General features: G+C 40.3%; 5 protein-coding genes and 1 non-coding gene across 12 annotated transcripts; 5 read left to right on the top strand and 1 right to left on the bottom strand.

Annotated features, from left to right (window-relative positions):
- Window positions 1-4,645: 4,645 nt before the first annotated feature.
- LOC123977108 (IgGFc-binding protein-like) lies at window positions 4,646-22,558 on the bottom strand. Its single transcript, XM_046059606.1, has 15 exons — window positions 22,352-22,558; window positions 21,462-21,797; window positions 14,987-15,092; window positions 14,310-14,360; window positions 11,999-13,249; window positions 11,057-11,403; window positions 10,374-10,956; window positions 9,675-10,276; window positions 8,749-9,582; window positions 8,328-8,669; window positions 7,589-8,156; window positions 6,829-7,028; window positions 5,716-6,087; window positions 5,023-5,294; window positions 4,646-4,682 (listed from the first exon to the last, which is right to left on the bottom strand). Exons 4-15 carry the CDS (start codon window positions 14,350-14,352, stop codon window positions 4,673-4,675), a joined length of 5,424 nt encoding a protein of 1,807 aa, XP_045915562.1. The 5' UTR covers window positions 14,353-14,360; window positions 14,987-15,092; window positions 21,462-21,797; window positions 22,352-22,558; the 3' UTR covers window positions 4,646-4,672.
- LOC123977112 (extracellular matrix protein 1-like) lies at window positions 17,771-19,707 on the top strand. 2 transcript variants are annotated; one of them, XM_046059617.1, is made up of 4 exons: window positions 17,771-17,930; window positions 18,026-18,282; window positions 18,942-19,147; window positions 19,300-19,707. In XM_046059617.1, exons 1-3 carry the CDS (start codon window positions 17,858-17,860, stop codon window positions 19,143-19,145), a joined length of 534 nt encoding a protein of 177 aa, XP_045915573.1. In that variant the 5' UTR covers window positions 17,771-17,857; the 3' UTR covers window positions 19,146-19,147; window positions 19,300-19,707. The 2 variants fall into 2 exon arrangements, with proteins under 2 accessions (XP_045915573.1, XP_045915574.1); XM_046059618.1 differs by having other exon boundaries at window positions 18,942-19,157.
- On the top strand, window positions 21,115-33,263 carry LOC123977110 (phosphatidylinositol 4-phosphate 5-kinase type-1 alpha-like). 2 transcript variants are annotated; one of them, XM_046059613.1, is made up of 16 exons: window positions 21,115-21,257; window positions 21,586-21,748; window positions 25,510-25,544; window positions 25,757-25,843; window positions 26,325-26,455; window positions 26,596-26,713; window positions 27,005-27,157; window positions 27,249-27,548; window positions 27,645-27,853; window positions 27,991-28,074; window positions 28,980-29,028; window positions 29,124-29,208; window positions 29,534-29,692; window positions 29,829-30,018; window positions 30,580-30,667; window positions 30,762-33,263. In XM_046059613.1, the coding sequence occupies exons 2-16, from the start codon at window positions 21,700-21,702 to the stop codon at window positions 30,765-30,767; spliced, it is 1,743 nt and encodes a 580-aa protein (XP_045915569.1). In that variant the 5' UTR covers window positions 21,115-21,257; window positions 21,586-21,699; the 3' UTR covers window positions 30,768-33,263. The 2 variants fall into 2 exon arrangements, with proteins under 2 accessions (XP_045915569.1, XP_045915570.1); XM_046059614.1 differs by lacking the exon at window positions 21,115-21,257 and adding an exon at window positions 21,316-21,447.
- Window positions 33,264-34,749: 1,486 nt separating this feature from the next.
- Window positions 34,750-39,305, top strand: LOC123977111 (26S proteasome non-ATPase regulatory subunit 4). Its single transcript, XM_046059615.1, has 10 exons — window positions 34,750-34,864; window positions 35,701-35,841; window positions 35,956-36,070; window positions 36,213-36,299; window positions 36,456-36,524; window positions 36,664-36,879; window positions 37,288-37,396; window positions 37,508-37,639; window positions 37,749-37,801; window positions 38,806-39,305. Exons 1-10 carry the CDS (start codon window positions 34,839-34,841, stop codon window positions 38,974-38,976), a joined length of 1,119 nt encoding a protein of 372 aa, XP_045915571.1. The 5' UTR covers window positions 34,750-34,838; the 3' UTR covers window positions 38,977-39,305.
- A 252-nt stretch (window positions 39,306-39,557) lies between these two features.
- Window positions 39,558-49,507, top strand: znf687b (zinc finger protein 687b). 5 transcript variants are annotated; one of them, XM_046059612.1, is made up of 10 exons: window positions 39,558-39,656; window positions 40,398-42,746; window positions 43,525-43,787; window positions 43,881-44,065; window positions 44,412-44,588; window positions 44,728-44,890; window positions 45,276-45,632; window positions 45,865-45,965; window positions 46,457-46,544; window positions 47,544-49,507. In XM_046059612.1, the coding sequence occupies exons 2-10, from the start codon at window positions 40,412-40,414 to the stop codon at window positions 48,150-48,152; spliced, it is 4,278 nt and encodes a 1,425-aa protein (XP_045915568.1). In that variant the 5' UTR covers window positions 39,558-39,656; window positions 40,398-40,411; the 3' UTR covers window positions 48,153-49,507. The 5 variants fall into 5 exon arrangements, with proteins under 5 accessions (XP_045915568.1, XP_045915564.1, XP_045915567.1 ...); XM_046059608.1 differs by having other exon boundaries at window positions 43,492-43,787; XM_046059611.1 differs by lacking the exon at window positions 39,558-39,656 and adding an exon at window positions 39,752-40,090 and having other exon boundaries at window positions 43,492-43,787.
- Window positions 44,979-45,115, top strand: LOC123977240. Its single transcript, XR_006826609.1, has one exon. It is a non-coding gene; the product is annotated as a small nucleolar RNA SNORA13 (small nucleolar RNA).
- Window positions 49,508-50,824: the final 1,317 nt, after the last annotated feature.

Raw genomic sequence — 50,824 nt, 5'->3', positions numbered from 1 at the left:
GTTCTGGAGTGGCCTAGCCAGTCTCCAGACCTGAATCCAATTGAAAATCTTTGGAGGGAGCTTAAAATTCGAGTTGCCAGGCGACAACCTCGGAACCTGAATGATTTGGAGGAGTGGGCCAACATCCCTGCCGAAATGTGCACAAACCTTGTCACCAACTATAAAAACTGTTTGACATCTGTGCTGGCCAATAATGGCTTTTCTACAAAATATTAACATGCTGTTTGTCCAGGGGGTCAAATACTTGTTTTTCCTCATCAGATGGTTATCAATTTTAATAAATTCATATGATGTGATTTTCTGGAATTTTCTTTGGGATTCTGTCTTTCACTGTTAGAATGTACATATGATTAAAATTATAGATCGTTGCATTCTTTGTAAGTGGGCAAACCTGCAAAATCAGCAAGGGGTCAAATACTTATTTCCCCCACTGTATGTATTCTGTAGCAGAAAAAAACACAACATTTCATTTCAGTTGGACTTTAAACACTGAGGCAATACATTATACCAGCTTCTCCCGCACACTTTGATGTAGTTTGTTTTTGGTCATTAGATAATGCATCACATAAACAATATATAAGTTGGGGAAGCCAAATGTCGCTATTTTAGAGGTTTGTAACTGATGTTATTCACTTTGTTGTTTCTCTAAGAAGAAATGTTTTATCCGTTAATCTGTGCTTATTGGGATTTAAATATGATGGGTTGCAATCAAACAGAAAAGGAACACAAACATTGACTTCATCCTTCCTTTTACCTCAGTCCTGTTCCATCTTACAACTTAGTGTTTGGGTTGTTGAATATTACTGGCACATAATTTGTCATTTTCTTTATGTTTCCTGAGACTTACTGGATAAGTCCAGGTGACTATGTTGTGCTGAATGAAGCTTGTAGTCGTGGTTTTAATTTTCAGCAGACTCGGATTTCAGGTTGTGAGTTGGACTGACTGTGTTTCACAGGTAATTTTAAATGTTCATTGTACTCCCTTGAAAACTTCTCCTCATTTGAAACTTGATTTTATGATAAATGGCAAGGCCCTACTACTTTGTGTTTTAATCCCCCAAAATCTAAATCTGGTTTTATGCTGTGCTTCTGGTTCTGCTGTACCTGAGGATTTTATACAGGATATATATATGATATATGAAAGTCCCACCCACGTAATGGGCCTGAACATTGTTGTCTTCTAGTTTCAGTCTCGATAGTGTTGATCTCTCCCATCTCCTGTTTTCACAGTGGCTACCTACACTGTAAGAAACAACCTATAGAATTTACTCAGCAAACATGAGGTAACAATTTGCACTCTGTGTGTGAGGGTACCTAAATGTAATAACTATGACAGACTAAAAAAACTAGGGAAAGTTTACCTAAACATTTTTTATTCATTATACAACTGATTACTTATAAAAATTTAGTAATTTTAATATTTGATTGTAATGATTTTAATAAAAATATATGTAATAATCTAATAATGATAATAATAATAATACTTTATAAAGAATGTACAGAATAACTAACCAACTATTACTTATTCAGGGAATTGTAGCTTTACTTAAAAAATGTCACAAAAGGGACACTGATGATGCAAGTTGTTTCTTATTCAAACAGCCTATTAGGGTGGCTCCTAATAAAGTGGTGACATGAGTTTAATGCCTTGTGCAGCCTACACGACTTTCAGCGTTGGCTGATGGCCGTGCCTTTCGCACTACACAACTTGCCGTCTTGTGACGGGAGTCTTGAAGTTGTTGTGGCGTTCACTCTACATGACTGATCGGTGACAGGAGGTCACACACTACACGAACCGACAGCGTCTGTGTCACCCGACTGCTGGTCTCCAAACCACGTTTTGTCAAGAAAACACACGTGAAATGTGAAACGGGAAATGACGTGAACCTACACACGAAGCAGCTGTTGTTTGTTATTATAAAGATAGTAATTATAAAGACAAAAAATTTGGGTGAAAGACTGGATTAGCACAGGTAGCAGGGATCATCTTTGCTGCAGAGAGAGCTGGAGGTGAGTAAAAAGTGTTTTGCAGTGAAAAAGTAGCTGCCTGCTCTCATTGGCTAGATGTGGATGTGGATCCAGATATTTGGCATGCTAGATATGTGGCTGGTGTCGGTGATGTGTCAGAAATGTGTCGGGGAACCGTTGTGTTGTTGTGTAGTTCACACATAACGACTGGCGACCGCCGGTTGACTGTTAATTTACCCTTGATCACAGCCTGATGCTCGCCGAGCTCGCCAAGCAGCAAATCGGGCTAAAAATCGTGTAGTGTGAACTAGGCTTAAGTCATGGTGGTTCCCAATGCAAAACAACCAGGTGCCAGCAGAGCAATATCAATACATTTTAAGTGTAAAAGCCAGGATCAGAGTTAGAGTAAGATGTTCAGAGTTAATACTATGCAATTACACTTACAGGTTTGATTTAGTAACACTTTGTTTTTACACTCTGTTTTGACACTCATCAACTGAGAGTCAAATATAAGGATCTGACCGTATCGGAGTATTTTTTATTTTATTTTTTTATTTAACCTTTATTTAACCAGGTGAGTCTCCTTGAGATTAAAATCTCTTTTGCAAGAGAAACCTGAATTAACTCCACATCTACTCAAAAATTTACACCAAAAATTTAACTCTTCTCAATTTGCTCTGCATTTTGATCTTTTCAAACTCAAAGTCACATAATAGTCAAACAGTTTCAGACTTAACAACTGCTCACCTTCCTCATCAAAAACAGTCTTAGTTCTATCCCTATAGGGTCAGGTCTTGTTAATATCAATATGATTAGATTTTATTATGTTTTTTTATGTTGCAATTGTTACTGTTAAAAAATAGGTAATGTAGCAAGAATTTACCCATATTATATATTTACCTTGTTGACTAATTTACTTTCAGTAAAATTTAAGTCATTTGTATGGGTTGTATTTACCACCCTCCAAAATCCTTGTTTCTTGTCGTGTTCTCAATACAAACTTTAATCAAACATCTAACATGTCTACAGAAAAATTACTACACTTCAACATGTAAAGCTGTACTTGACTCCAGAGCACCTGTAAAATGCAAAAAGTCAAAGAGAAATGAAAAGAAAATGCTGACAAGCTGAGCGGAAATCGAGAAAGGACCATTTGATGGTTTCATATCAAAGTATAAAATACTATTCTTCAAAACCAATGAATTCTTTATGAGCTCTCCTCCTAGCCAACAAACTGAAGCCACCCCATTGATCAGTGAGCAATTTCTGATTGTTCACAAAACACAACCAAAATAAATTAAATAAAACTACACCGGTTTACCCTTATTCTTCACACTGCAAACACCACTGCCCTGCTCAACAACACTATGCACTTTAATGGACACAATGGTCAAATTAAAGAGGTTTTAAACAGTGTTAGTCCCATTATTTGATCAATTGTAAATAGCTCTCTGTCCGCTGGCTGCGTTCTGTCCTGCCTTAAGCCCGCAGTATGTAGCGTCATCAAAAGATTTAGAGAATACTGTTTAAATCTCAGTCTGGCTTCCATGCATAGCACCAGCTCTGCTCTCATCAAAGTGAAAAATAACCTTTTACTTGCAGCTGACACTGGTGATTAATTGATTTGAATTCTTCTGGATTTGAACTCTGCATTTGACATTGTGGATCACTCCATCCTACTGGATCGCCTTCAAAAGTGGGTTGGCATGAGGACACACAAATATATAAAATGCATGCTGGATTTCCCAAAATCTTCTCCACCTGAACAAAAGAATGAATCAGAAAGAGTTCTCTTTAGTCTAAAATCCATCCCTATTTTACAGGAACATCTTGGATCCTTGTCTTCTAACGTCAAACCTGTCAGAAACCTGGGTGTGATATTTCACCTTTCATTTGAAACACTAAATACAAATGTTGATTGATCATATTTTTATCCATTAAGGGCCCCTCAGCTCTGGAACTCCCCTCCTGAAGATCTGAGGCCTGCTGAATCTCTTCTGTCCAATCTGTTTCATTGATAGTATTTATGTTTATTTTATTATCATTCCCATATTTTGTGGGGTTGTCCAGTACAACAGGGATTTTAGCAAAACATAAAAGACCAGGTCAAAAACTCTCACCAAAAATAACTCAATGGACTCAAAGGCAAAAACAAGTAATGGAGTATCCTATATGACAGCATGACTGCAAATGAAAATGTTACAGACAGTAAGATTGTACCTGAGATTATATATTCATTTTGATTGCAAGTAGACTCTGTGCCCAATGTTTGAAACAGTTGTATCTTTACTTTGAAAAACAAATAAAGAATCCAAAAATAAAGGGTATAATTGAACCTGAAGAAGATTTTGCTTAAGTACCAACTTAGTTTTAATTTGTCCTGTAATATTAAAAACAATGGGATTCTAAGAAGAACCATAGTTCATTCTACTAGCTACAACTTTCTAGATCTGCTTGTCATTTCATCAGCCAGAAGACATTTTCGATGTTTGAGTATTATGATTTATTTGATGCATCCCGAAACCCATACAGAGTCACAAATGAAGAGCCATTTTTTTATTCACTGGAGTTATTTTACAAACCCATTTCATTAAAGCTTAAGGACAGTAATTAAAACTACCATTTTTTGAATAAATCTCTGAGAGCTGATTTAATTTTGAATTTTTTGCAGATGATGATTGATGTTGAGAAGATGATCGTTCTTTCACAAGTCACTGCAAAGAGACAAAAAAATTATTTAAATTGTGTTAAATGTGTTGCAGTTCTTTTTCACATGTATTATTTAATGTGAGGTCCACCAGACCTCATTTTGTAATTATATTCAGAAATGTTTTGTTATTGTTTATTTCTTACATGGAATGCCAAACATTACTTTTTACTGCACCGTGATAAACCAAATATTAATAGAAATACTATTTCAAAAGGTTGTTCTGACATTGAGTCCACTGTCACACATGTAGACCTCATTTCAACCTTACGTCTGGTGCTCAAAACAGATATAAGCAACTTAAACTCAAGGCTGAGGCTGCTTGGACCAGCCTGAATCCTACTCACCAGGTAGGGAAGTCTGGTGCAGAAAATGAGCCCATGTACTCCTGCATTGTTTCCTGTGAGAACCCCATGGTGTCTCTGAAGGGGAGGAATTTGTCACATGCTCCGCACACCTTGTCCACCATGCTGTCAGTAACAGTCACAATGACCTCCTGGGTGTTGGTGTAAAACAGCTGGAAGTGTGACGTCTGCTCGATGACTATGGTTTTCTCACTGGGTCTCACAGAGATATTATTTCTGTGCATGCTTGGGAGAACCACCTTTTTACCATTGACCTGTAAACAGCATCAAATTTATATTTTATTGTTTAATGTGAGGTCATGTTCAGATATCTGGATATCTGGTGTAGTTCATATAGTATCTACTGTAAATTCAACAGTTTGGGAAATAAGAAAATTTGATTCTTGCAGAGTTAGATGTGAAGACCCTAACAAAATCTGCCTACCAGCACCTCTAAAGCTCACTAATTAATTGACACGTTCTCTCATTTGTTTAAACCCGTACACAAGATGAAATGTGTGTTTATTTGCTGGGAGCTGTAACTTCCTGGAGTCTCTGAAACCTCACAGTGACAATAAGACTCCATAATGTCCTTGCTACCAACCAAGAAATAATCCACTTAATCCATCTTCTTATCTAATCCTTGACAAGAAAGAAAATTAGCTCACTTGCCAAAATGTTTTTAAAAATACTCACCCAGGTCTCCTGTTTGTCGTTAACAGTGACAGTCAGCTCATTGAAGTAGACATAAACAGCGACAACGCTCTTCACACCAGTTGCAGTGCATTCTTGAAGCATGGCCACAACCCTGAACCAGTCAGCAGATAATTCATCACAGTGTGCAATAATATCATAAGCCCCCATGACAGAGATAGTACCGGTCTGCCCACTGAAAATAGTAATGGAGCCTCCTGCCTCCATTCGACACTGTATGGGATAGCATCCAAAGATACCATGCTTGAACTGGCAGCTCTCTGTAGCTCTGCATGAAAAGTCCTCAACGTGGATACCAGATGTTGTACAGTTGATGCGTTGCTGACAGGTGTCAGATAGTGCAGACTGGCCAGTCTACAGAAGATAGTAAAGAAATTAACAGTATATGAGTCTGATATTATTGTAATTTTCCTACATTTCAATGCTGTTCAATTTTACAAAAAGCATATTCTTTTTATCAGATAGAGAAATTGTATTACTTTTATTTTTCATACTGGCATTCTGTATGTAGATTCGGTGCATATTTAGTGGGTGTACATGATGCAATGCTTGTATATTTACATATATCGAAGGTATGGGTGAGATGAGTTAGTCAGCTGAGTTGAAACAGTGGTTTGAGTCTCTGGTTTTCATTCATTTCCAAATGCTATAGAAATCAACATGAGAAGACTTGACACTAGCTTGAGCTTCAGTAATTTTACTTTTTGCATAAAGGAGCAAGATATTTGCAACAGGAGTTTGTCGAAACCAAAATAGAGCTAAAAGAAAAATGGAAATTGGACTTTGCTAGATGGACAGAAATACGTGTTTAAAATAATGCTAATGTTGCACTGTTACTGCTCAATGTGTGAATAGGAAACTGTTTCCTGACTCTTTCACCAAAGCAACTCTGATACTATGTCAATGTCGCGTTTACAGCTTGTTCCGACGCTCACAAGTGGCCAAACAAAATACAGGTTAGCCAGTGTGTTCACTACGATGGCTTGCCTATTAAGTTTCTGAAATGAGTACAATGACTAAAAACATACGTCAGCCAGTGTAATACGAGAGTATTGTCAAACTGGGGACTGAGGGATACGTTTACTAATACTATACCTTATAGGTACGTCCATTGTAGTAACAACTGCAATCCTCCAGGACAACACACCCAGTCCCATTGTAGAAGTAGCCTTCATTACAGACACAGCCCTCAGTACAAGTGGTGGGGCAGGTGATGGTGTCAGTTAGACCAGGACACGGAGAGGCACAGGTTTCAGAGCAGATCTGGTAGTGACTGTTGTCAGGACACTGAATAGCTTCAAATAAAAAGAATATCAAGATGAATTAATGCAACAAATGTATAATTCTAAATTCCTGGACAATAAAAAGATGGACAGACTACAGAACTACACTCTGTATCGGTATTAAAAATTGACATAGTTACTGACAGTTATGAGTTGGTAAAGGTGCCTTGTTTTTACAGGTAGTGCTTCTCACCAAAACAAATTCTATCCTTGCCTTCTAACAAACATGTTAAGTGCATTTGCTTTTTCTGTCAACATTTGTAAAGATGATTTGCACTGCAATGTTCATATCCATGTTCGCTATCTAGTCTTCTTCTGCACTGCCTTTATTTCATTGTAGAAACATTGTAACATAGAATGAAATCACATCCAAACAAAAAGACAGGGCTCCATAGTGCTACTAGTGGTCAAAAACACCACACGATACCATTAATGTTTTTGGGTCCCTACAATGATGCTGTGAGATAGAAAAGTGATAGATATGGAAATGAAGATCATAACATTTTGCATCTGAGAAGGGAGCCATCATTCATCACAGAGACAAGATTGCAAAGCAATCAACAATTACTTACAGCAGAAATCAGGCTTCCTCCAGTTTTTGATCTTTACTCCAATGGTCTGACAGTCAGTCATGTACGCTGAGATGATGTGGCAGAGAACGTTGCGGTCTCCCTTAGACATGCACACGTCATAGACACAGTCTTTGTAGTAAGAATCGGGACTTAGTTGGCTGTGGCAAGCAGCAAAGGCACCATTAGGATCTGTGATAATTCCACAGTCTTTCTCAAAGACTTCCTTTTGTGCGCTGTCACATTTGGGGCACTGGTTGCCGCTGCAGCCATCATCACAGACCACCCCTGGCACAGCCACCTTCCAGGCTGCTCCAAAGGCCTTGCTGTCGTTGGTCTTTTTTCCGTCAGGTAGCTCATAATCATCTTTGTTGGTGTCATTAAAATTTCCACACAGACCACAAGTTTTGCCCTTGTAGCTTCCAGGAACAGTGACTTGTACTTTGTAGATCATATCATAAGTCACTTTCAGGCCAAAGTCGGTTGTGATAGCATAATGAAAGCCCTCTTGGAAAACTTCCACTTTTCCCTCATTGAGGTTAAGTGGAATGGTTGTCAAAATGCCATTCAGCTGGAGAACACAAAGAAAAGGATCAGCTGTGTTAAGCTTTACTTTGAGATGTATCACTGCTCTAGTAGCTATATATAGTGGAATTTCTATTATCACTAGAAATTCAGGATAAAAAATGAATGAGTAAAGAAGTAATACATTAGTCAACAGCCCCTATAAATTATTACTAACCATGACCGTTCGAAGTTGATTCATTCGGAGGACCAGGGTGTAGCCGTACACCTCCACGGCAACAAGCTTGGCTACAGACAAATTTGGCTCGTCTGTCCCTGTCCACTTCTCATTCTCCACTACCACAGAGAAGCTTTTGAGCCGTGAGCCTTCCAGGTGGCATGATTTAGCTGCGGTGTAGGTGCAGGTGCCTTGGAAGTCATAGTGATGGTTGTCAAAGGTTGTGTAATGCGGATCACCCAAGATAGTGCAGGTTCCATTTCCCAATGGTTGACATGAGCGAACATGCTTGGTAAGCATACACTTCTCAAATGGCCCACAAGAGTGCTTCTCACAAGTCACCTAACGTAACAGTGGAATTTTAAGAACTAAAAAGGTAGAGTAAAAATTGATAAGTAGGTGTACTGTATAAAAAGCTTACCATGCCATTAGAGGTGCATGTGCAGTTGTGCTGGCAGTCCGATGACAGAAAACTCTGTCCCTTCCTATAATATTTGTCTTGGTACAGGCAACCACATTGATTAAGAGGCACACACTGGTGTTCACTGAGTAGGAAGCCTTCCTTGCACACCCAAGTTTCCTGGCAGGGCCTCTTGCAACCAATGGGAGGCAACCCGGTGTCACAGGTTGCATGGCAAACATCGCCGCAGTGTTCATAGACACTGTTGTTAGGATGCATCATGTTAGATATGGGACAGAAGTTGTTTGTCCTCCACTGTGACACATTGACTCCTTTCTTCTGGCATTCTATTGTGTAACTGCGGAGATGACTACACCAGGAGCCTTCCTTGCCATTGTAAAGGCAAGTATCATACACACAATTCTTAAAAATGCCTTCAGGACTTATGATGGCATGACATTCGCGGAAGGGGCCTGTGGGGTTTCGTATTAAACCGCAGTACTTATCGGTCTCATATATCTCTTTCTGGGTGATGTCACAGTTGGGACAGTTGTTGTTGCAGCCATCAACACAGCCTGGGATCTCGGCGACCCTCCAACTTTTTCCTAGTTCCTCTGCAGACGCCGCAAGGGTGCCATTCTTCAACTTTAGGTCATCTTTGGAATTGCTATTGTAATTGCCACACAGACCACACATGGCATCAGCATATGTACTGGGAACTTTGACATGTACTATTGAATTGCAGTCATAGGAGACTTGCAGCCCAAATTCAGTCTTTATCTCAACAGCGTCACTAATCATGTAGACTGTGATGTTTTTGAGTTTGACAGGTAAGTTGGTAAGTTCTCCATTTATCTGCAAAACAAAATTGTTTAATTCAGGACTGGACATATTTTCATGACTAAAAATCCATCATACTGTGATAAATTAGCTACAGTGAGTCTTACCTGGACTGAGCCTTTGTGCTGTCTTGTGACAACAATCGAATATCCATAAACTTTGACCTCTACCAACTTTGCACCAGAGACAACTCTTCTGCCACTGGCATCGTTTTGCACAAAAATGTCAAACTGTTGCAGGGAAGAATCTTTTGAGCAGACCTCAGCCAATTGATACACACAGGTGCCGTGGAAGTTGTAATCATGCCCATCAAAGGTCTTGAAGTGAGGGCCACCAGTCATGCTGCACTCACCATAAGAAATCGGGTGACACCCAATAAGGCCATCGTCCTTCTTGCACTCATACCCCTGGTGACAACCTGGTCTTTCACAATCAACTTCCTTGGTAGCTTGGTTGCATGTGCACCTCGCTGTACATAGGTCATCAGTAAGGAAAGAGGCTCCAGCCTCTATGTAGTGGCCTCTGTATACGCATCCACACTGGCCCTTAGGGACACACTTTGTGCCGCTAAGCAGGAAGCCCCCATCACAGACACAGGTCTCCACACAGCTTTTGTTGCACTTGGTGGCAGCATCTGGGTTTTCACAGGTGGCAGGGCAGGCATTCCCACAGAACTCATAATGGCTGTTCTCTGGGCATGAGGGTGGAGCTATTTCAGACAAAATTATATCATCAACAACATGTTAACATTAAAGAATGCAGGAAAAACTGAAAAAGTACTCTCTCTTTTCAATGGATTTACTCACAGCAACGGGCGAGGTGTCTCCAGTCATAAATTTTGATGCCGGCCCTCTGACAGGCATCGGCATACACCTGCAAGGTGTTACACAGGAAGTTCTGCATCCCCTCACCCATGCACACATCATACATACACATCTCATGTAAGACTTTGGGGTCAATGACAGCATTACAGTCACTGAGCGGTCCACCCATGATTTTGCTGAGAAGACCACAGAACATCCTGTCAGCCAGGCTGTCAAAAAAGCTGTTGTTGTCACAAGTTTCACACTGGCCTGCGCATTCATCTCGACACTGAAAATCATCTGGCACATCAGGAACCCTCCAGCTCTTGCCCAAGGCTGATACACTGCTGGTCTGTGAGCCAGTAGGAGTCAACAAGTCATCCTCTTTTTTGCTGTTGAAGTTTCCACACAGGCCGCACACCTTGCCAGAAAAAATTCCCGGGACTTTGATGACAAGATACTCCTTCCAGTCATACTGCACTGTCAGGCCAAAATCTGTCTCAACAACGACAGAGAGGCCGCTTGGGTATAGCTTCACCTTGCCATTGTCCAGGTTGATCGGGAGATTCCACAATGTGTAGTTCATCTAAAACATATCCACAGATTTTTTTCAATTAATTGCATAAATAGCAGAGCTTCTCCGTGAATAACATAAGTACTCCAGTTTCCTAAAATACCTTACTTACCCTGACAAGACCAAACTCTGATCGTACAATGGTCATAGTGTACCCGTAGACCTTGATCGTCACTTTGCCGACAAATGTGACCCTTGAATCAGCTAGTTTATTATTCTGAGAATCAACCTCAAAAGCTGGGTGATCTTCATCAACATGGCAGTTCTTGACCATCGTGTAGGTGCAATTGCCCATGAAGTTGTAGTAGTTGCCATCAAATGTGTGGTAGTGAGGATCGCCCATGGCCCAGCAGGTACCTGCTTTAATGGCTGGTGGTTTTTTGACACATGCTGGGGAGTTTCCTTTCATCTGGCACACTTCATCCTCTGAACATTTTATGGTGCTGCAGTCATGTTTCACTGACACAATGAGAGGACAAATTTAAATGTAAATTTTTACAATACTATACTATAATTACTTTATACTTTGCTTTTTTATAATGTACTATACTATGTTTTGATATGTTATACTATGCTTGAGTATGCTGTACTGTACTCTACTGTGCTATGAAATAATATTCTGATTCATACTACACTTTATTATGCTATACCATGTTAATGCTATGCTGTATTGTACTGTGGTTGTTCAGCACATTAGCCATGATATGTTCAACTATGCCATACCATGCTACTGCTATGCCATGCTATGCTATATTGTACTGTACTATGCTCTGCTGTGATATACTATACTATGGTAGGCCATGTTATGCTATGCTATACTGCGCTGTTCTGATTGCATTATACTCTACCACACTATGCTCTACTACGTCCTACTACACTTTTTTTACACAATATTAACTGTGTCACACAATGTTTTGCTATGCTATGCTACATTGTACCATGTTGTGTTATGCTCAATTATGCTTTGCTGTCCTTTAATATAGTGCTCTGTGCTAAACTATGCTGTGCTATTCTATAAGCTTTGTTACATTATATTGTAATTCTTTTAACCTACCTGCTTGGTCTGCAGCTGCAGGGGATCCATAGCCATTAGCATAAGTAACACCAAAACTGTAGACTCCAAATGAAGAGCTGGGGTGAGAGATCTGATAAGAGTTTTCCCCAGTGCTATAGTATATCTCAGCCCAGGAGAAATCAGTCCCATCTACTTTTTGCCATTTGAAGTTAGCAGACTGTGGCTTGGGGTCAATATTGATGCCATCCAGGTCTTTGGTCTGAGCCACAACTATGATGTTGTTGTAGAAATCACCCTGTCCCGCCAGGGAGTAGGAAGTGCTGAAATGTTTTGTGGGCATTATCGTCATCAGGAAGGGATCAAAATACTGTGGTGAATCTTCAGGGCCACCGTTGAATTCAAATAGGACCTGGATACCCTTGTCAGATGTTAAATACATAGCATGGGGCCACTGAGAGTAGAGCTCGACAGTTTTTCCTGCTAATATAGTGTAATTCTGGACCTGTCCATTAACATTAATGCTAATTTTGGTGGGCTGGGATGCTTGGACGAAAACACTGTCGTGTAAAAAGGTAAAGAAGTTATGATAAGGTAAAGGCGCAATGATGAATTCTTTTCCCCAGCTGTTTACAGGAAGAAGTTGTTCATACACATGGTTGCAGGAGGTGTACTTCTGAAAACAGCTATGTCCAGAGGTGACAGCAACAGGAAGGATTGAGACTACTTTAGTACCACTCAGATCATCCTGACTCTGGATCTGAACAGTCTCAAATGCCTCTAGCTTTATGGTCACCTTGCTTCCTCTCCTGTAATATTTCCCTTGGAATCTGACAGAGCCCTGCAGGAAAATCTCAACAGAGTTGGGAGCCTTGTGGTTGGTGATAGAAAATTCTTTAAAGGTGCCTGTCTGAGAGCTGTAGGGAGTGAATATGACATACTCAGTCCCCCAGTCCTTCACTGGGTAAACCACAGAGGTGTCTGCCGTGAATTTCTTATAGTTGAGAGACATTACAGTGACATCTTGGCTAGCCTCGATCAGCACAGCCTGACGGGACTTTTTGCTGCCTTTCATCTCTACACTGTCGGGTAGCTTGAAGGAAACACTCTTACCAGGATTTATTTCCCTCTCATAGACCCCACCCACAGCAGTCACCTTGACCTTGGTGCTGCCTTGTGAAGAGGGCAGAGCTGCAACCTCAACCAAGAAACGAGTATCCCTACCATCACTCCCAAGGTTTTGCATGAAAGATGTGGCAAACTCTCTTCCTGCTGGTAAGGCAGAGCAGAGCCCTGGAAAAATTACAAGGATGAAGAGTATGAACAGTGGTGGATGGATAATAAATCTCTGTTACAAGTTAAAGTACTGCAGATTATTTTCTCCATGAATTGATTAATAGTTTGTTTGTGACACCTTCACAATGCTAGTTTTATCCACCCAACAGTCCAGACCTCAACATTATTGACAATACGTTAATGTTATTCAAATAATTAAAAGGAAAAGCAGCAAGTGTTCACATTTGTTAAGCTGGAACCATGAAATGATTTTACTCTAAAAATGACTTATAACAATTATCCAAATAGTTGCTAATTAATTTTCTGTCAAATGACTGATTGATTAATCGACTAATCGATCGAGCAGGAAGTGGTGAGAAAAGAAAATAGTACAAGTGCCTCAAAGTTGTACATAAGTACAGTACTTGAGTAAATGTACTTAGATAAAAGTACTCAGGTATTTTAGTCAAGTAAAAGTAGCAATACTACAGTGTAGAAATACACTGTTATAAGTAAAAACCATGCATTCAGAATTGTACTTAAAAAGAACAAATGCATTAGCATAGAAATATTCTTCAGGTAAAAGAAAAAGTACTCATCATGCAGAATGGCCCATTTCAGAATAATGTAATTATGTCATTGCTTGATAATTACTGATATATTCATATGTACAAAACTTTAATGGTGCAGCTGGTAAAGGGGTTAATTTGACTTAATATACTTAATGACTTAATATTCTGCTGATTAGCTTGTGAATTTCACCCCGGGATCAATAAAGCCTTATCTTAGCTTAACCTATAATAAAACATAATAATTTAATTATATTTTGTATTAATAATCTGCATCTGCAAAGTAACTACTGACTAAAGTTATCAAATTAATGTACTGGAGTATAAGTATTAAGTAGCATAAATGGAAAAAAATGTTTAGTTTATTTAATGGTTAACAAAAATAAAATTGTTCTGACAGTTTCCAAAGTTTAAGGTGAAAATAGGAATATTGGAATATAACATAGTAAGAGATTTTCCAGGAAAGTGCATGGAAATTAGTAATAAGTTGACTTTGTCAGTTGACTTACCTCCCAGCAGTAATCCCACAAGGCAGCAGACCAGCCCTGTCATTGTTAAACCTGAAATAATGCAAGCACATTCGAAAAAATTAACCATTAAAAAGTTTGAAGACAACAGGACACAAACATAGACTCACAAACACTGGTCTTGGAGACAAATATACAATTTCTAGTCTTATCTCACTCTTGAAATTCTAAAAATCTAACCTCTATATTTCTATAAATATAAAAAATGTAAAATCACAGGGGCCACAAGCTTTTGTTTGTGTGGAGCGCTCCAGTGGTAGAAAAACTGTGAAAGGACTTTTACAAGAAGAAGAGTAGGGATTTCTGGCACACGTTCGCCCACTTCCACAGTGCACGGAGAACTTAAGAGGTCAAAACCCCAGAAACACTGAAAGTATAATAAAGTAACTCTTTATACTACAAGTGTTGCTGGGTTTTTGACCTCTTCAGACTTCCATTTACAACTAATAGACTAACTCATCAAAGTTGAAAATTCCAATAAACCACATTTTAGGTTTGAGATACACACAAGTTTGCCTACATGTTGCTCCAAAATCACTGTAAGAGGCCGAAGACAGTTTTACCATTCAAAGAGTTTTACAGATGTGTTTTACGATGTCAGTCCTTCAGGCAACATAACAATCATCCTTATAGTTATTAAATTTGCAAATCAACCTTACCTGCACCAGAAAACCAAGGATCTGCTAAATGGCATCTCAATTGATGGCCTTTTTATTTGTCTAGGTGATCCAGAGGAAGCCAATCAGGGAGAAGGTGTCACGCTGCCTGCACAGATGCCAAGTCACCATCTGATTAATCACATGGCAACATTTTCTCTTTGCATGTGGACATCTAACACGTGTTGACTTGTTAGGACCTTGCTTAAAGTATGTAAACAGGTGTAAGACTCGTCTCATTCTGTGGAGGCGAATTTAAATTGTATCTGAGAATGGATGGAAAACACACATTAGGTTTTCACCAGACTGTAATGTTAAATTAGATGTTGGAGAATGTCTAAGACTGTGCTTAGCTTCCTGTTCAAACTATTCAAGTTTGACTTAACTAATAGACTGTTAGGCCCTGCATGGGATTGGATTTTTGCCCTCAAATATTAAACATTTACAGATAAGTGCCAGTCTGAGGCATAAATAATCTTTCTATTCTCTCTCTCTATTGTAAGGGCCTTGGATACCAAAAAACAAAACAAATAACAAAATAAAATGTGGGTTACAACAGTGCAACATTTGTGCAGTATGAGAAAGGATAAAAATCCAATGAGTCTCTATTTGACATTTGCAGATTGGATTTGTGATAATGGTGCATACGTTAAGGGTGGAGAATGGTCATATCTGAAGTCACACCCTAAGAAACACCTGAAGCACAAAACAAACCAATTAAATACCGATGAGCACATATTCATGTTGTGAAATAAATGATTAAACAAATATGAAAAATGCTTCTAATATTAGCTGGAAAAGAATGGTAGTTATCCAATCAATCATTCACATTTTACTAACGCTTTTATCCAAAGCAACTTACAATTGCTATTTATGTCAGAGGTCGCACGCCTCTAGGGGTATCTTGCTCAGGGACACATTTGTGTTTCACAGTGGATTTGGATTTGAACCTGAGTCTCTCACACCAAAGGCATGTGTCTTATCCACTACACCATCACCACCCACCACCTTTTTAAGGGCACAAAACAGACAGCAGGGATGACTATGCGAGACTGAATTTTAGGGAGTGAAAAACTATTAAAGTGATTCACTGAGTGCATCCTTCATTTTTCTCACATAGCAAATCAAAACACAGTCTGTAGATAACAACATGAGACGAGATGTTCAGCATTTTTAGTGAGTGTCCTTTGATAACAGTATGCGCACTCAGCCAGTTTTTGAAAACAGAAGGTTTAATGTCGGTTCAGTTTTGGTATTGTTTTGATAAACATGCCATTCTGTGCCATGTTCCTCCCCCACTTTATCCAGTCAACAAAGAATCACTGACATGCCAAACAAAGTGCTCAAGATAAATTTGGGATAGATTTTCTTTCTACTAGTTCATTTTCTTAAAAAAAAAAAAGTCCACATTCATGCATTAATTTACTACATCCTAAATGAAATGTTGCACATGGAAAGTGAACATTTTGACATGTGTTTCTCACAGTTCAGGTGGCCTACAGTTTTAGTTTTACTAGCTTTGAAGTAGACTTGTGCTTTATCTATTACAATCCTAAAAAGTGGTTTATTACAATATTTATTACTATTATTATTATTACTATATTATTACTATACTTGATGGGACTCTAAGGCTTTATGTTTAAATATGTTGGGAGATTTGTCTGTCCATTATCTAAAAATATTTTTATGGTTTTTATTACCTCTGAAAAGGTTTTAGGGCAAAACATACTCTCATATTTGATCACAAATAGTTGATACAGAGAAATGTTGGAATACATTTAATGTATTTTTCCAAACATTCAAGAGTGGCAAAAATATTTTTTTTGTTAAGTGCTTGTGTGTGTCCGGTTGCCTTTTTAATTTGAGATAAGTAATCTTGGTAGTAATGCATTTGCATTTGGTGTAAGAATAAAAGGGACGGCCTACTGTCTTGTGGGATTCCTGCTGTGTGGTAAATCATAGCATAATGTTTTGAGTTCTGTGTGTTGATATGATATCTGCTTTTCACGTGTCAGTAGAAAAAGCACAGGTGTAACTCCTGGTCCTGGTATTGTTCATGCAGGTTTACTGTCACACTGTCATGGCTTAATGGGACACTTGAATGGAACAGAGCCATTGTTAATGTTATCAAGGATCATATACACCTGATACATTATACATACTGATTATGTATTAGTAACACCTGTACTTTTCCTCTAATGATAATTCAAAAGGTCTATTAGAACATGTGTCAACATGGACTTGATTAATTATATCGTCTATGAATGTACACTTAAATGACCTTAGCCAAAGAGCTTCTTGTAAAAATTATTTTGCATGTTCAAACACACATTTTGTGTTTATCTTTTTTTGTAATTAGCATTTTTATTTTAGATTTTCATTTACTGATTTTATTGATATAAGCATAGTAACTTTCTCAACAAATGAAATTATTTCAAGGTCTGTCCATATTTACAATGGGTTCCAAGTAGTCTTCCCACTTTGCCACATATTTCTTCGTCCTACCCTTAAAGACATCTGTTCATATGATGCCACTTTTTTTCCCGTGAGCCATTCTTGAAAAGAGGGCTCTCCTGGATTCCTCCAGTGTGTCCCTATAATTTGCTTTTTTACCATTACACTGATCTGAATAAACTTCTTGGCTTCACAGTGAATTGGGTGTTTATCTTGACACCACACACGCACACACTTTGACACAGACACTACCACTTCCTCTCGACCCATCCACCCCCACTTCCAATCATTTCACGCCCACAGAGTCACTCCTCTCACCCATATAAGCTGGTGGTTGAGCCAGTCATAATATTTTTGATCAACTTGCTGGAGAAAAATCTGCCTTTTCCAAATCCACACTTCTACTAGAACCCTACAGCTATGATTTCAATTGGAGGCCTCACAGGATTTTGGATAATTGCACTGCTGACTCTTCATGGTGCCGATGTGGCAGGTAATTTCTTCTACATTTTTTGAGTATTTTATATGCAATGTACTCTTCAAACTGCAATGTTAACTTCTGTGCTGCTTTATGTTCTATTTCCCCAGAGACCCACAGAAACTCTTTAAACGAGCCTGACGTCCCTTTCCCGCCTGCCCGCCCCACGGCTCAGAACCTGGCTGCCATTTGCTATTACAGTCAGGGTCGTCCCAGATACCTAGCCAGCTTCTTCCTGAAGTCTGGTGCCAGCTTCTTCCGCCGCTGTGGAGACGCCATCAACCGTCTGGAGTCGTGGTACAGTTTGTGCTGCAGTGGGCAAGTAGCAGTGCAGAGCTACCAGATCCTCTGCTGCACCCAACAAGCTGTGAGTCTCTGCTTGTGTGTTTGTGTTTGTTTTGGGGAGAAACTCAGTTCCCGATCCAAAAGACAAATAAAGACAGACACAACTGACAATGAACAAACATTATGAATAGTAAAGTTGATATTCAAGGTGAGGAAGCCTGACTGCTTTAGTGAGATACATCAGATAAAGTATTCCAATTATATATCATAAAGTATTCCAATCACTTATCAAAAACTGCTATTACATTTTGTGCATTTTCACCTTCAACAGCAAGCACAAATACTCACAGAGTTAGTAGTTTTAAGTTATTTCCCCCCTGTTATTTCCATTTTGTTTTTCTGTAGGGTCCTCTACATAAACTAATAGATGTATAGGTTCCCTCATATACCTAAGATTATTTTAGTCATAATTCAAAAACTGAATAAAAGGTCTTTTCATACTAGGAAAGACAAATGGTGACAAAGATACCTCAATTTCTCAGTTCTTACAGAATCACCATCAGTAGATTAAAAGATAAATGACAATAAAAGTATTTAAGGAATTCCTGTATACCTTTTACTAGTCTCATTTACTGTAAAGACATCTACTGAGTGAACAAAGGGTGATGCGAATTTGTGAGGATGAGGTGTGCTTTTCTCTGACTCTTGGGAAACAAGACAATAAGTACCTTTTTCTTGCAGTGGAAACAAGCCCTGTCCCAGTTCTGTATGGAAGAATATGCCACCATGACTCTTCCATATGAGTGCTGTGCAAAAACAGGAGAAGTGCGGTGGAAGTGCTTCGACAGCCAGCTGCCAAACCCAAACTATGAACCAATCCCAGGCTACACTGCACCCCTAGTCCCCCAGGAGCCAGGATTCATCTTCAATGCCAATGCTTGTTAAAGGTAGAAAACGGTAAAATGTAAATATTATACATTATAAAGAGAAACACAGCAAAACAGTTATCTAAAAGTATCTATATGTGATAAAATAATGATTTTTGTGTGATTAAGCTAATAGAGATAATGCTGAACTAATATTGTTGTGCATCTTGCAGATCACAGATGGTCAGAGAAGGACAGGACATGCTGATTGTGTTAATACAGGATGATAACAGCTGAAGTCGGTGATTATTTTGACAGCTCTGTATTTTAACCAAGCTCTGTCACAATCACAGGAAATAAATTGTTTTTGTTCACTGTTATAACTCAAATAAATTGTGTCCTGAGTGGATTTCATAGTTTCTTACATTTGCTGTAGTATTCTTTTAGAGAAATAAAAGTGAAATAAATACATGAAAGTTCTGTTGTCACTCAACAAGCTATATTCACATAACTATAGAGAAACATCACACTGGCTGCTTCAAATAAGAAAAAGGTTGATCATGAAGAAAAGTTTGACTGTCCTGCTTAGTCTGAATAGCAAAGTGTAAAAGTCATAAATAAACATTTAAAACAAATCTTAACCCTGTTTGACTGAGATGTTATATATTAAGTGTTATTTGCTGCAGACCACGACAACCAGAAGAATGAGCGGAACATTTTCTGTTTGGTTTCAAAATAAAAGACAATATTGTAAATCTAAATAACCTAAACCTGCAGAAACTTAAAGAAATAGTATTATTTGTGATAATAAAAAAACCCAAATACAATCAAATGGGGGCATTTCTACTTATGGTTGTATGTTTTGCTAAATATTTTGTTTTCTATCACGCTTTCTGTTTAAAATAGACCTTTTACTGTGTGCAGAGTATCGAGAGGTTGCATTTACAGAGGTACTGTTTTGCTGCAGTGTAATTGCTGTAATGTAACTAAGCACATTTACGCTACTTCAGTACAATTTGAGGTAGTTGTACTTTACCTGAGTACTTCCACCCTTCATGCATCTAACTATATTGTCCTGCAGAGGCCAATATGATAGTTTACTCCACTGAATTTATTTAACAGGCATAGTTACTAGATATTTTAAAGTTAAATACGTATGCAACCTATGAAGAATTTACACAACGTGATGCTTTATTATAGATTTAACTACCCAAAGTAAATAAAGAGAGTAACATTTGCTCAGCTTCGACCAACTATAAAGTTGAAAATACTGCTTACATGTTAATGTATTACTTTAATATAATCTATAATAATATTACACTGACAGGAGTTATTCTCCTGCATAATGAATACTTCATTTACATACTTCTGTACATTTATAGAATTTAAAGGGCGCCACTCTGTGTTGAAAGGTGGGGACATAAGGGCTCCGATTAGGGGTGTGACGATGCACTTAGCTCAAGAGACGTGACGATGCACAATATTGGGTTCATGAGAACAGGATGAGAAGATCTAGAAATCTTGAGGACACTTAATTTCCTGCATACTGGAGACATTTTCTGCACCAATGTATGTTGGAAATGTCTTTATTTATATAAAGGGAAACACAAAATTCAGGTGGCAGGTGACAATTCAAAATTTTAAAATATAATGGATTATAATAAAGAAATAAGTATGTTGACAGATATACAGAGTATGTTGACATTGTGGAAACTTTTACTTCATTAAAACCACTTAACACTTCTTCTTTAACTGCTGTTTTGTAGTACAGTCACCTTACTTTCCTTTTTATCAGATGTAGTTATTTGTGACTTTGCAAAATGTGGTTTTAGATCTCAATCTCTTGAAATATAGCCTATTAATTGAACCACACACAATCAATACTTCAATCCGTACACATAAATGTTTTGTTATATCATTTATTTTTCATTATGTTTTCATATAGTATTAAATATAATGGACACATTATGTACAGAATAAAGGCCTTAGTAGTTTTGTTTTGAAAAATAAATTCAGCCGGAAGTTCTGTCCTTGCTCGCGCTAGAAGAACTTGACACAAAACCACAGCTTCCGCACTGCTTCCTTGTTTATTAGTTTTAGGGGGAAACAGTGCCTTAAGAAAAAAAAGGGGGATTATTCTATTTCTTTTCTTCTTCTAGAAGCGACGAGAACTCCTTCACAAGATTTTCAAGTGAGTTGACCGTTTGTGTTGTTTTTTGGTTACTTATTAGCGCACGGACTTAGCTCGGGTTAAAGTTAGAAAAGTTTAGCAGTTAACTCTCTCGCCTCTGTTTAAGTAAATGTCGCAATCCAGACATTTTGCCAACTTTCATGCCGACATGTTTCAACATGCACTGCTCTTACCATACATTAGCAGTTCCGTAAGTTAACGTACCTTAGTCATCAGTCAGTTGCCTTTTTATTTTCAGATCAGCTCCATTAGTAGAGCCAGTCAACGTGGTTGTTGTCAATATTGTGGCTGTTGCTGTAAATGAGGTATTTTTGTCTAACTTACACAGAGCCCCATCTACCTGAAACGCTCACAAAGAGAAGCCTGACAACTGTGGATGTCCTGGAGTGAGTCGGGGTCTGAGTTTCACCACAACCGTGTCTGAGTGTTGTTTCTGGTCTGAATGGCCGCAGCCGCAGAGGAGCCTCCGGGGCTGCAGAGCCCCTCTGGTTGTAAGTAACGTTATATGTTATATGTTGTATTATTATACACCGCCTTTTCCTGAAAAAGATAAATCAGATGCGTTTGACATAAGGTCGAATGAGTTGCCCACTTAAGTGATACAGATACATGAACATTGACTCGTTATGGGTCCTGTGGCAGACACTTATTGGTCAGCAGCTTAACAGACTCAAAGTTAGTTGGTTTATTCACTCTCATCTTCCTCAATACAAAACCTGTGTGCACCTTATAAATGTAATCCTCAGATGATCTTCACTGCTGGGTCTAAGCATGTCTAGAGGTTATTGTTTTCAGTTTTTGTTAAAATATTTTAGAGGACATGTGTTGACTCAACTTTATAGTAATTTTTGAGACTGTAATGTGTTGAACTTGTACTGAGAGGTGTTTTACTACTTAAATAAATGTGGTGGTCAAACACACTTCTCAGTATAGAGCCTGCAATAGTTTTAGCTAGGTTTATTTAAAAAACAACTGGCAACTGAGTGGAAATTAGCAGCAGGAAATAGGGCCATTTAAAGGTGCCATAGAATGGAAAACTGCATTAACCTTGGCATAGTTGAATAGAAAGAGTTAAGTACATGTAAGTGACATACCGTGAGCCTCCATCACCATTGATTCCTCCTTCATATGTAAATCTTGCAAATGCAAAATTCCCTGGAAAAACGGGTGAATGCCAACAAGTGCTAGATGTTCCATAACATCTTGGATCACAAATGTTTATGCCCACAAAATTTACATAAACTAAAGCAGTGGTCATATAAGCTTATCAAGCCAGAGCTGGAGGTTGTTTAGTATGTCTCACAGAAAGTGCTTTTATGGTTATGAAGGAAAGGTAAATATTTTCTGGTTTCCTCTCTGATGTACTCCAGCTGCTCTGCCTCAACTCGGTATTTTATGAAGTTCCTTTACTTGTCGTTAACGCTACAGCTACCGTTAGCTGCTGATAACTGTAGCTGCTGTTATCAGCTGGCTCTGAAGCAGTGGTCCAAAACTTCCGTACTAATGTTTTAGGTGTAAACACCAACAAACCCCCAGAGCCCCAAGTTTCCAGTCTAGTGAGAATAAGTAATAAGACATCTGGCTGCACGGCTAACTGAGTGGCAAGCGGCAGCTACTTTTAGCAGTAGTTAGTGTCTAAAGTAACTGGTAACATACAAACTCCGTAAATCACCAAAATGTGATGCAGAGCAGCCGGAGAACATCAGAGGGAAAACCAGAAAATCCAGTTTCACCAAAACCATTAACTAAAATCATAGGCTACGCTCACACTGCCGGCATTAATGCTCAATTCTGATTTTTTTTTGATTGACAGTTCAAATTATTGTTTAAGTGTGACCCGCATGTTCAGAAGAATAAAACGATGCCATTTGGAGCAGGCTTTCTTTCAGAAGTAAACAAGAAGCCACAGAGGTCAGCTCCATTTAGCTGATACTTGCTAAAGGCTGGTGCAGACTACACGACTTTCAGTGTTGGCCGATCGCCGTGCTGTTCGGACTGCACAACTTGCCGTCTTGAAATCGTGGCGTTCACACTACGTGACTGATCGGTGACAGAGGGTCAAACACTACACGAGTTGACAGCGGCTCTGTCACCTGACGCAGGTCTCCAATCCGCGTTTTGTCAAGAAAACACGTGAAACAGGAAATGACGCAAACCTACACACAAAACAGCTGTTGTTTGTTATTATAAAGTTAGCAATTATAAAGACAAAGAATATGTGTGAAATAATGGATTAGCACATGCAGGTAGCAGGGATAATCCGTGCTACAGAGAGAGCTGGAGGTGAGTAAAAAGTGTTTTGCAGTGAAAAGTAGCTGCCAGCTCTCATTGGCTGGATGTGGATGTCGAGTCGGCCGACTCCTCCAGATATTTGCCGTGCTAGATATGTGGCTGCCGTCTGCAATGTGTCAGAAATGTGTTGGGGAGCCGTTTTGATGTGTTGTTGAGTAGTTCACACATAATAACTGGCGATCGCTGATTTACCCCCGAACACAGCCCTGCAAATCGGCAAAAAATCGTGTGAACTAGGCTTAAGTTAACCCTCCTGATTTTCAGGGGGAGATTCACGTTTTTCATTGCCCTGTCTGTTTCCTCCCTGGTCACATTTCTCCCAAAAATAAAGTGTTTACAACTTTTTGTCCTTTTCATTACATTCATATCTGTTTCGGGCACTGTACAACGCATAATCTCTCTCCCTCTCCCTACTGTGTACGCTTGGACAAGTAGCATGCACGTGACTCAGAAGATAGGTCGCAAACCGGTAGATTTCAGGTCGAAATAAGGGAATCTGTGAACAGATGATAGTGAGGTAAAGACGATAGAGAGCCACATGTCTAATAATGGCTTTTGTGGAGATTCGTGCAATGTGGCTACGTCTAGCGCCAGATAGTGAGAATAGAGTTGCATGAATTCCGATCTGACTGATCTGACTGTCCCGACTGAGGTCGCATTGCAAAAATTCCGATCAGTCTCGGTTTTGGACCACATACGAAAGTGGCCCAAATCTGAACTGGAAAAGATCAGATTTCATGTGACTTGTATACAATGTTGTAAAACATAAACAGGTCTGAGTCTTCAGATTTGGGTCACTTTGGCCTGCAGTGTGAACACAGCCATAAAGTTGTGTTTTTGTTCAGTAATCAGTTAGGCCTGTGGAGCCAAGTCCGGTGCACCTGCTGTTCTCAGGGACATTGGCCAATCAGAAGCAAGTGGGCTTTCAGGGAGGGGGACTTTTAAAGAGATAGGAGCTAAAATGGAGTGTTCAGACAGAGGGTGAAAAGAGGAGCTGAAGCAGTGGACAGTGTGAGAAATAATGTGTATTTTGAACATTAAGGCATGTAAACATTTTCTAGTAGAAACCCTGAAGTATGAGCCTTAATCTACGGCACCTTTTAACAACAACAAAAAAAGTTTTCAAAGGGAACTCCAGCAATTTTCTATTCTACTTCCTTAAAGTTGTGGGATTCACCAAAGACTGAGTAAAAACATGATATATATATGTCCAGATATATATATATATGACATAATCCCTGGTATGTGTCAAGCCTATGTTTCCCATAATGTGAATAATATCATATTTTTATTAGACACTCCTAGCTTGGTAAATACCCACAACTTTCTGTTGTGTTTATTTTATTTATTTATCAGCTCTCTTCTTCGATGTGCAGCTATCCTGTAACTTGCTGCTGTAACACCCGAGTTTCCCCCGCTGGAGATAAATAAAAATAAATAAAGTATTATCTTGTCTTATGTTTTAAGTGTCGTTGGAGTTCACCATTATTACTATACATAATATGAAATCAAACTGAAAGTATGACACCATTATGTCGTTTCCCTTTTTAGGGTGTGTTCCTTAGAAGACAACCGTAAACTATTTAGGTGAAATGTCGACTTTGGACTTCCACCAACATTACTTTCAATTAAAGAGATCATGACATTCATTGGCCCTGTTTAAACTCACGTTAATAGTAATAGCATACTTATCTAATTCCTCCCATTGCACCAAAGACCTGCAGAGTCAGTTCTGGAGGAGACTGTCTTCTCTCAGAGGTAATAAACAAGGTGCGTCTGCATGATTGTTTCAAAGCGCCTCTGCACTCCGCTGTTTTCAAAATTAGGGAATGGTGGGAAGCTTTTTCAAGCTGTGTTTGATATTAATGCATCTAGTGTGAGAATTGCAGTTGTTTCATTAACTAATGTCTTAGTGTATTTCTTGTGTAACTTGTATGTTTCATCCCTTTTCTCCCTGCAGATTCGACTGGGACTCCAAAAAATGCTTTTCCCGAGGTAAGAAATAACTGATTTTGTTTGGAAGAAATGCATAGTCTAGCTCTGCGTCAGTTAGGAAACACTCATTGTGTTCATCTCTGACAGCAAATTGCTGATATTTAGCTGACACAGCCTCTATTACTTCCTCTTTGAAACATGAGAAAAGTGCAGACTTGGAATTAGTAATCCTCATCTTGTAATTCTCCCTTCCACCGTGTTTGTACTGACAGAGTCCAAGCACTAGCATGTCTCAGACCATGAAAAAGACCATCGGCCATCGTGGAATTGATCCTAAAGGGGAGACGACATACAAGAAGGTGGGAAATCAGCCATGACTGACTGACATTCACTCACTTAGAGCTGTAACTGAAAGTTATTTTCATTATATATTAATCTGCTGCTAAATTTCTCGATTAATCGCTTAGTCTATGAAATAGTTTAAAAATGTCCGTCACAATTTACAAATGGTCATGGAAATTTTTGTCAAATCCTTTTGTAGGGGCTTGATTATGATTGGCTACAAGATATTGATGGATCTGTTGTGCGAATGTGTGAAATAAACCTTAGAGCTCATCCATCAAAGACAGCTTGTTTTTGTGCAATTTCTTTTATCAGCCACTGTGCATAAATTTAAAGCATGCTTACTCAAACTTTGTAACTGCATGTGATCATTTAAAGCTGTGTATAATCAACTGATAATCTGCTAAAATTATCTGCCAGTGTGGCCAGGTTATCTACCCAAGACAGATCTAAACTGCATTTGTCATTTGATAAATGTCAGTTTTCTCTGTCTTCCAGACAACATCATCTGCCCTGAAAGGTGCTATCCAGTTAGGCATCACACACACGGTGGGCAGCTTAACCCAGAAACCTGAGAGAGACGTGCTGCTGCAGGACTTTGAAGTGATGGAAAGCATCTTCTTTCCAAGGTGAGTCGTACTATGAAGGTGATTACATGAATGCTTTATTTCCTGTAACAGGAAGTTTTGTCTGTACTAAATTAATACTCCATGACTTAACCTCCCTTGTATGTGGTGTAGCTAATCCTCAGCCTCTCTTTTTCTGGCAGTGAGGGCAGTAACCTCACACCGGCCCACCACTATGGAGACTTCCGTTTCAAGACATATGCCCCAATGGCCTTTCGCTACTACAGGGAGATATTTGGCATCCGGCCTGATGACTACATGGTATTCTTGTTTACTCAGCGTCTTTTACACTTAGTAAATGTGCAAAAAAAAAAGAGCTTGAATAACAGTAAAGCTCTGAAGAAAGGGAAAGAGGTGTGAAGTGTGAGAAGAAAGTTGTGATTGAGGAACTGGAAAGAGTGATACTAGGGAAGTGGTGAGACACTTGAGGTGGGGCGGCTGACGATGTAAAAGCACAGCTTACTATTGATTTTCCTGTTTTTAACCTGTAAGTCTGTGTTCTTGTTTGGTTGCTATCACATTTGTAACCACTGTGCTCTGGTCTGATTACAGTATTCTCTGTGCAATGAGCCGCTGATCGAGCTGTCAAACTCCGGGGCCAGTGGATCTCTGTTCTACCTCTCTAGGGATGATGAGTACATCATCAAGACAGTGCAACACAAAGAGGCGGAATTTCTGCAGAAACTGCTTCCTGGATACTTCATGGTAAGATTTAGTGAAGGGCTTTTGGTACAAGTTGGTATCTGTTTTAATGTCTTTTTAATATTTGACCTCTATGCTCTCTGCTCTCCTTTAGAACCTGAACCAGAACAAGCGTACCTTATTACCAAAGTTTTATGGACTCTACTGTGTCCAGGCAGCGGGTAAGAACATCCGTATTGTAGTCATGAACAATCTGCTCCCTAGCGCTGTACGAATGCACCTCAAGTATGATCTAAAGGGCTCAACCTACAAGCGACGAGCCTCAGCTAAAGAGAGAGAAAAGGCTATTCCCACGTACAAGGACCTGGATTTTATCCAGGACATGCCTGAGGGCCTGTTAATGGAAGGGGACACGTACAATGCTGTTTCCAAGACCATCCACAGAGACTGTCTGGTAAGAACTTCAGTTTACTGCATTTTAGATCAAATTGCACACATGTTCTAGTAGTAAAATATATCACAGCACTTGTGTTTCTCGATTTCCATTTAGGTTTTGCAAAGTTTTAAGATAATGGATTACAGCCTTCTGGTGGGAATCCACAATGTAGATCAGGCCTGTCGAGAGCAGGTCAGTGAGGAGGCCGTAGCTGGGGCTGTGGACCAAATGAGGCCGCAAGGCCAAAAGTCCCTGTATAGCACTGCTATAGAGGCCATCCAGGCTGAGGCAGGGCGCATGGGATCACTGGACACGGAGGACAAGTGAGTGACACTATTTCTGTGGCCACAGAGAGGTCATGTGTGAGGCAACTTCCTTGAAACGGTTTCTGACAAAGAAGCATTTACTGAGCGAAAAGAAATAACACTCAATAATGATTTCCTCTTGTTTTGTTTTACAGAACGGGAGGAATTCCAGCACGAAACGCAAAAGGCGAGAGACTGCTGGTGTATATTGGTATCATTGACATTCTGCAGTCTTATAGGTAAAGAGTAACATTTTTGTGTATCTATACACCACTTGTTTAGTCAGTGACACTTACACAATGTCTACACAGCACGTAAGCAGAACAGCAGCTTCAGTGCTCTGTATGTCTACACAAGATGTTTTCAGGCTCAGTATTGAGTGTAGGTCACCTGCATTTCAGCAGCACTCAGAGCCCAACACGCAATCACTGCAGTAAAGCAGAAGTAAAGTAGACATGAAGCTTAAAATACAATTTTGGTTATACTTAAGCACATGTTTAGCTTTTACATGTCCTGTGTAGACAGCTGAAATAATTAAAATAGAGACGTATCTGTTCCATCAGGCGTGCAGTAGATAGACGACCTCCTGTATTGTTGCACAATATGTTGCACAAATGGTCAGACAAAATTAGATTTGTCAATAAAAGAAAAATACATGAAGTTTAAAGCTGATGATACATGGGGCAACTTTTTGAGCAATGTTGTTGGGCAATCTTGCTAGTGGCAAGTCCGACTATGTTTTGAACGGATAGCGGCGATGGGTGGCGGAGTGGTGGGGGAAGGGGATTACGGTAGTAATCTTTACTCATTACCATTGACGGCAACGTTGCCCTGCACGATTGCTCTAAAAGTTGCTCTGTGTATCATCAGCTTAAATCTTACAAAAATACAGCGCATTAGAAGGCGGTCAGGATGCTGGAGGGTGCTGCAGCCTGAAGTGGTGTTAGCATAAGAGTATCATAAGTGTCCGTTTGTAATGGCCATGCATGACTATGATTGGATGCTTGTGAATGAGCCACAATGATGAAGTTTGAAGTGGATGTCAGTTTAATGTTTCTGTTGTGAATGTGTTATTTGAAACCAAATATGTTTGATTGCGAAACTTCTCTGAGTAATCCAGGCTCTGTGTGTTGTTGTTTTTCAGGTTTGCGAAGAGGCTTGAACACTCGTGGAAAGCTCTGGTTCATGATGGGGTATGGAACCTCTACTAGCATCAGTTAACTACGTTAAACTACGTTATAAACTAAAACATATATGTCTAACCCCTTTAATAATTCCTTCTCTTTAGGATACTGTGTCAGTACACAGGCCGAGTTTCTACGCCGAACGATTTCAGAAGTTCATGCTAAATACAGTCTTCAAGAAGATCTCATGTAAGTATATACTGTATCTATGTGTGCATGAACATGAATATGCACTTTAGGACTGTTTGTGAACAGGCTTGTGTGGCGCACTTGGATACGGGCCAGGGGCAAGCACGTTGTTGTTTTTGTTGTTTTATTTCCTTTAAAATGCAGGGCTCGCCTGTCATGGAGCATTGGTAGTTGTGGAGAGTAATTGTGCACGATTTTATTTGTCATTACAATGACTGTGTGCTATATTTGAAAATAAAGTAGAATTAAATATGTGGTCTAAATACTTTTAAAGTTGAATTCAGTTAGATTTGATTACATGCAACCATTTTTCCCTTGTATCCAGTAAAACCCTCCCCGTGTAAGAAGCGCCGTGCAGTGGCACATCTTCCTTTGAAAAAGACAGCTGGCTCTGGGCTTTCTCCGTTGACCCATAACAGCCAGCACCCTTTACTCCAACATCAAGTAAGCTCTGAGACCAAAGAAGACACCGAAGGTGACAACGGTAAGAACTGGAAATGGGATTAAAGTTTTCAGCGGGAGCGTTGAAAGCAAATTTTGTTTACTGATACCCGCGGAGATTCAGTCTCCTGGCATGTATCAGCATTTGTATTAACAGTTTTTCCTCCTGTTCCACCCAGTCATGCATTCAGGTCGTCCTGACCTCCTCCCAAAGACCTTACCACCCAGGGACGCTGTTGGCAATGCTAAAGACACGGCCGTCTCCTCCTCCTTGGGAAACCCTGTTTTGCCTCAGGATACCAGCAGGTCAGCGGGAGTGGATTTAAACAACACACTGAGCAAAGACCATCACCACAGCCCCCTCAAGAGGTAAGAGGGGAAATATTGTATGTAAAATATGATACTGTCTTATAGCTAATGATTAAATGTGTACTGTAATTATTATTTGATAATATATATATATATTTTTTTTTTTTTCTAGAATTTTACAATTTTATATAGATAAATCTGTATATTATAAATTCAGTAAGAACATTTCCAGCAGATTAGTCGATAACTAAACTTTAATTAAATGTCTTAATCTTCTGTTGACTGAACCCAACTGAAACCAGTTGTGGGTGGTACAAAGTTTGGGAGTGAAGGTGGCCTGAGAGTATGAAGTAATGGCAAAAATGTAACTGAACCAGAAACTCAGGAAAGTCAGCATGGGAGAAGGTGGTGCAGCATCTTTAGAATCTCCATCTAGTGGCAAAGATCAGAAAACATGTCGGAAGTAATTCTGAGTTCTTTTTAAAGAAAAGCATAAAAGCCTTGTTAGTATTTTGAGTTTTTAAATTCATCTTCACTTGATTTTTAACATACACACAAACCCAGTGTTTCATGTTGTATGAAGGCTTAAGTCATTTAACACTGCTCCTTTGTGGTTTGCAGAGCTCAGCTTGGGACTCTTGAAGAAAGTATCGGTGCTGATGATGTGATCTCTCTCGGTGATATTGTTCCTAGCGCAAGCAAATGTTCTGTAAGTTGATAGAATTTCTCAAGATTTTCTGTGACACTTTTACTATGCTGAGTGTTTTTTTTTTTTAACCAGGCTCATTGCTTTGGGTTTACAGGTGTAGATGTGGGAAAGAGAAAAATGGACTAAAATGAACTGAAACAAACTTGGAGGATATTGCGATTCATGGATGAAATGTTACAAGCTCCCTTGGTGTGGTTTGAGGTACCACAGTTGAAAACATTTTACAGCATATCAGCAAAGACGAAGTGGGATATTTAAATGTTTTTTGATGTTGGTTTTGCACTTTGATTTACAACTCTCAACATGGTATGAGTGCGTAAGTGGGCGGTGTTCTGACACTAGTAACGGTGGGTACATTAATGCCGTGGGTATTGAACACTATGTAGAGTGTAACATGATGACTTTGCCTTGTTTAACAACAAAAGCTTTTTTTAAACTTTGGCTTGGCTTACTCTGAATGCAAACTATGCTGTAAAAAGAGGTGGTCCTCCACTTGTGGTTTATATTTAACCACAAATACTGTGAATCCTAAATGTCACCTCTCATGTTCAGGTGAAAAGGTGAGGTTTAGTATGGGGACATAACAAAACGTGAACTGGGGCCTGTCTCACGAAGCAAGACTAGTGAGTTAGTCAGCAAAGTTTTCAGTGAAGTGGCTCTATGAGAGCTCAAATTCCAACGGACTGCTGCTCACTCTCCCTCTCCCTATATCTATATCTATATCTATAGATATAGATATATAGATATATATAATAATGTGAGGTGGCTCACTGTCGCTATTAAGCAAAGCCTCTAAAAGAGCAGAGCTATCTACAGGCAAAGAAAGTAACAGCTTCAGCCATTTTGGCCCAAGTGCCACCTTACAGCCAATGAGCAATTTTGGTTTTTGGATGGCGCAACTAATGTGTGTGCGTTTGCTGTTTTATATTTTATGATTTCACCACTCAAAGAGTTTTGTAAATTGGAACATATATTGTAGAATAGAGTAGCAAGATTTGCTTGAGTGTTATTGTCTGCCTTTCTAGCTAGGAGGGCAGAATGTATTTGTCCGAAGAAACATACTAGGGTGGGAGGCACAGGCCAAAAGAAAAATTAGCAGTGTGGGTTGGTAGGAGTTTTGACTTTGAATATTTGACCAATAAACTTGGGTGGTACTGCATTTCTTAAAGTTTTTTTTCCACTGTATGCAGTAGCCTGCTGCTAGAAGTAAAAAGCTATATATAAAGTCAGTATATTAGTGATTACTCAAATTTTAGTAATCTTTTACTTTCCACTTGAGGCTACTCATGTCAACCACATATTAAAGCCTATGTGTTCCCATTGATTTATGATGTAATGTTATTTGATTGTTAAATTATTTTCAGCTTTTTGTACTCATGTTCTTGCTTTTTGTATTTGAGTGGTGCATTTAGTATTTCAGAAACATTTATCATTTTAATTGATTATATTAATGATATCATTAATAGAACTTTTGTTGCTGCAATTTCCCTAAAAGGGTAAACATTTTGACCCCTATCTCTGATTAAATTCACTTTCATTGATTTGTTGTTTGGTAACGCAGAGTTAACCGAGCCAGTTGTGTACCTGTCAAGAATCATCAGTGTTGGTGTAGTGAGGCTGATAACTGAGAGATTTTTGAGACAGGCCCCATCTATGTTATAGTTGCTGTTTTTTACCTAGCGAAAACGTGGTGATGGCTGCCTGCTGTGTAAAAGTAAAAAAGACAGAACTGGTGGTTTACTTTTTGTAAACACATACTGGTGGATGTAGTTTTTGTTCTTCGATTCAAGTTGGTTTTAGTACTCAAAATGGGTGTGCAATGTTTTAACTAGTTTGAAATTTTGGAAATGCAGAAATACATTATTAGCTTTTAGGATGACACCATAAAATAAATGTGTCATTTGAAATATGTTTCAGCTATGCAACCAAATGCTTTGTTTATTCCATTTTTATTCCTGAATGAATAGACTGTGCAATACATTAAATGAATTGACAATTTTCCAACCAGGATAATGTAAACCAGCATTATTTGGGCATTTAACACATCCTATAAATTATATGTGGAGGTTATTTTATTCTGTTGGCTGTTATATCAAACTGTCAGGTAACCCAATAATTAAAGTCAAACTGTGCCTTTATTGCAAAGCAGTTACACATGCAGCCTATGACCCAAACATGTAAATAGTCATATGACTTATGTATAGTATTTATTACTTTATCTATTGCTCTGGTTTCCAAGATTTTTATTAATGTAGATGATGGATTCAAAATGTGTCTTTCTTTAGCACAACAAACCTGTGTCATGGCATGCAGCTCTAAAATCTAAAGAGAAAACCTTTATTCTTTGGGGATGATTTTGATTTAAAAACTGTTAACTCGCCCTGTATTTTTCCTGTACACTATACCTGTTAATTTATCTTCACTTCCCTTTTGATTTAAACACAATAAATGTGTGCATACCTATATACAAGAATCACAACAATGCCTTTTCATGCAATATGTATTTAGAAGTTTTCCCTCTTTCGGTGATGTCATGTTTTTGTACCCTTGCACTTGTGCCTAAAGTTAATAAAGACAAAAGACTGTGTTGATTACATTTCATTATTAAAACAACTTTTTATGTCTCTAATAGTGTAATGCAATTTGACTGTGATACATACTGCAAGATGATATTACTTCGTCAACCATCAGACATTTTTAATGTTAATAATGAGTTAGCTGTCCATAGGTGTCATTTACACTGGGAACATGTCCCCACCACATTTTGAAATGGCCAATTTTGTCCCCATCACTTTTTGAAAGCATTTGTTGAAAATGTTCAGAAAAATAGCTTGTACCAAGAAATGTTAACTAACAAATGAAAATTCTTATGAAAAGGTTTATTTGCACAATAAGAAAACATGCACTGCAGTTTTAATATAGAAGAAACAAATGTGCATTGTCCAAAAAATAGTAACTTAAGCTAAAAAAAAACAAGCTGCTGATTACTGCATCATATTCTGTCATGTTTTTATATTTATGATTTTTTTGTTTCTCTTTATATAAATAAAGATATTTCCCCCATAAATTGGAGCAGAAATTGTCTCCAGAATGCAGGAAATGAAATGTTTAATGCTCAAAATCTTCTGGGGGAGGTCACTCAGACCCCTGCTCATATATTTCAGCATTTCAGATTTCTTCAAAATATTGTTAAAAATCTTTATGTCCGCACCACTTTTCAACACAAGGTGACACCCTTGTAGTTATCCCATTTGCATTTATTGATATATTACTCCCAGGCAATATTGCAGATTAATAACACAACTGGTTTATGGAAATGTTGGATTTCATTTTAATTTCTGCTGTAAGATGATGGATTCAGCAAAAAGAGAGACACCTGCCTGGTTATTTTCTCTATCAATAGCTCTCACTCAAGATATGCTTAAAATTACATTTGATTGATGATGTTGCTCAGTCCTAGTCTGTAATTGTACAAATTCTGTTCTATTTCAATCTAAGCTTTGTCAGTGACAATTTAGCAAGGTGTATCAGCTGAGAAAAGTTGTGAGAATCTGGGGAAGAAAAGCTAGTTAAGTGCTAGTTCACATTATCTTGTCAACATATATTTTTCTTTTTTATCCTGAGCTATCTTTACAACAAATGAGCAGATTCCATCCGCTGTTAAAGAAGCAGTAGAAAGTTCAGGATGATAGAAAGCTTGAAAGTGGGCCTTGAGTTTCCCAAATGTCAGATTTTTTAATGCAAAGATGAAACTATATTATCATCTTGTTGCTGCTGGTGACATTCTCCCCAGACACAAATTAAAAAAAATACACTGCAGAATGTTCTGGGTGTATACAGTATATGTATATAAATAACTGTACATATTGTTTGATTTTATTGTATATGTTACCATATTTTAATATACACTTAATTAGCTTATATGTTAAGTTCTGTGTGTGTAGCATGAAGGTACTACAAACTTCGTTTCGTTATACAACCTTGTGCTGTATAATGACAACTAAACAACCTTGAGTTTGGAGTTTTATTGTCAAACTATTCTAACCTGTTCTATTCATCACTAAATTACATGTTAAAAAACCTGGCCAATCATATTTGGCCTTGTTCAGTCTTTGTCCAATAGCCTGCGAGCTTGTAAGATTACGACAGAGAGCAACAAGACGTTTCCAAAATGGGGCTTGAAAGTACTATGGTCTGGTAAGAACTCTACAGATGCTATTTTTTGGTGTAGTTTTTGATCTGTTGGCGGATCATTTGAAGACAAAACAAAAATTACTCGATTAGGTAGTTAATAGACCTGAAATTGCAGGAAGCCCAAGTTAACTGGGCTGATTATAGACCGTTAACGGCTAGCCGGCTAACGCAGTGTCGACTGGCTGAGTCATTGTAGCTAAAGTTAGCTTAGATTTGCTGTCTTAATTAAGTGTTTGTTGTAACCGTAGCGTATGCGAACACGTTTGTTAATTTTATTTTACACAATTTAGTGCTTTATGTCGACACTTTGAACTGACAACCGCGATCATTTGATTGTTTCAACTAGCGGAATAATGTGGTGTCACCACTTGCTAACGTTAGCAAGCCGTGCTAATGCTGTATTTTTTAAAATAATGTAACGCCAGCTGTTAAAACACATGTTAACTTCTTCCCCGGTGAAGAGGACAGGCTTTTCCACAGGGAAACAGTGGTGAATAGGAGAGGATATGTCTGAAACTGAAATAGGTTTCTTGGTTGAAATGGGAATGACATGTCAACTGCTAAATGCTAAATGATGAATCAAAATCAGCTATTATTGGCCAAATATGTGTCACTTACACATATAAGGAAGTTTCTCTCAATGGGCTAATACATAGTTCCAAGAACAATATGCAAAAAGGTAGAAATAGACATAAAAACAAAGAACAAAGATATGTAAACATAGAACAAGTAGGTGAAAATAGATGTGTGTATACAAAAAAGCAAAAAGACAACAACATAGCTGTCTAAATGCTGGTCAAATACATCAGAGCCACATTTAACTGAAAATTTCCCTGCAGTGTGGACAACAGTGAATATATGAGAAATGGAGACTTTCTACCAACGAGACTACAGGCTCAACAAGATGCTGTTAACATTGTTTGCCACTCCAAAACACGGAGCAACCCAGAAAATAATGTGGGCCTCATCACCATGGCCAAGTAAGCTCTTCTCTCTTTATTTAACAAAGATAGTCAGGAGTTGTGATAATCCTCATATAACTTCAACAGCACTTCATAGCACGAGCGTTGATGCCTGTCTTTGTTTCCATGCAGTAACTGTGAGGTACTGACCACACTGACACCAGATTCTGGCCGCATCCTGTCCAAACTCCACGCTGTCCAGCCCAAAGGAAAGATCTGCTTCTGCACAGGCATCAGAGTGGCTCATGTATGTAACTTGGTTGTTTTTGTTTTAATAAACTTTAAAGGAGGGCTATACCTAGTGATTTCTTAATTGGTAAATAAGAAGTTTACTTTTTGCAGCAGCAGAGTTTGAGTGGCCATAATTTTATGTTTTTTTTCCTGCGTAGCTGGCCCTAAAACACAGACAAGGAAAAAACCACAAGATGAGGATCATTGCCTTTGTTGGGAGTCCTGTGGAGGATAATGAGAAAGATGTGAGTTTGAAGTCTTGTATTACATTTTGATCAAGTCCAACAGAGAGAAACATTATTTTTCTACCGATGCATCGTAAGTTTAACACACTAACCTGTCAGCCATATGTCTCTCTGCTTGTCTCGTCCTGCTCACATCCCAACCTGCTGATTCTGCAGCTTGTCAAGATGGCCAAGCGCTTAAAAAAAGAGAAAGTGAATGTGGATATTATCAACTTTGGAGAAGAGGTGAGGAATTCTTGGTTTATCTTCATGTTACTGCAGAGTAAATGAAAGTATGATATTGATTTCCATATCTGACACTTCTTCCCATTCATAAACTGAGTTTTCAATTGACCTTGCCATCTCTCTCCAACTGTTTATTCAGGAGGTGAACACAGAGAAGCTGACTGCTTTTATAAATACTTTAAATGGGAAGGAGGGGACAGGCTCCCATCTGGTCACAGTCCCTCCAGGGCCCAGTCTGGCTGATGCGCTCCTCTCTTCTCCCATCCTGGCCGGGGAAGGAGGTTCTATGATGGGTCTTGGTGCCAGTGACTTTGAGTTTGGTGTGGATCCCAGTGCTGATCCAGAGCTAGCCCTGGTAAGCCATGTATACTGTAGATGTGTGTCAAGTTCCAGCAAACTTTTTATACTTGTACCCATCATAAATACTGGCTTAGATATAGTAAATATTTATACTTGAGAGAGAAGAATTTTTGTTGTGATAGCACCAAAAAAGCAAAAACATAGCAGTCATTATTTATTCCCTGCTGATATACAGTAGTTGTGCAAATAGAGGAGGAAACTCAGATATTCAAGATGTGCCTATGCTAACATCAGTGGGTAAGATGTTGTCTACATTGTAAATACATGTGTATCAGCTCCTTGGAACCAATCTAAGGTTAGAAACCACTTATCCATACATAGAAAGCCCATGTGATGCTGCAAGTACATTTTCGAGTTAGAAGCTGTGCCGTTTGCCTTTATTTCTCACTGTGTAATCCTTTAGGCCCTGCGTGTATCCATGGAGGAGCAGCGACAGAGGCAGGAGGAAGAGGCCCGCAGAGCTGCTGCTGCTTCTGCAGCTGAGGCAGGCGTGCCCACACCTAGTGCAGACGGTAATTTGAATTTACAAGTAGTTGCTTTCACTTACGAGACGGCTACAATGATAGTTAGGATTCGATAGAAATATGATGTTTTGGTTTTTATTTATTTTTTTCCCCTCACAGAATCTGAAGAAGCCTTACTGAAGATGTCAGTATCTCAGCCCGAAAGCGGTGCAGCAGCGCTTCCTGACTTCAGCAGCATGACAGAGGAGGAGCAGATAGCCTATGCCATGCAGATGTCTCTTGCCGGAGGAGGTGAGTTCTATTTGATTACCATACAAATGTATGCTCTTACTGTTTATGGTCCCTCTTATATTTGCTGTTATATTTGTTAAGATGATAAGTTCTCTTGTTCTGTGAACAGAGTATGGAGAAATGGACACAGGAGCTCCCATGGACACCGCAGAATCAGCCAAGGTGAGTCATCATATGATGATTTAAATTAAACTAATGCATTTGTAAAATGGGGCTCACCTGGCCCTATTCTCAGTACAGTTGCAAAGGAGCAGGAATTGTTTCTGGTATCAAAGATCCTGGAAGTATAAGTTGGGTTTGTTTTTTTTGTTTTTGTTTTTTTGCCTAGACAAATTTTAGGTGACTGGCAGCACTTCCTAAACCTGAATGGACATGAAATTATCCTGCTTGAGTCATTAGTACAGACAAATGGGCAACTGCATTAGAACATATCTGGTTCTTTGATTAAAAGAAAAAGTCAAAGGTACAGGCCTGTGTACATATGTGTATATAAGCAAAATTGTTTGGGGTGTCACATTTGATAAAGTGTGCTCATAATTCACACACCTGTTCACAGGGTTCCCACACATCCTGAAAAAACCTGGGGAAAAAACAGTTGACCAATTTTTCCGGTCATGGAAAACACATGGCATTAGCACGTCCTGGAAAATTATTTTTACATTATGTTGCGGTTGCTCTGTTATGTTCTGGCTGTTCTGAGTCATATCACATGGTAGCACAGGTTGGATGACATATAATAATAATTCAAGTGACCGTAACTCTGAATAATGATACAGTAAGTTGAATTATTGTCCAAAGGTAAATATTAGTCAATACTGGCTGGTAGGCTGTTCAGTTATTGGTCTTCAGGCAGCAGTGGTAAAAGTATAATTCATAAGAAAAGCACTTGCCAAGCATAGATTACAAAGGACTTTCCAAAAGAAACAAAAAAATAACATTAAAAAAAGTGAGAAATCAACAGTAAAAAGGAAAAAAAGCAACAATAAGAGATTCTTTTATAGATAAGTTAATAGCCATAGACTGCACATCTTTAAAGTCAGATTTCTGCAGAGAGGAACATATTAGTGTATAATGTGATCCCCATCTGTCATACCAGCTTGATCACCACTGAACATGATCTCTAAATGAAGACCTAATTGATTGTATCCTGTATTGTAATTGAACAGGAAGAAGATGACTATGATGTGATGCAAGACCCAGAGTTCCTTCAGAGCGTCTTGGAGAACCTGCCTGGTGTCGACCCAAACAACGAGGCTATCCGCAATGCCATGGGCTCCCTGGCCTCCCAGACAGGAAACAAGCCAGATGGCAAAAAGGATGAAGAGAAGAAGAAATGAGGAACAAAGAGACTTCGAACATCGACTAGAAAAACCCAAACAATTGCATACTAATGCAGGATTACTTTATATACAAGAAGAACCTTCTGTACTGAATGCCTATTTAGTGTAAAATCTCACTGAGCAGTTAAATCAGTTGATATAATCTTAATATAATCTGGATTTACTCAAATTATCTTGCGCTCTTTAGCCTGCATTTTCTCTACATGACCTAATTGCTGACAGTTGATCAGAAGAGAAGAATTTGTGATGACAGGCTCTTAAACTAAACAGTTAACCACACTCCTGTCATGTGTTTGTGTTTTTGCAATAAAAGCTGCGTGTAAATATTTTGCCTTTTGGTGTTTTTGTTGCACTTAGTACCGCTCAGGGATGACAGTGCTGTGAGGAGATTGGGAAGACAGAAGGAATGTGTGATCCTGGCAAACCTTCAGTTTTATGCAGAAACCACTGTCCCAACTTAGAATGACTTCGCGTGGTGTTTAAAAACGGTCTGATAATGACATTAATTAATGTTTTATGTCTTGCACAGTAGAAATAAATATACGTGTCGTTTGCAGCATCCTCCATACATTTTTCCAGCTCTTTCACAGCCTGATAGGATATCTCTGGTCATGTGACGGGAAGCAAAGCATTTTCAGCTGAAAACGAGCTAGGATAGTCGGGAATCGCATATCCAGGTAAACAATCAAAATACATGAAATATTAAACCAAAATCCCCATCCCAACCATCCTCTTCTGTGACATCGTCGACCCAACGATCACCGGATTGTTACCGCTGTCCAACCCTACCTCAGCAAACCGCTCCAGTTGCTTTTTAATGGCGAGCGCTAGCTAGTTAGCTAAATGACCCCTCTCTGTCTTGGCTGGAGCTCAGCGGCCAGCTAGTCAGCCTCAGTCGGGAAGGAATATCGTTAGCTCAAAATAACCGAGGTCGCTGCTAGAAAACGCTTTCCCGGATGAACTGTTTCTGAAATGGTCACTGCTGCAGAGCGCGGCGTGCACCAGATAACTGAAGCAGTGTTTCCCATTCATAGAAAAATTGGTGCTGAACCTGTTACAAGAGGAGGGTTTGGGTGCAGAAACGCCGTCGCTAACGCGCTAGCTGGCTAATGTAAATGCTAGTGCAGGATCCTTGCTGCTTAGCTAGCTTCCCTGATATGAGGCTGTCCTGCTGTAGCTGTTGTGTTTGTGTAAAAAGAAGGTGCATGCATGAAATTTTATACGCAGAATTTATCTCGAAAATATATAACTTAACATTTTGCGACCATTGAGGATTTTAATATTTTGCATGCTGAGATTTTGTTGCAGGTATTATGCTAGCAAGACAGAGCTAAGGTTTTTGGACAACAACACAGGCAGAGACATGCTAATGTATTTTGTTACTTTCTGCTACTATGTCTGAATTTATGTTTTTGCAGGAGTCAATCCCGGTATGGGGGACATGAAGACCCCAGATTTTGATGACCTGTTGGCAGCATTTGACATTCCTGACATAGACGCCAAAGAGGCCATCCAGTCTGCCCCAGATGAGGCAGAGGGACCCCATGGAGCTGCAGGCCCATCTCTGGGAAAGTCTGATAACGTGGTGGGAGTTGGGTCATCCTTGAGACCACAGAGCCCCTCTGACCCCCAGGCGGACACCTCAATTGTTAGTGTGATTGTGAAGAATAAAGTACGCCTTGAGACTGTGGATGGAGGAGAGGGAGAACCAGACCAGGACCCTATCGATGTGATCGCAGGGGTAGATGTGGGCCCCAGACTAGGCGCGTGTGCCCCTGGAATGGCTGAATCTGTGGCTCTCAACCACAATGGTTTTGGGGTGACTGGTGTCTCCACGCCACTTCCCCTCAGCCAGGCCCAGTCTAATGGAGGGCCGTGGTCACTGAACACCCCTAAAGTGTCTTCAGAAGCAGCGGGTGCGGCTAAGTCTCACAAGCAGGGCGGGAACATTTTCAACAGACTTAAACCGCTTGTGGCGCAGGGGTCTGGAGATCCAGTGGGCCGGGCCAGGAAGATGCAGCTTCTACAGCAGCAGCACCAGCAGCAGCAGGATACAGGCCAAGAGAGGGCAGATGGGGTCAAAGCGTCATTACCTTCATCTTCCTCTCTGTCAGCTGGGTCGTCTCCCCTGGCTGCAGGCGGGCCTGTCGGACTAGCCTCTCCTTTCTTTCCACCTTCCAAGCCTCTGCTTCCCACTCCACCTTCTGCCCTTTCATCACACCCGCTGCACTCATCTCAGCCTTTTAATGGAGCTTCAAAAGGTGGCCCAGCTGGATTTCAGCATCAGCAGATGGATGAGGATGATTCTGACCCTGATTTAGGAAGTCCACTGGTGATCCAAGAGAACTCAGAATCCCCAGCTTGCACTCAGCTGAGCCGACGTTACAAGTCTGACTCTGTCTCAACCCAGCCCACATCCTCTACTGCATCTCACCCTAAACCTGGGGACACCCCTTCAGGGGCATCTCTGACTTCATCAACACCTCAGTCTGGCTCAACAGAGAGTCCCCGGCTGGAGGACAGGCATCCAGAACATGTCATAGAGGAGAGAGACTCACCAGAGAGTCCTGAACCAGAGATGCCAAAATCAACTGCTGAAGTCGCAGCTAAGAGGTGCTCCAGCCCTGCACTGGCCTCCACACCACCTCCTCCTGAACTGCGAGAGCCCAAAGAGGAGGAGGAAGAGATGGAAGTGGGGAACGGTACCGAGAAGGTCGTTGATGGCAAAGCTGACAAGGGAGAAAATGCGAGAACAAGTGAGGACAAGTTGGATGGAGATGACGGCAAGCCTAAACCTCCTTCCACTGATGGAGCAGAAGTACACGTTGCGGCACCGGCTGCTTCTGGAGCTCCATCCCGACCCCTCAAAGTCAGAATAAAAACAATTAAAACCTCCACAGGTGGAATCACCAGAACTGTCACAAGGGTAGCGCCTAAAGGTGGTGCTGCAGGGAAAGGTTTGGACCCTAAAGCTCAAACTGGGGAACGTAAGGTGTTGGGAAACAAGGCCCAAAAACTAGAAGCTTCACCTGGTCACATGACAACAACGTCCCAGAAAGTAAGTGCTCTCAATTCTCTCCCTGTGTCTACACTCGCAGCCAGCAGCGTCATGCTAGCTGCCGCCACGAAGGTCCAAAACAAAATGGCTGCTTCTGACAAGGGCAAGGTTTCTGCCACTGCCGTTAGCATCACTAAATCTGCGGCCCTGCCTATAACTCCTGCTGTGGCCTCTTCTCCCAAGTTCTCTGTTGCTGCTGGTGGGATCAGCGTCCGCACAGCCACTAATAAGACAGCTAACGGAGGTAACAGCACCATCATAGGCGGCGCCCTCCAGCCAAACAAACCTGCCTCCATCGTCAACAGCACAGGTGCCGTCATCTCCCGCAGTCAGTCGAGCCTGGTGGAGGCGTTCAACAAAATCCTAAACAGTAAGAACCTTTTGCCCAGCTACAAGCCTGACCTCTCAGCACCTCCACCACCTGAATGGGGTCTCCCGCTCCCAGCCACAGGGTATCGCTGCCTGGAGTGCGGTGATGCTTTCGCCCTGGAGCGCAGCCTGGCTCGACACTACGACCGACGATCACTCCGCATCGAGGTGACCTGCAACCACTGTGCTAAGAGGCTGGCCTTCTTCAACAAGTGCAGCCTGCTGCTGCATGCCAGGGAGCATAAGGAGCGTGGGCTGGTCATGCAGTGCTCACACCTGGTCATGAGGCCTGTCACTGTAGAGCAGATGATTGGACAGCAGGACATAACACCCATTGGTGGTAAGTAGGGCTCCAGCTAACGATTATTTAACGGTTATTCTGTCGTTTATTTTCATGATTAATCGATTAATCATTTAGTCAGTAAACTCACATCATCACAATCACAATTTCCCAGAGCGACATCCTGAAAATGTGTTGTTTTTTTGATTAGAAGTCAGAGATAAAACTAGGTTTTCAGTTCTCCCATTTTGATGAGTAGGGAACTAATGAGGCTAATGACGTAATCCACTATTCATTGCAGGCCTAGTATAAGTTCTGCATGGAGTGTGTTTGATGTTTACATTCAGTTGTGTTGTTTACATCTGGGCTCCAATCCAACAATTATTTTCTCTATTCATTTTTTGGTTTGTGAAATGGCAATATCCATCACAATTTCCCAGAGCCCCGGGTGACGTCTTCAAATCGTTTGTTTTAGCCGAACAAGTCCAAAACCCAAAGATATTCACTTTACTGGCATAACTGAAATGAGGAGCTGGAACCTGACAACTTTTGGCATTTCTGCGTAAAAAATGACACAAGATTGATTATCAAACTAGTTGCAGATCAATTTGGTTGATCGACTAATCTTTTTCAGCTCTACATCATACATTTTTATTTCTGTTAGTGTAGAGTCATGAGAGAACCACAGAAAACTTGGTGGTCTGGTAATATTTCATGAAAAAAAAACATGCATCATTTGTTTGTGATTCATCTCCATTGACCACGTCCCATGTGTGTCTTCTGATTTCCATCTTTGCCTGACCAGGCCTGCTCTCCTCTTCGTCCTCCTCTCCTCCAGTCTCCTCTCCTTCTACCACACCAGGGGGCCCCGCTGTCTCTGCCAACTCCAGCCCGATGAAGGATGCTTCGTCTCCAGCAGCAGCTCAGCCTCGAACGGTCCGCCGTGCACCTCAGGGCCCCCAAGCACTGATGCCTCTGCCTTGCAAGAAGGCCGAGGGGCTGCAGTACAACAACTTCAAATGTCCTGAGTGTCAAACACAATTCTCAGGCAAGGCTGAGCTGGTCACCCACTTCCAGCAGATCAGAGCTGCTCCCAACTCAGTGAGTCTATGTTTTGTGCTGCGGATACCTGCAGTTATGAAATGCCGGTGGTCGTCGATTGTTTTGAATGATTTTCCTTTACTTCTGTTTCAGACATGCACGCAATGCACGCCTCCCATGATGCTGCCTAACTCGTGTGCCGTGTCCGCCCACCAGAGGATCCATAAACACAGAGCGCCTCATGTCTGTCCTGAGTGTGGTGGCATCGCCCGGCAGGCCAGCTTCCAGACCCACCTGGAGGAGGCCTGTCTGCACTTTGCCAGGCGCATTGGATACAGGTGTGGAGACGCTTCCCAAAACCAGCATTAAGACCAGACATCAGAACCCATATTTTTATAATAATTGCTAAATGATCCTATAACATAGTTATAGTAAGTGATGTCTATGCCTTGAGTTGATGGCCCAACAAGAAAGACCATTATTTATTTCAGATAGACCAGTATTGTTTTTAGGTGACAAATCACTTCCTGTCAACTGATTAATTTGAGTCTGAATTCGTCTTAATCTGCACATCCAAGACAGATCTGAGAAGGACTGATCACTGAATATCAAGTCAAAATTCAGTTGTATAAAAATGTGTCTGTATATGAGTACATCATAGCATGTACCATGGTCTTTGTCAAGGTGCTCGAGCTGCCAGGTCGTGTTCGGAGGGTTGAACTCCATCAAGTCCCACATTCAGACTGCTCACTGCGAGGTCTTCCACAAGTGCCCCAGCTGCCCCATGGCCTTCAAGTCTTCCCCAAGCGCCCAGAGCCACATTAGCACCCAGCACCCAACGCTCACTGGAGGGCAGGCCAAGTACGTGTTCTGCTACTACCAAAACATATGTGGAATATTTACAACCCACGTGTAGAGAAGTTTCCTCAGAGGATGTTTGAAAAGTGTAGTCAAGTTTTGCAAATAGACCCTCTAAAATATGTTTTTTCTCCTTTTGCAGAATGATCTACAAGTGTGTGATGTGTGATACGGTTTTTACTCAAAAACCCTTGCTCTACATGCACTTTGACACTCATTTAGCCAAGCAAAAAGTGCATGTGTTCAAGTGTCCTGACTGCACCAAGCTCTACGCCCAGAAAGGATCCATGATGGAGCATATTAAGGTGTGATGAGTAAACATTCAGAGATCATAGAATTTAGAAGTTGAATAGATGCAACATATTGTCACTGCAAATCATGGATTAGCCTTTTTGCCTTTTATGTGTTGCCCATTCATTGCTTTCTACAGTGAATGTGGTGTCAACAAAGGCATACAGCAATTTCTTGGATCGGCCTTAGCAAGGTTCCTCTCCGGTGACCTTGTCTTAAGTTCTATACCAAGTACAGTAATTACTTTAGTAATGGGAATTATTTGTGAGTCAGATTATCTTTTTGTGTGCCAGTTGTAGTAGTAGTAGGAGTTGTTGATATTTTTAAAGGTAAGTGAATGAATTATAAATACTCTGTATATCTTTGTGCTCTCTCACACTTTACTGTCATCCCCCTCAGACCGCTCACAGAGGACAATCAGCCAAACAGACAGAGCCTCAGTCGGATGCGTCCAACCCTGCTTCAGCCCCCGCAAACGCATCTGGCCCCTCTGGCGTCAAATCAAAATCCTCTGGAAAACCTGATAATTCTGATGGAGAAGACTGGGGGCGGGAACAGGAAGAGGAGGAAGACGAAGAGGAAGACGACGACGATGACGACGCAGACGAGGACTACGAGGCTCCGGGGAATCAACCGGCCTCTGCGGGGGGCAGCACTCAGCCCCCTGCCCAGACTGAGTGGACCTGCCCCCAGTGTCAGACCACCTTCACCGACAACGAAGACTATCTGAGTCATGTGAAGATGGAGCACGGCAAGGTGTGGCACACTACTATTATTTACTTTAATCTGATTGTGGTGAATCGGTTTCAGTGCACCAAATTTGAGCTGTTTTAAAATGACCTCTGATCGTGGATGGTAAAGCAGAAAAAGAACCACCCATGCTTGGATGGGGGCTGTTGTTAATTTCCTGTCCGTACTGTAGCACATTTGACTGAGACTTACTATCTTATCTCCCTCTGCCTCTCTGTGTGTGTTGCCAACTCCAAAGTTCCCATGTCGTATTTGTGGAGGCACGTTCAGCACGTCATCCAGCCTGAGACGCCACGAGCGCGTCATTCATGAGGGCAACAAGAGAGTCTTCCATTGCCAGTGAGTCACTTGAACTTTCATCAGATACATGTTTTGTAGTTCAACTATGATTTTAAATGTTTTCTCTCTTTCAATTTAGGTATGTTAATTAGTAGAGGTAGACTGACAGATTGGCCATATTAGCTTATTGCAGATACACCTGTATCGTGTATATTGTTGACCAATAAGTAACAGGAAATTTTAGTAGAGAAATGCTGAACTAGGTTGAGGTCATTCAGAAAATGTGAGCACTGAAAAGTACAGTATGTATCTTGCTCGTAATTCTTTAGAAGAACAAATGTAAGGGATCCCTATGAAAATAGGTGTTTAAGTTAAGTGTTTGTTAAAACAAATACTGTTGGCTGATAGGTTATCAAATTTATATTGATATCAGTATAGGTCTTAAAAATGCAGTATTGATTAGGATATATTAATTAGGTGTAGAATTTTTATAATGGGACACAATGTCAGTGCTGGATGAAGTGATTTAACCCTGCTTAATCATTTTTCAGATATTGCACAGAAGGCAAACGAACCTTTGGCAGTCGGTTCTTACTGGACAAGCATATTCGGCTCCATCACAGAACCTCAGATGGACAGGTGAGTCAAGACAGCGTAGTATAAATCTGTGTACCAACTATACATAGACATTCAAAAACAGGTTTTGTAGTGTCCACATTGGAAAATGCAATATAAGATCCATAACTATGTTTTCAGTGGTGTGTAAAGACCTTAATGAACAGTTATGTTTTTATTAGCTTAGAATGAGTCATTTCTATCTACATAACCGCGGGTCCCCCGTTCCATGGAGGTCGTCCTGTTTGTATTGTAGCCGAAAACGGACAAACAGCGCTATAGATCTTCGTCATCAAAGAAGTAAAAACATGATGAAGCCAGACATGTGGGGACAGATGCAGACAGATAACGGCAGAAATAAAGGATATAATCATTGTGGATATTCCCAGATGGAAGGCTCTGATGTTTTCTGCTGGACAGGTAATTAAGTTAGTGATGCAAAATGCTTTAGCGATGCAAATGAAAGCTGTTGTTTGATAGCTTTAGCTAGAAGCTGGCCATAATCACCAAGAGAGGTGACGTGTTTCCCCTCTCAGTGTTGTGAAATATATAGTTGGATTGTAATTTCATTAACATTATTCTTCAGTGTGTGTTTTGGCTTTGCTGTCGACAGAAATGTGCCGCTTACATTCGTGAGACAATCACCTGATTTGTAGAAAAACTATGTAGTTGGATTGTAATGTAACATTACAACGTAAGTTTCTCCAGGCTTTGGCTTTGCGTGGACATAAATGTGTCTGTTACGTTCGTGATACAATCAGCTGATTAATTGGCAATGAAACCGTAACCTAACGTTACAGCTGGAGGCTCAGATAAGCCAGCTAGACTTTTACTGCCCTAGAAAAAATTGTTATTTGGATTGTAATTTTTAACTGTGTCTTGGTTTTGCTACGTGGGCATAAATGTGTCGGTTACCTTTTGTGAGACAATCAGCTGATTACTGAAAACTGTAGATTTGTTAATTTTAACTGCAGAAACAGCATACTGTATACATAAAGTATGTCTCCTTTTTTGTGTCCTCAGGGTCCCCCCATGACAAGGAAGCGTGCAGCCACAGGGGGAGAGGGACCAGGTAGCTCCTCAGAACAAGACGGTGAGGGCGGACCTCCTGGAGGCAGGGCAAGAGACGAGGAAGAAAACGCCACCGAGGATGGTGAGGAAGGTGCAGGTCCTGCAAAAAGAACAAGGGCGTCCATTGCGTCGACATCATTGGCACCCAACGAGCTGGAGGAGGAAGACAACATTTTCCGTTGCGTCCCCTGTGGCTTCTCCACCGAGGACGGGGCGGAGTTTCAGCGCCACATCCCCCAGCATCGGGCAGACACCGCCTCCTTCCAGTGCCTGCAGTGTGGCGTCTGCTTCGCGTCGGCCGGCTCTCTCAGCAGGCACCGCTTCATTACTCACCGCGTACGGGACACCCAGAGCGACGCAGACCGCAGCACCCCACGCGCTCATGGCTCTCCTGACGGCTCGCCCGCTGCCTCCCCTCAGGCGCAGGGCGAGGACGGAGAGGGGAATATGAGCTGCAAGGTGTGCGGCCGGCGTTTCGACAAGGCCTCGGACCTCAACACCCACTTCAGGACCCACGGCATGGCCTTCCTCACCGCACACAAGACAGACAAGCCCCAGTAGAGGGTGGGGGGCGGGTCCTTTGAGACCAACAGATCGTCTACAGTGAGGAGTCAAGGGTCATGGCAGAGGAGAGAAGCTGTAGGATATGAATGTTGATCCCGAGATGAAACAGAGCTGCTTCTTGTGCAGTTTTTTTAGCCACCATAAACAGTTTAACTATCTATGGCACCTCTTCTGTGCAATTGTAATTGCATGTTTGATCATGTTACTGGTCACTTGACTGAACACACCTGTGATGGACTCTTAAGTGGAAAGGCTCTCTGAAAAAGCCCCCTACCCAAGTAAAGCATTTATATATCAGCCATATCGTGTCTAATATGTCTAGTCCTTTCATTCCAATCACTCACTCTGCACTGACTGTAGCCACCTGCCTGTTTTTAACACTTAAATACATGCACCTCCCACTGTACTCCTGACAGCTGTAGTGCAGATAGTTTTGTACTTTACATTGTTCATGGTATTCATACTTGTTTGCTTCAAGTCCATGCTCATTTTCCCTGGCATTCAGTTGTATGTTGAGATCAGTTTTACCAGCTCTCGAGGCTGGTAAACCTGATACCAAGACATCTGAAGCATGAAAGGGAGGTGTTTGAAGAATTTGACACTGACTTTTAAGTTGCTATATTTATTTATACAAAAACACATCACTGCTGTTGGTATTTGTGTAAGTCAAACCTTACTTGACATGGTGCGACTGGCCTGCAACAGAGACATGAGAATCTCTGAAAGCATGTCGTTGGGAGATGAGGTTACTGAAGGTCTGTAACCTGTGTAGTGTGAATAATGTGATGTTGTTAATCGTTAAGCTAGAAGAAGAGAGGTAAGGCTTCCTGCCAGTAGTCTAAGTGTACGAGTTTTGCCATGTAAATACATATTACACTAAAAGAAAGCGTTCTGGTTTTAGTAACTTGCTATGATAATGTGAATACGTATAGTATTTGTACTTGTACTGTTCCCTTTTTTTTCTCCAAACAATTTGAAGTTGAACAGAAAAAAAGAATTCCCCCCCCAGAGGTAGCTATACATTGTAATTACAAAGCATAGGGAGAGCGTGGGGGTTGTGTTGTCTTAATGTGTATGAATACAAATGTTTATCTCTTTGAGACAGTTCTTTTTTTATCTACAGAATCAGTGCTTGCCGTACTCACATTACTTTTGTATGTTTTCAAAATTCATGGTCACAGGATGGAGGCCTATGAGTGGATGTTCTTTTGTTTGTATCTTTTATATGTCACTATCATATTTATATAGCTCAATAGTGGAAATTTCATGTCATTTTCTTTTCCATGGTTGTGGTCTGCTTGCTGAAATGCCATACACTTTTGTGCTGTTTCGAAATAAATGTGTAAAAGAGACGATTGACTTGTGCAGCAGGTTCATCTGCAGAGTTAGTGTTGCATTTGGAGCAGTGTTTGCAGCTTATTTGTTTACAAATTGGAAAACAGTTCATATTGCATTCACCTATAATTCATATTCTTGATGAATAAGACTTTAAACACTGTTATTTTGAGCTAAATGTTAAGATGCCAACGTTTAGTAGGCATGTTTATACCATGTTCATTCTTGGTTTAGTTTTTAAAATTTGCTATTTACCACTATTCATAAAGTACAGCTGAGCCTGATGGGAATGTCATTCGTTTTGAATGTATTTACCAGATGATGGAGCTAGATGAAAAGTCAGGAGAACACCAAAGTCGAAATAATTTATCCTAAAGGTGCTGGAGTGGACCACAAAAGTCATTAGGATTCATCCTTTGGGGAATGTCAACAACATTTAATGCCAATCCATCTTGTAAATGGTTAATTTTATAGGATAAGATGAAAACATTGACCTGTGACACTACATGAAAAGTTAGAGGTCACCACAGTCAGTAGGATTCATGCTCTTAGGGACCATGAACATTATTAAAAGCAATCCATCCAATAATTGATGGCCAAAGTAATAGAAACTAGATTTAGTTGTGCTTGTATGTGTAATTACGCTACAAAACTAGTTTTCTGCCATCAGAACCAATCTGTGTTCCAAAAAATCAATCACAGACATTTACAAAGAGAGCTTCAGTGGGGATCACACCATAAAAAGCATTTACTATATACAGTGAGGAAAATAAGTATTTGAACACCCTGCTATTTTGCAAGTTCTCCCACTTAGAAATCATGGAGGGGTCTGAAATTGTCATCGTAGGTGCATGTCCACTGTGAGAGACATAATCTAAAAAAAAATATCCAGAAATCACAATGTATGATTTTTTAACTATTTATTTGTATGATACAGCTGCAAATAATTTTTGCTGTATTTGAACACCTGTCTATCAGCTAGAATTCTGACTCTCAAAGACCTGTTAGTCTGCCTTCAAAATGTCCACCTCCACTCCATTTATTATCCTAAATTAGATGCACCTGTTTGAGGTCGTTAGCTGCATAAAGACACCTGTCCACCCCATACAATCAGTAAGAATCCAACTACTAACATGGCCAAGACCAAAGAGCTGTCCAAAGACACTAGAGACAAAATTGTACACCTCCACAAGGCTGGAAAGGGTTACGGGGAAATTGCCAAGCAGCTTGGTGAAAAAAGGTCCACTGTTGGAGCAATCATTAGAAAATGGAAGAAGCTAAACATGACTGTCAATCTCCCTCGGACTGGGGCTCCATGCAAGATCTCACCTTGT

This window comes from Micropterus dolomieu, linkage group LG09, assembly GCF_021292245.1.
Source record: "Micropterus dolomieu isolate WLL.071019.BEF.003 ecotype Adirondacks linkage group LG09, ASM2129224v1, whole genome shotgun sequence".
Lineage (NCBI taxonomy): Eukaryota > Metazoa > Chordata > Actinopteri > Centrarchiformes > Centrarchidae > Micropterus > Micropterus dolomieu.
This window is presented reverse-complemented; position numbering and strand designations above follow the sequence as displayed.

Bases quoted from the DNA above. Each gene is read 5' to 3' on its own strand.
- LOC123977108 (XM_046059606.1), bottom strand. From the start codon at position 14,352: ATGACAGGGCTGGTCTGCTGCCTTGTGGGATTACTGCTGGGAG. The intron at 13,250-14,309 runs GTAAGTCAACTG...TAATTTTTCCAG, and splicing joins TGTGGGATTACTGCTGGGAG to GGCTCTGCTCTGCCTTACCA. The intron at 10,957-11,056 runs GTAAGTAAGGTA...GATATGTTTTAG, and splicing joins CAGAGTTTGGTCTTGTCAGG to ATGAACTACACATTGTGGAA.
- LOC123977112 (XM_046059617.1), top strand. From the start codon at position 17,858: ATGATTTCAATTGGAGGCCTCACAGGATTTTGGATAATTGCACTGCTG. The intron at 17,931-18,025 runs GTAATTTCTTCT...CTATTTCCCCAG, and splicing joins TCATGGTGCCGATGTGGCAG to AGACCCACAGAAACTCTTTA. The intron at 18,283-18,941 runs GTGAGTCTCTGC...TTTTTCTTGCAG, and splicing joins TCTGCTGCACCCAACAAGCT to TGGAAACAAGCCCTGTCCCA.
- znf687b (XM_046059608.1), top strand. From the start codon at position 40,412: ATGGGGGACATGAAGACCCCAGATTTTGATGACCTGTTGGCAGCATTT. The intron at 42,747-43,491 runs GTAAGTAGGGCT...TTGCCTGACCAG, and splicing joins GGACATAACACCCATTGGTG to GCCTGCTCTCCTCTTCGTCC. The intron at 44,891-45,275 runs GTGTGATGAGTA...CATCCCCCTCAG, and splicing joins CCATGATGGAGCATATTAAG to ACCGCTCACAGAGGACAATC.
- LOC123977111 (XM_046059615.1), top strand. From the start codon at position 34,839: ATGGGGCTTGAAAGTACTATGGTCTG. The intron at 34,865-35,700 runs GTAAGAACTCTA...ATTTCCCTGCAG, and splicing joins CTTGAAAGTACTATGGTCTG to TGTGGACAACAGTGAATATA. The intron at 37,640-37,748 runs GTGAGTTCTATT...TTCTGTGAACAG, and splicing joins GATGTCTCTTGCCGGAGGAG to AGTATGGAGAAATGGACACA.
- LOC123977110 (XM_046059613.1), top strand. From the start codon at position 21,700: ATGGCCGCAGCCGCAGAGGAGCCTCCGGGGCTGCAGAGCCCCTCTGGT. The intron at 27,158-27,248 runs GTAAGATTTAGT...GCTCTCCTTTAG, and splicing joins TGCTTCCTGGATACTTCATG to AACCTGAACCAGAACAAGCG. The intron at 29,693-29,828 runs GTAAGAACTGGA...TGTTCCACCCAG, and splicing joins AGACACCGAAGGTGACAACG to TCATGCATTCAGGTCGTCCT.